Consider the following 72,089-nt stretch of genomic DNA (forward strand, 5'->3'; position numbering starts at 1 on the left):
TATTGACACACAGTGCATTTTTCTTTCTGCTATACTATTTTTAAATGACAAGATATAACAAATCTTCAGTGGGAAAAATAAAAGGGATTTATAAGCAAACTTTTTAGACACTGTAAACATGTTCTGAATACTGAAAACCCAGTCATTTATACATTTGGAAATTAATAGTACAAAAAATCTTTGCATTAGAACACATTATTTAACCTTATTTAAATTAAGTATAAAAGATCTCATAATGTCCAACTTTGGGGAAACTAGAATATATTCTTGACTTGTCACACAGGAACCAGATAAATCATTCTATCTCCAGGAAGATATATAAGATGTGGAGCAAAAACCATAGAATAAGTAGGTATTTCAATAAGAAATAAAGTAGGTATTTCAATAAGAAATAAAGATCCAGGGGACCACTGAAAAGGTAGCAATTAACCTCATGTGAAGGAAGGAGTCTGTGAATGCTACATTGAAAATAGCATACTTTCCCTAAGTCTTGATGGATAAATGGAAAATTTCCAGAGTAAAAGGAAAGAAGGACATGTCAAAGAGAAAAATACTTTCTTTAATTTTTTTAATCTTTATTTATTTTTGAGAGAGAGAGAGACAGAGTGCGAGTGGGGGAGGAACAGAGAGAGAGGGAGACACAGGATCTGAAGCAGTTTCCAGGCTCTGAGCTGTCAGCACAAAGCCCGAAGTGGGACTCGAACTCACGAACAGCGAGATCATGACCTGAGCCGAAGTCAGACGCTCAACCAACTGAGCCACCCAGCTGTCCCAGAAAAATAATTTTTAATACCCAGAAACTTGAAAGTTTCAGTGACTTACTGTTCAATGAACAAGAAAAATGAATGAAACTGAAATCATAAGATACCAAAATAAATATTATGCAGTGCTTCATACTTTATTTACACATGTTATACGTTACTTAAAAACTCTTTTTTGAAAGATTTTTCTAATGTTTTGTATTTATTTTGAGAGGGAGAGAGAGAGAGAGAGACAGAGAGAGACAGAGAGAGACAGAGAGAGACAGAGAGAGAGAGAAGAATGGTAGTTGGGGAGGGGCAGAGAGAGGGAGAGAGAGAGAATCCCAAGCAGTTTCTGCTGTGTCAGTACAGAGCCCAAGGTGGGGCTTGAACTCACAAACTGCGAGATCATGACCCGAACTGAAATCAAGAATCAGATGCTTAACTGACTGAGCCACCCAGGCATGCTTTACTTAAAAACTCTTTGAGGAAAAAATACAGATGAGATAAAAGATTTGAGGAGCGTTATCAAAATTTAACATCAATAGTAGTGACTAAGAAGAAACAAATGAAAATCAAGGCTTTCATTTAGAAAGATATTACCATAAAACATATTAGTAAATGCCCGTGGCTTCTACCTATTCACTGATGACCGCATTGATAGAGCCATACATGAAAGCTTTTAAAGTTAGGTTCATTATAGTCACCTCGTGGAATTGGCTATTTAGCTGATCAATTCTACTCACTACTATAATTCATTTTGGTAAAAATGTATATACATACATGCGCATGGGAACCTTAAATATTATTGTTACACACAAATATGTTTTAAACAGAATATATCTAAAACATTATGTTTTTAAACATGGCTCCAGAGTCATTATTTAAGCCTGTCAAAGTATCTAATTGCAAGTGTTTCATAGAAACACTTACAAGAAAAAGAAGGAAATTTCATTAAAAAATGCAAGATGTTTAACATCAACTAAGTATCAGTAATATGAAAGAACTTTCAAAAGACAGAATTATTCAAAATTCCTGCCCAGAATTTCTATCATATATTATATCCTGTGCTAGGATTGCACAGGACAAAAAGACAGGCATCAAAAAATTAAAAATACCTTATTTAAGCTTAACCTATTCAAATTGCTCCTGGAGATTTAAATAAGTTTTTTAAAAATTTAGTTTTTTTTTTTTTTTTTTGAAAGAGAGGGAGACAGAATGTGAGCAAGCAAGGGGCAGAGAGAGAGGGAGACACAGAGTCAGAAGCAGGCTCCAGGCTCTGAGCTGTCAGCACAGAGCCGGAGGCCGGGCCTAACTCACAAACCGTGAGATCGTGACCTGAGTCGAAATCAGACGCCCGACAAAATGAACCACCCATGCTCCCCAAATAAGTTTTTAATGTTAGGTACAACACAACATATTTTTCACTGACTCTTGCATCTACTTTTACTGAAATACATATAGGCCTTTATACTGTTCTTCAGATAATTTTTGGTTGTCTCAAGAATTTTGTCTGGTAATCATACCCCAAACCTGTCATTTTCTCCATCAAATTTACACTTTTTTTCTCTTTGACTTTTATAGTCTCTATTTAGTTTTATAATTTCTTTATAAGTGCCAAATTAATATTACTGTTTATTTTTGATATATAGCTCAATTTTTGTTAAAAGATGCTTCTTTTTGTTTATTCTTTAGGTCCTATCCCAGAGCTCATGTCCTCTGGAGATTCAGACAGAAGTACGTGGCGAGGTGGGCCTGGAGATCATTTTGATGTCATTTTGTGCCTACGATCACTCTGTCATTCACTAAATGAATTCTTACCTGACTCTGGTTTCCTCTGGAGAGGACAGCCTCCAAGGGGGTCCCTGTCACTCATGTCTCTGCCTGCGGGGAAGAGGACTCCACTGTTCACAGATGTACCCCAGCACCACAAATTACAGCGAAGGACGGGAGCCACAGTTAAAACTCAAAAATATCAGCTCGATGACTCCTAGGTACAATATAAATATTGTGCTTTACCTTTGTGTTTTCAACTATTCTCGTCTTTCACCACATAACAATATTCCTTACCCTTAAATAAACTAAGGCTTAGAAAAGTCTTATTCAAAGTCTCATGTAAATAAATTGTGGAAGAGTGACTAGAGCCCAGATTTATTTGTTTCTGAAGCCCATGTTCCTTCAGTTGTAACAAATTGCTTCCTGATGCTCACGTCTTGGCATCATAGGCCCCTGTTGAAAAGATTTATATTGAAATCGATCGCATCCTACAAAGTGGGCTTCTTTCCCCAAAAAAATGAAATATAATTACTATGTTTTTTTGTGTGTTTGTTTTGTTGTATTTGTTTTAATTTTTTTTTAACATTTATTCATTTTTTGAGAGACAGAGAGAGACAGAGCATGAGCAGGGGAGGGGGAGAAAGAGACACACACACAAAATCTGAAGCAGGCTCCAGGCTCTGAGCTGTTTGTTAGCACAGAGCCCGAAGCGGGGCTCAAACCCCAAAACTGCAAGACCATGACCTAAGCTGAAGTCAGACACTCAACCGACTGAGCCACCCAGGCGCCCCTGTTTTGTTTTATTTTTAACAGAAGTAGGGAACTGGCTCTCTGAGCTGAAATCCTGAGTTGATGAATTTGGTACTCTTGAGGGACCAGGTGAGGTGTAGCAGGTACTAGCTGCTTTCTGTTAGGATAAAATGAGTGTTAAATTCATCTACTGACTGAAATAAATAGATTAGGATATGAACAGTCAAAAATAGAAAATGCCTTTTTTTGGCTTGTTTATCATATTTAATTTGAAATTCTTTAAGATTTATTGTTCTGAATCAGAGCAACATGGCTGTGTGGAGGGGGAAACAAATATAAAATAGCTTTATTTTCTCTAAGATTGCCCTTAATCATGCTCTAAAATCTCTCTTTCTAAACTCTTTTTTTTTTTAATGTTTATTTATTTTTGAGACAGAGAGAGACAGAGCATGAACGGGGGAGGGGCAGAGAGACGGAGACACAGAATCTGAAACAGGGTCCAGGCTCTGAGCTGTCAGCACAGAGCCCGACGCGGGGCTCAAACTCACAGACCGCGAGATCATGACCTGAGCCGAAGTCGGCCGCTTAACTGACTGAGCCACCCAGGCACCCCATCTCTTTCTAAACTCTTAATGACATCTCAGGGAGATCCTCAACTTCCTGCTCGCTTTAAGACATGAAATCATTCACTTCTGGCCAGTTATGTGTTCTCATCTCACATTTTTCTCTGAGAGCTCCCTCTCCCTCCACATCACGCTTCCCCCTGGCTCTGGGGGCTGACACTAGAAAGCAATGCATACCAGATCCTACCCTTCTTTATGTTGAGATGGAGAGAAGGAAATGGAGTGACAGCCATGGTTGTGTTGTCAGCCGCTGCCCATCGGTGGCAGAGAGACATTGCTGATTTCACTCCAGCCAGAGCTAGTTCTGGCATGTCTTTTTCTTGTAAATAGTGTTTATTACGGCCTCCAACATCATAGAGGGCTTCCTGGTTTCTTTCAGTCCTTGGCAGTAGACCAGGCTCTCAGCCCTGATTTTAGGTGGGAAATCTCCTTCCTTGGCAGCCACCTAGGCCATCTTCTATATTCGTTTACTTTTACGTTTCTTTGGATAGAGCCACAGAAACCATTACTCTGCTTTCCAGCCTTCCAACGGCCATTGGAAACTGGAGAAGCTATGGGATTCTTGTTCTAGGCATGGAACCCTGTAATCCCTCCTCATCTTCATAATGTGGACTTCTTTAACAAGCTTCCCACTGCCAGAATTTTGCAGAAAGTAGCAAGCTCTAGTGACCATGTGTATGTACCAGAACGAAATCTCAGGGAATTAGTCATGCTTTCTCGAAGGTGACCACATCACAAGAAAGCATGACTAATTATTATGCCAACACTTATTCTAATGTTGGCACCAGAGTAAGGTCACTTAATTCCTCAACATCAAACATTCAGGGGGGGCAAGAAGTTCCTGTCTCCCTTCCTGCTAGCCACTCTCCTAGGACCTCTTCTTATTACATGGACGGGGTTCAAAGTATATAGAGCATCCATGGTGCATGTAGAAGAGAAAAGACCACTGAATGTCTAGCAACTCTAAGGATCATTGAAATGGTCTTTCCTTTCCTGAATTGTCTGCCTCTAGAGATAAAAAGTGTGTTTCTGGGTATGGAGGGTATGGAGGGAGGTAATTGCTGGGTTAGCAAAGACAATTATGCAGACATCTTCAAAAGACCTCAAAAGTTATCTAGCCCAATTGCTTTTTCTTTCTTCAAAATGTCAATATCATTAAGCTTCTTTGTCTTCATTGTTAGATTCTAGTTAAAAAGATCTGTGCAACAGAGAATATGTGTTCACATTTTGATCACATATTATTACCGTATACTAGCATCATTTGGATATCTAAAAAGCTATCTTGTGAAAAACAATTGACAGTATATCTTTAAGACATACGGAAGAGTATGTCTGATGAAAAAATCTAAGCCTCTGGTCTTCCTGATGGGTAGTTTTCTTCAGGAAGATGAATCCATCACACTCGCCCGGCTCCAGGACAGAAATCTCTGTGGTCATTTAACTCACTCCCTTTGCTCTCTATCTTCAAATTCTACAAGCAACATTTAAGCATTTTTTTTCAAAGATGATTTTCTGTAGATCTTCCTGACCACTAATAATAAAATTTCAGTTTTATGATGTTCTCAATAATTTTCCCAATCTTTTCGTGTTTCTAATCATAATTCAGGTTGCCTTACTGTCTCTTTATTACTTTATTTTCAGTTTGCTGAAAGGAATGCTATCCCCTTAAGTAACTATTATGTGGTAGGTTTGTTGTCGCCCAATTAAACAAGAAGTTTGGCTTCTCAAAGATATATGCAGAAAAGTCAATCAATAGGTGTTACCATCGGCACAGAGAGAAAAGCAGAATAAATGGGTCTTTCAAAGAAGTTTTGTTCATATTATTAGAACTGTCTATGCATCAACTAAAAGTTAGGCATGTTTCTTTATATAATAAAATACTTGTAAATAAGCAATTACTTTCTAATAAAAATAATTTTATTTATAAAATATAAAATATTCAAAGAAATCTATGAATATCAGGGAAAGTTGAAGTGCCTTCCCTCTGTCCAATTCCAGCTACTTTTTTTGCAGACCCTTGCCCTATCAAATTCTAAAATAATTTCCACTAGCGCTTTGGTTTTTCAGAGTATAACACTAATTTTTATAATATTCTCTTAACAATAGAAACAGATGAAGTTCCAAATATATCTGTTATAGACATACATTTTGTAAATGGTGCTAAGATACAAAGAAAAGTGGTTTTTTATCCAGTTTAAATGCAAGTGAATGTATGCATTTAGCCAGTTTCTTTACAGAGAAAGATAGTGATTTCATTACTGTGGTCTTAGAGATTCACCTTCTGTTCAAAATCTCAAAGGATTTAGCAAGCTAGAGCAGGTCAACAAATATAACCCAGGAAATGTGGTAGCACCCACCAGCTAGTTAGACAAGCCATAAGGCACCTAGGTTATAAACTACTTAATCTAGACTTCAATAAAGGGGATAAGAGATATGAAATCTGTTTGTGTTAATCCCTCCCTCCCTTTATCGAACACTCCTCCTCTGCTTCACTCCCACCTTCCCCCAGATCCTAACGTAGTTATTAGAGTTACAATACTAGACAACACTGACTCCATTCATCTAGCATTTAATCTCTATTATGCAGAGGTTAGAAGTCAAAAAACGATCATCCATATCAGTGATTCTGGCAGAAGATAGCTGCTGAACCATGTAGAATTGTTTACAGGAGGAGAATGAGTTTTCAGCTAGTTCACAAGTCACACAGGATAGTAGAATCACATTACAATCTATCAGGGCTAAAGGAACATTGGATCACACAGAGTTTATGTTTGCAAAAGTATTATATCTAAAAAAAACATGAGTTATCTCATATCAATTATTTTCACTTAAGTAAAAGATTTAAAAGTTGATGGAGAAAATGGTCTGTGATCAGTGTTATCTATCAATCAATAGGAACTAATAAACATTCTTACAATTATTTGTGGGCATTTAACCATTTTTATGAGATTTGTCCCTATGTTTTGAAAAAGTCATTTTTTAAAAAAAATTCTAACTTTGTAAATAGATGAATGTTTTTAGAGGTTCCAGAAAGCTAAGTTTTGGAAATCTAAATGTAGTTAGAATTTGAGATAAAAGACACCTATTTTTAAGCTCTCCCTTGAAATTCTTTTGTGATGTAAAAAATCTGTTTTATTATGCAAATAATCTTCTTAACACCTTTCAGCTTCTCTTAAAGCAACATGTTTATAATTTAGCAACTGAATTTTTAAAAACACATCAACGCAAACATCTCTTCAGTCTCTCTTTAACTCATTTCTATAAAAAAAATACAGACAGTACAATAGTACAATAATGCAGACTACTTTCTCCCCCCTCGGTGTATCATTGCTTTTCTTTACTAAAGGCTCCAGTGCTGTTTACAAGACTGTGGGCATTCTATTTTGGTAGCCATGTGAACCTCTGTTAGTCATCTGCAGGGCATATGGCTTTAGCACAGCCATATTGTAATGGAACGTTTCAACCCGGCAAACAAAGAAGTTTGAAGAAAATGAGACAAAGTCTCCCTGACAACCACGACGTTTATCCATGTGCAAAAATGATAGACAGAGTCACTCTGGCACCTTGACAACTGACACAGCACTCCACAGTCTTGCCTTCCTGTCTGCTTTTCCCCAAGTCCATATATAAAACAAGAATGAAAATCGTTCAAGTGGTAAATTACTCTTCCTGGAAAGAAGACTTCAGTTTGACTGGTATACAAATGAGGTTTGAGAACGGAGATGTAGAATATTTTTTGTAAGGATTTTTTTTTTTCATGTTTAATCGACAGAGACGGATTCCTGTGGTTGTAGGGCATATTTATTTTCTATATGTTGAAGCTCAGGAATTCCCTCTATTCCCTCAATATTAGCTTAGTAGAAACTTTTAAGGGAAGTTTTGAATTTTCCATAGAAAATTTCCATATTGGCTTTAGAAAACTGAGACAACTTAACTATCATTATAATTTTTCCTGCAGAGAGCACTAAGGTTTCTCCCTATGGTTTTTACGGAGAAGAGAGCCATCAGGAATAACTAATGAATACACCCGAAGCCTTTGCCAACAATAGAATCTATCTTGGTTAGTTAAATAATTAAATATTAGCATTTAATAATTTTAAACATTGGCACTTAAGCTTAAAATTTTTTTAAAAAATCAGAAAACCAGAAAAAATAAATTTTAAATTATATAATAATCTTGCTTTGTAATGGGGGCTACTATATATTTTTCTGTATTGATGTACACATGCACAAATACATACATTATTGATATCCATTTCTCATAAAACTGGATCCATATAAAAGTCATTAAAATTATGTTTTTGACTTAATGACTTTCTCTGTCATTAAATGTATAAAATCATTTTAATATACACACAAAGTTCTTAATTTTATTTTTTCCTATTATGTTTTGGTGTCATATTCAACTATACTTTGGAAAAATCCCTGACCTTATCAATAAAATATTTGAAAATAAAACATAAAATTTGAGACCGTCAAAGAAAACTGCACCAGACAAGTAAAACAAGCAAGGAAGACTTTATCCAATACTGTTGCAATAAGGTTAAAGACTATTGTGATGGAGGAAAGATATTCAACTCAACTCCAATGCAAAAAAGGCAGGGGAATTTTTTTTAATTTATTATTGAAGAATAGCTGACATACACTGTTACAATAGTTTCAGATGTAGAACACAGAGATCTGACTCTTCTATGCATTACTCAACTCTCACTACGGTAAGTGTAATTATGATCTGTACCATACCACATTATTATAATATTATTGAATATATTCTCTATGCTGTACTTTGAAACTCTGTTTTAACTCATTTATTTTGTAGCTGCAAGTTTGTACATCTTAATCCCTTCACCTATTTCACCCATCTCCCTTCCCACCTCCCTTCTGGCAACCACTCATTTGTTCTCTGTGTTGTTTTGTTTGTTTATTTTTTGTTTTGTTTTGTTTTTTTAGATTCTACGTGTAAATGAAGTCATATGATATTTGTCTTTCTTGGTGTGACTTATTTCACTTAGCATAATACCCTCTATGTCCATTCCTGTTGTTGCAAATTGCAAGATTTTTTTTTTTTATGGCTCAGTAGTATTCTAGTGTGTGTGTGTCTGTGTGTGTGTGTGTGTGAATGCGTGTGTGTGTGTGTGTGTGTGTGTGTGACAGCTTTTTCTATTCATCTATTAATGGATACTTTGGTTGCTTCCATATTTTGGCTATTGTAAATAATTTTTAAATCTGGGGTTAGCTAATGGTAACATACTAAAAGATGTTGGAAGGGGTTTAGCCAATGTGATTAATCCCTCTGTGCTTTATCTTGGTGTTTACCTTATCAAAATTAGACTTCTATCTTCACACAGAGACTAAGAGATAGGAGCTCTATTTTTCTTGATTGCAATGTAAAGGTTTGTCTTTCAGGTCCTTGAGAAAAACATTTTTAGGCAGTAAAGATTTATATCACAAAGAGACAGAGAAAAAGTTACAATTCCAAGGTTTCTAGAGTGAATGCTCTAAGGAAAGGGGGGTCAGGACCTATGGTCAGGAAGAAACTTTAGTCAAGCTGAGGAGAACATTAAAGCCATCTTTGTCATTAACAATATATGTTGTAAAATTTAGTTCATTTATGATTTTTGGTAATCATCCATCTATTAAATTGGGAGTATATGAGTATTTGGGGTGAATGTAGACCTGAATAACATCAGGAAAAAAAAAAAAAGGTGACACGGTCAAAAGTAGTACAGCTCCAATCCAATCAATTATCAGAAAGTACTTAAATTTCTACAGAGTAAATATGTGCTACATGATATATAAAACAAATTAGACGTGCTTTCAAACTCATAATTTCACAAAAATAGCCTAACACTAAGGCTCTAAAGTGGACGCTGAATTGTTGAGCCTCTTCAAAGACTATTTGTAAAGAATTCACGAGCTCATATGTTGTTATAGGAAAGAAGCGTACCACTAAGTAACCAAGCCTTAATAGGAAAAAAAATAGTTTGCGTGAATGAGGTCATAAATAAGCCCTTACAAGTACTTTTGAAATTAATTTAAAAGATAGCATTCCAAATACACAGAATCTCATTTTTTCAATATGGTTAAGTTAGTAAAAATGTGCAATTGTTTTCAATTCATTTTCTCTCCTTGTGAGCGACTTGGTAATGTAACATCCATCATACATACTTCCACTCCTTGTTAGTTCCAGAAGGATTTAATCAAAACAAATCAAATTATAGATAAAATGAATCCCAAATGACATTCCTCTGTGTCTACTCTTTTATCCAAATGTTCTTGATGTTATAATTGAGTGTCATGGAGTCTTGTTTCTCTAGACTAGCTAGACAGATCCTAAGATGTAGAAAATTTAAGTATTTTAAGTTTAGATGACTTTTACTTAATCATTTTTGTAGATAGATAGATATAAAGATCTGTATATACACAAAAATATACATAAGGAGACAAAGATATAAATGCAAGATAATTCTATATACATATACATTTAAATATAACTTTGATATATCTATATCTTTATCAGTCTTTCTATATATATTTGCATTTCTTACGTATATTTGCATTTATAGCTTGATTTTGCCCATGATCACTTCCTTCCACCGCATAAGCTTCCAGTTATTTCCTTCATAGTTATTTTTCACTCTCTGCTTCCAGGCTTTAGAAACGTTTTACCCCCACCAAAAGCATTTCATAAAAATAACCTCTAGTCCTATTTTTTTATTGCATGTTTTATTCTCAAATTTTAGTGCTCACTTTCTTGCTGATGACAACAGGAATCACTTCCATATGCTAGAATTTCAAAAAGGGACTGTAACCTGTAAGTGAGATTTCTTTATCCCTGAACAAGTTAAAGAAGAGCAATAAAGGACAAAAGGACTGTAGGGATATAAAGAATTTTGTGTTTTATATTATTTTGGTCTTGCCTTGATTGCTGTCGTTCCTTTAAACTGTCTTCATGGTTTAAATCTGAGATTTGTGATGCAAGAAACATAATGATAGAGCCATAATCATCTCAAAATCATTTTCACATTCCCTTCAATAGGGGGCTGCAATTTCATGTAGTAGTGGAAATTAGTGTTGGCCACAGGCCTAGAAGGGGAAAGTGGCACAACTAGAAAAACTTCAACTGAGAGCTATTAAGTGAGCTAAAAAAAAAATTCAAATCCAATCCCCTACAGCAGATAATTTTTTCCTGGTATTCTGTACTCGCTTACTTGAGTGTCTACATAACACACTAAGTATGAAAAGTGTGAGAAAGATTTGAGGAAATTTTTCCATTTAGTTCTATGAAAGAAAGAGGTAAGGAAATTAAAATGTAGTTAAGGCCTACTATGATTCATACATATGTTGGTGGTGACTATTTCTGGTGACTCCACCTATCTACACATTGTTGGAGTCCATATAAGACACCGCCTTAGCATGCTCAGGGCAAAAAATTGAGCTAGATCTTTGACTGGACCATGGCAGTAGCTTAATTAATCCAATCCCTAATTTTACTCATAAATTGTCAATCAGTATTGGCTTGAAAAGCAAAAACTCATCAACCTCCATGACTAAAACTCTGCACAGGCTTCTATTACTGTGAGATAAGGTCCACGCTCCTTAATACAAATGTGACCATTGGCATGTTAGACCCCGATTTGTTCCTCATTTCAAACCACTCTCAACTAACTCCCTCATAATCTGTGCTTCCCCAATTCCAGATTTGTTGAATTCCTTCCATATCTTCAAAGGTGTCCTGTTTTCTCTTCTCTTTTGGCCTTTGCACCTAAATCAGATGATTGGAAAATAAATAGACAAGCTCTATGAAGACAGTAGGTGTGATGGCTAAGAAGATGGATACAAGAGCCAGAATGTTAGGGTCTGAGTCCTAGACCTGCCTTTAAATGTTACATAAGCAAGTTACTTCTCCCCATTCAACTACATCTCTGTATGTGCAAAAATGGAGATAATAAGAGTCTCCTACCTCACAGTTCAACTGTGTTAAAAGAGTGCGAACAAAGCATGGAGGGCAGTGAAGGGCACATAGCAAGCCTTCAATAAATGCTACCTGTTGTTATCATAGAGAACATGTTTTGTAAAGAGGAAGAAATTGGAAAGTTCTTGTTTGTCTTTAGACAAGGCAGAGAGGGAGGTGTTACTGACTAATACAGCTCTGATGAGAATGAGCACAAATTTACAACATTATGTGAAAAAGGCCCTCTATCTGAAATGTTGGAGTTTCTCTTGTGGTTAATTTACTCATACAAATTTAAAGAAGAAACTGAAGGGATTCTAACTCTTCAAGTCTCATCACCATGATTATCTAGAATAAATTGTTAATATTAGTGTTCTAATGTTGACAGGGGAAGAAAATTCTCAGATAAGCCTAAGGGTAATCAGATCTTTTTGAAATAGAGAAAATTAAAAGGTCAATTGTACTTTGAAGCTTCCTAGTGCTCTTTTTTTTTGTCAAACATGCAAATCCACAGTGCTGCCTATAGAATAATCTTCACAAGTACTATCAGTTTAATAAAATACCTACCTTTATCTTTCTTATACACACATTATTCCAAGCTCACATCTAAGTCATTCTTCATGGTAAGAACTAATCTCATTTCCTCATACCTGTCACTGAATCATGTTAAATATCTCACCAAGAATAATTACCTCACACAGCTAAACTTTCCTGGCCTTCCTGGGTACAAAAAAAAAAAAAAAAAGGAAATGGCTTTATCCATTCAGAAATAGGGTCTTCCAGGATAGCCATTTTTATATTCTGCAGAATATTCTATGTATTATTTTAACATAGTTTAACTATCTAATGGGTTCCAACGTAACATTTGAGATATTTCAGTTATTTGTGTCCAAGTTACCATAATGTGGACTCTGGAAATAGGGCATCATCTCAGAAACTATTTCAAAATTTGTATTATGTCTAATTTTATATAACAATATTTAAAATATTATTTTTTATATTTTAGTTTCTTGTCTGTCCCTGTCTCTGTCTCTCTCTTCCTATCTCCCTCAAAGAAAGGCAACAGAAAAACTAACTTCAATATCCTGAGTTGCATTTGAGCAGCGTGATTAATGTGCTTGTGAATTCTTAATAAGGGATATGTGCATATTCATAGTGATGTTTATTAATTCATAAAGCAGCTGCTCAAAGGCAGCTAGTGGAGAGAGACATCATCTCCTCTCACAGAAGCCTCTTGGCAGCCATCAGGCCTTTTCCCTGCCCGGTCGTAGATTGCAGCTCCTACATCCTAAACCAATGGCCCTTTATCTGCCCTGGGAAAGGAATCCCTTCTGCCAGCAGGAGGCCTGAGGGAGTGGAGGTTCAGATCTAAATCCCCAATGTGTGGTGGATGAAATATAAAGCTTAATGAGACTAGTAGAGTCCACAGCTCATTTCAATTATTTTTAATTGTTTTCAGATGCTGCCCGGCATGCTTCATTTAGTTCTGCAATAAACAGAGCATGCAGTATGGTGGTGGATCTCACTTGAGACCCTGGGCAAGCATCCCACAGGAAATGATGAAAAATAATAAGAGTGTTACATGTACTGGAGCATGTACCAGGCAGATGAGATGGAAAGCACAGGGGTGGGAAGAAGCAGTGACTGTGCCTCATCTACCTGGAGATTCACAGGAAATCTCACTTTAACATTCTTATAACCCCTCCTGAAATTAAAAATAAATAAAAAACCATTGAGACTGCAGTGAACTGCAGTTACCCATAGCTGGGTTCCTCTCTCATGAATTATTTTCTTCCTACCCATTTGAGGTAAAGGCTAACAACAGTTTAGAAGATTTTGACAACTTGAGATACACAAAGTTGCGGAATACTAGTTAATAATCTGAGAAAGATCGTTATATCAAAAGTATCTCCTAAATCCTTGATCTGAAACCTGAGTGGATATTTATAAGTTGCTTATTTCCAAAAATATTTTATTTGGACATCATTAGAGAACATGCCATTCAAGGAAATGAACATAGTTGCTTTTAATGACTTTATAATATTCTATCATTTTTGACTTGAAGATCGTATGGTTAATTTTAATATGTCAACTTGGCTTGGAAGGGGCATACAGATTTTGGTCAAACACTGCTTTCAGTAAAGCAGATCACCCTCCATCATGAGGGTTAGCCTCATCCAGTCTTTTGAAGGCCTTGAGAGAAAAGACAGGTCCCTGAGGAAGAAAGAATTCTGTCTCCAGATGCCTTCAGACTCCGGAGAGCAACAGCTCTTTGCTGGGTCTTCAGTCCATAGGCCTGCCTGCAGATTTCAGGCTTGCCAGCCCTCATAATGGTGTGAGCCAATTCCTCAGAATAAGTCTCTCTTTGCTTCTCTATACACATTCTATTGCTTCTGTTTCTTTGGAGAATCTTGACTCATACAAGGACCGAGACAGAATCTTTAGAGCTCAATTGAATAGCGCATATCTAATAAAAACCCAAGGCCTATTGAACAAGATATGGAAGTATATGTACATGAAAATCTTTCTTTGAGTCTATGCTCAGTGATTCCCAGCTTTAAACAGGGTAAACACCAATACATGAAGCTGTCTAATTACCATGCCCAGACTGATTAGAATATCGATGTATGAGACAAGGGTATATTACTCTTAAAAAATATCCTAGATAATTCTGATGATTAGTATATATAACATCTTCTGGCTTGTGGATTCAGTAATTTAAAATATGTACATATTTTCCCCAACAGCACACATCTACACATATCAAAGCACTATATATATATGCTTTGTACACACACACACACTCATATATACAGAATACATGATAGAGCTAGAAATACTATGTTAAGGTTGGGAAATATAACAAAATGATTATGCGCTCTGCTCTACAGAGCACTGTTGTTCTGAGATTCATACCAACACTATGGCAGCCGCAAACGATAGCCTGTGTAGATGCTCTGAGGGGCGGCTGAGGCCCATCCTGGTACATGTCTCTTGAAGGCTATGTCTTTAGACGGTGGCTCTCCCTTCCATCCCATACTACTTTTATATCCTGATATTTGTATTTCATGTTACTTTTTTTTGGTAACAGAAGTATTATATGGTAATAATGAATAATTACTGAAAGTAAATATGAAAACATAAATTACTTGCCATCTCATGTTTTGTTATTCATATTTTTAAATAGTCCCTTCCATTTTGCTCTCCAGATACATATTTACATAAATGATTTTGGATGAAATACTCTTAATTTTTTTCACTAAATATTACATAATTACCATTTTATCATTAGATGGAATACTCTTCCAACCTAATTTTAATGATATTTAGTTTTTTTATAACTATGTCCTATAATTTATCTACCAAGAATCTGTTGAGATTGTTCCTAATATTTGCTTTCATAAATAATAACCTGATAAATGTTCTTATATGTTAGGGTCACATATATACATCTATGCCTGGTTTTTTTCATTAAGAAAAAGTACAGGAAATGGGGTGCCTGGGTGGCTCAGTCAGTTAAGTGTCTGACTTCGACTCTGGTTATGGTCTCTCGGTTCCTGGATTAGAGCCCGTCAGGTTTACTGCTGTCAACACATAGTCTGCTTTGGATCTTCTGTCCCCCTCTTTCTCTGCTCCTCCCTGTTCATGCCCTCTCTCTCTCTCTCAAAAATAAATAAACATTTTTACAAAATTAAGAAAAAAACTACAGGAAAAAATAGCCAGGTCAATTGAGGACATTATTAAAGCTCTTAACATATGTTTTCCAACCATTCAAAGTTCCTATAACAAATACTCTCACTACGAGGGCATAAGAGTGACAATTTCATCTCTTCAGCCATATTGACAATTACAAGTTTTTAACATTTTCACCAATTCATATTGAAACAATGTCACTGCTGTTTTAATGTTAATTTCTTTCATTACTAATGAGGATGAACATTCTGGGAATTGTCAGTTCATGGCCTTTCTATTGGTTTATTAGTGCTTTCCCATCTATTTTAAGATGACTTTATATATGGCACTAACCCAGTGTTTATCATATTTGTGGCCCATATGTTCCTAGTTTTTAAATTGCCTTATAACTTATTTATGGTATTCTTCTGCATTGAAATGATGTTATTTTTATAGTGCCAAGTTTAGTGATGTGCACATGTATATAATTCTTATTATTCTTTGTAAGCTTAGAAAAACTTTTTGCACAGTTAAGACCAATGAAAATCCACTTCTATTTTTTTCTAGCTTGTATGACTACATTTTTTACTTTTAAAAATATTTAAATGACCCAGATTTTCTTTTGGGTGTTGTATGAGTTGCAAGCCAGGTAACTTGGTTCCCCCTCCCCCAAATACTCAGGTTATTGAGTAATCAATTCCTCAATTTTTAGATTTATTTAATTGTATACATTTATACAGGTATATTTATGTAGAAAGGTTGATATAATTTTTGACTTTTATTCCAGTATCAAATTAAAAAAAAAGAAGAAGAAAATGGTCTACGCTTAAACATTTAAGAAATAGCTTATGTGAAAATTATCCTCTCATTTTTCCCTTTTTAAATAAAAATTTCTCAGCTTTTCTTTAAAATTAAAGTATACTTTTAATTTTTCTGTAACATTTGATGTTAATTTGGCCTCTTTTCACCACTGTGTACTTGAATCACTTTATTTTTAAAACCCATTTCTAGGGGCGCCTGGGTGGCTCAGTCGGTTGAGCGTCCGACTTCAGCTCAGGTCAAGATCTCACGGTCCGTGAGTTTGAGCCCCGTGTCGGGCTCTGGGCTGATGGCTCAGAGCCTGGAGCCTGCTTCCGATTCTGTGTCTCCCTCTCTCTCTGCCCCTCCCCCGTTCGTGCTCTGTCTCTCTCTGTCTCAAAAATAAATAAACGTTAAAAAAATTTTTTTAAAACCCATTTCTAAAAAACTTAGCCATTAGGTAAGAGATTAATTTATTTAAATTCATTGTCATCTCTGATATGTTTGGATTTCTGTCCCCATGTTTCAGGCAAATTCTTTAGTTCTCCTTCATTTAACTTCCTCTCTCTTTTTGCTTTGTTTTGTTTTCTGACTTGTTAGACTATATTTTGCTTCTTACTACAGTCATGATAATATGATATTTATGATTTTCTGTAATGAAGGATAAAAAGTTTATTTTAATACTTTTCAGGCTTTGTTAATTTAATCCACTGTTAGATAATCTATTAAAATATAATTATTACTTTAAGGATATGTTTTTTTTTTTTTGAAAAATAACTTTGGCTTATTTATTGGCAAGCAAAACACCAAGACAGATCCTGAAAAAACAGGCAATTCACAAAAGAAAGTAAGTTGCTGCTAATCATGCCAAAATGTCAGCTTCACAATTAAAAATGTAAATAACAGCATAATGTTGTTGCCTATTAATTACAAATTTGTACTTAACTTAGAGGAACAATCTTCAAATGGAAGAAGGAAAAATTTATTCTTACATAATATTTTCATATACTCTGCTGCAAAGAGTTAGCATTAAAAGTCTTTGAAATGTTCACATACTCTGACCCGGAAATTCTATTTGTAGGAAATTGTCCAATAGAAGTAATGGCATGCATAAAAGGAAACATATCAAATGAATCAAACATCATTTATTATAATGAAAAAAATTTAGATTACCTGAAGAGCTGACAATAATAATGTCTACCATTGACCAAAGACTTACTATGTGCCAGACATATAATTTTACATGCGTAACTTTCACAGCAACTTGTGGAGGCATATACTATTAATATTTCTGTATGTCAGATTTAGAAACTGAGTCATAAATCTAGTAATGGTTTATACCCAATTTGAACCCAGTCAGCCTTTGTCAGAATCCAGGCCTTAACAGATACTTCTCAGAAAGGGCAAATTTAATTTAACTTTGTTAGTCTCAGCAAAACATGAGATTAATTACCTATTCTATACCTATACAATGGAACAATGTACTTTCATTCTTGAGTTCCTGTCTTTGATTAGTTTAAAATTATGTTTGATCTTTGGGTTCAATTTCAAAAAATACACACAGAAGTTTTAAATGTTCTGAGTCAGGTCTTTCTGTCCTTTTATATTCATCTGGCAATTTGGTTCAATATAAAATTCCTGGGTCACAACATATTTGCCTCAATAGATACTGTTCCATTGTGTCCTATCACCTAATGTCATGTGAGATATTTACTGTTAAAAAGCTGAGAACCTTTATGGACAAAGGTTCTCAAAGAACCTCTCAAAGAACCTTTATGGACAAAAGTATTCTCCTTATATTCTTAAAATTATTTTCAGGAACATGTTCTTATTTTCATCAAACTCTTTCCTTCCTTCCTTTCTCCCTCCCCTTCCTCCCTTCCTTCCTTCCTTCCTCCCTTCCATCCTCCCTCCTTTCCTCCCTCCCTCCTTTCCTGCCTCCCTCTTTTCTTTCTTTCTTTCTTTCTTTCTTTCTTTCTTTCTTTCTTCCTCTTTCTTTTGTTTTAATGATTTAATATCTTTCAAGGCTCCTTGTTATTATATGCCTGCTTTTGTTTTTAGCCTTAAATTGGAAAGAGTTTCTCCAAATCTCATGTTTGCTACAGATTGGAGAGATGGAATGAATGACCTTATCCCTTCTCAATATCTGTTTCTCAGTATTTTCACATGTTGCAATATAAAATAGTTCAGGTTAATGAGTACAGTCCAGTTGCAATATTTCAGCAACAATGATCTACTTTAAGGCTGCTGGATAAAGGAAAAATCTTTTTTGAATCGTATGGTCAAATAGGCTAAGATAAAGGTATCGATGTTTCTAGAGTTAACTTTAGTGCATGAAAGACTACATCCTCAACTGCATTGCTACCAGAACTTTTCACGCCTCCTTCCTTGTTTTCAATATCCCCCTAAACTAAATATGTCAATTTCAGTATGTCTTTTCTCATTTCTCTTCTCTTTCATCTGGGTTATATCCTGGAAGGTCAAGTTATAGAAGAAGACGTAGCAGATTTTTTTTTCTGGTTCATAGTAAAAGGCAAGTGTATAATTTTCCATTCAGTGTGTTAATGTGTCACAAAGTAATGCCAAAGAGTGGGGAAAAGTTAATGTCTTTGCCCATTTCCATTAAAGATAACTGTCTTATTCTGCTTCAAAGAATGGAACCCAAGAGCATAGTCTAGGGGATTGTTTCACAATCTACGCTATCCACAATGGAAGTAGCATAAGCATCCCAAATACTAGCCAATGTTCTTCTCTTCAGTTCTCAGTGCAAACATCAGTTTTCACCAATTTTATGGGGAAAATGGAAGGAGATGTATCAGAATCATTTGGTCTACAGCCACAGTAGCTCAAAAAGACTTCTACACCCATTTTACAAACTGTGAAAATCATCCAACAAAACAATTGATGACAGATGCTTTATTTCTTTTCTTGTGCAGTTTAGATACTTACTCTTTCCTCACCATCTTCTTTAAAATTCCCTTGCATTACTGACTTCCACAAAAATATTAGTGAGCAATACTGATGATATATTAAGGGGCATCTGGGAGGCAGATTACAGTTCACATCAAATAAAAAACTGAGCTTCCTTCATTCAATTGCCCCTCACTGTATGGTCCCCAAACCAGGATTCCTCTTTCTGCCCTTGGACAACACTGTCCCCAGATTTACTGGTTTTACTTATCTCGCTCTCTGATTCCACTTTCCTCTTTTACGGAGAGAAGATTTAGATCTACCCAACTTCTATCTCCAAATGTCATAATGTTACTTCAGACGATCTTTAATCTTTAAAACAAAGACTTTCAGTTAAGGGCTGGAGAAGTGGGGGTGTGGGGAGTTGTCTGTGTTCAGTGAGTATAAAGTTTCAGTCATATAGGATGTGAACATTCTGGGCATCAGTTACACAACTCGCACAACAATGTGACTGTGCGTGACACTGCTGTCCTGTGCATTTGGAAATTGTTGGGAAGATGAATTTTATATGTGTGGGCTTTTTTTTTTTTTTGCCACTATTAAAATAAAAGACTACCTGTAAATACCTTATGTAAGTGCACTGATTTGTTACTCAAAATATGTCTTTGAAATGTAAACCGCACCCAATGATCCTAATGAAAAGAAATCTTTCAAACTCAAACAATACCGTCTCTAAGAGAAAACCTGGTGAATAAAATTAACTCCTTTTTACAGGTTGTTCATCATAAACATGAAACGTGACTATGTTTACTGCTTTCAGTACTGGCCCCTTCTGCCTGTCCTTTGAAATCCAGGTCAGTTCCTACTTCAAAACTCTTTCCAGTCCTCACAAATCCAGAAGTACCTTTTGTTCTTATGCAGTTGGCGCATTTATTGTTTATGTTAGTTATTTGGCAGTCAGGTGCCCATGCTTCACAGTATCTACATTGAGTGACATTAGTAATTTAAAACTTTGATAATTTTTTTATCGTAAATATTTACATTAATTTGATTTTTAAAAAACATTGCATTAAACCATTATGTAATTAATATTTTGACATCTTAAACGCTCCCCGCCCCTTAAGAAAAGTACCTTGTTTGCCTCATCTTAGAGCCCATGTCTTTAACAAATCAGACCTGTTAATTGTGTTCTTTGGTTGCATTGCCAATTGAAAAACTGAGATCTGAAACCAAGTCCTTCTCTTGATGATAATCGAAGATCCCAATATTATTATGTCACTTTCCCTAATGAAGTATGTACCTGGAGATGAGACTCCCTGAGGCTTTACTCTTGATACTGAGTGTGGGCTTCATATCTGAGTCTCAGCCATTTGCCTGTTTCTTGAGTATCATTTGCCGTGCCAAGTGTATACACTGGAACAGTCTTCTGTTGATGGACCACCTCTGTGATGTCCACCTGACAACTCTCAGCCACTGCTTAACCTTGTCTTTATTGTACACAAGCCCTCCTCATTTCCATATCCATCCTCAAAGCCTGAACGTGCCTCACTGGTCATCTGTAAGCTCCATTTCAAAACTCTCAGTTTGCCTTCTCAGTTCTTCAGTAAGCGCGTTCTGCCAAATCCTGTTTTGACCAATAAATGTGAGTAATTTCATGAAAGTCATCAGTAGAATAAAAATTCCAAGGAGAAGGTTATGGTTCTCACAGTACCAAATGCTGCACTAAAGTTGAACTGACAGAAAATTCAGCTAGGACCATTGATTTGATTTTGTTTTTTGAGGTTTTCTTGGATTTCATTGATTAAAGAATTTTATTTCATTCAATTCAGCACATATTTATTAAAGGCTAACGTGCCAAACTCTGTTCATTTTTATTACAAGATTACATAGGTTAAAAGCAGATACAAAATAAATATCATCACGGCTTTTGGTTTCACCTATGATCTTTAACACAATTCCAGTAGAAGTGTTAGTAAAACCTTCAAGAGAAGATTTTCAGTATAATGGTTAAGGAAAAAACTGAAGTGAAAAGTGAATGGTGATAAAGTGGAGTTGACAGGTAGATTATTTTTCAAGAAATGTGGTTATAAGAGGAAAAAAGTCATTGTTTTAGAAGGAAAAGTATTAGTTGTTTATTTATGACTTTGGGGTTATTGCTATTTGTGCATATTTAGTGTAACTATAACCTGAGCGTGTTTTCTGATAATAAGGGAGGATACAACTGATAAGAAGGGTCTGGAGGATGTTACAGGAAAATAAAAAAGACAAATCAAAGTCTTAGAAGAGGAGGAATAGTCTATATCAGTTGTATGTGAAAATATTCACCTAAACAAAAACTCGGCCCATCCTTCCACTAGGAAAAGAGCAAATAAACATGAAGAAAAGGAGTATTGTATTTGAGCTTTAATGAGTAAATTGGGACATTTGTTGACTGGTCTTGATTTTTATTTCAATCATGCACCACAGGTGACTTGATCTCCAAATCGTGAAGCGTTTAGGGATAAGAGTCACAGCCATTAACAACCAGGGACTATTGGGAATAATCTTACAAGGAATGTGATAGGAAAGTGATGCACAAAATTTTTGGTAAAGGTAATTGAGAGCTTATTAATTCTAGGTAACATGAATTTGTGGTAGACTCCATCAATGATTGTCCATCAACCCATGGTAGTAACAGATTAGAAATGGAGCGATTAGTTGAATACATCATTACCATCTCATTATGCCATGCCTAATAACTATTACTTCAAACAAAATTTAAGTTTCTTGACTGCAGAGGCCATATCCTATTGTTTATTACTTTCAAATTTCCATGACACTTAACATTTTGTAGATGCACATCATATATATACAGATACCTCATTGATAATGACATCTTTTCATAAATTTCCAACATGATGTTCTTTACTCTGAATCATGTTTGTCCTGATACAGAAGTATATATTTAAATCTCTTGTACCAATTCATAATTTCCAAAGGCTCAAGACAATCTCTCTAAAAAATTCTGAGGTAGTATTTGGTAGTGATAGCAAGTTAGCAAAAAGACTTAGGTATTTTAAAATAGCTACCAGATACTTGGGACAGAAAATGTAGCATTGCATAAGGATCTTTCTAACCATTTGTTGTTTTGACAGCAAAAAAACAATTATAACACCAGAAACCACTCAAGTTACTGTAAGGATTATGTGTTATACCATGAAGTGTTTGTTAAATAATTACAGAACATTGATATCTGTGTGCAGCTTTTTATTATATGAATGGCTTATGAAATAGTTACAGCTGCTCTCAAATCACTCTAAACACATTTACATTATTTTAGGTTGTATATTGTGCTTGCAATATGTTCACTGAAAATAAATGCATATTTGTAATACAATAGAAAATGCCTATAATCAATAAACACCTTTAAATTGATAGAAGTTTTAAGGGACTTCTAAAATACTTGAGGATAAGTAAGCTTACTTGAGAGTAGTGGATTAAAAACATACAATAACATACAATAGAATCCACTTCTATTTTTAAAAATAAGTGTATAAAAGTTACAAATGCACAAATTGTAAGGAGCTGAAGTCTGAGATGTTTGAAATACCTCAGCCCTTATTCCACCGTCAACACTCCATTTTTTAAAAGCTTATGGGGACATCCCTTATATAATCAGGTAAGAGAAGAGCCTCCCTGGTTGGAAGCATTAGCTCAGTCTGGAGTCCCATTTGCTCAGCTTCACCCCGGCACTTCTCTGACCTGACCAGCCTGGGAGCTGCTATAGCAAAATCCCTCAGGCTCCAAGGAAATAGTCTAGAATCCTCTGTTTTGGATGATGTGCAATTTGTGAATTCTTATAACAACTATTTCATGGCCTGCTGGAAAGACCCTGTCAAGGAAAACATTATTTTTGAAATATGAAGATGTTGTTATCAAATATTGGCCAATTTTTTAGGATTGTATGGCCGTTCCTTGGTAATATGGACAATAGTATTAAGATAACAGAACTTTTGCTGCCATACCTTCAAGATCTCATCTATCTTCATGATGAATTGGAAACTGAATTCTTCTTTCAAGGTCTATGTAATTAACCTTGGGAGGACTCTTCACCAGGAATAAACGTTTCTAGTCTACAGCTCTGACTTTCCTTGTCTTTAGCAACCCAGCAGCATTTGCCACTTTACAGGCTGTGCATCACACTGTGGTCCTTAGCAGGTCTCATTATGGTTTATTGATGAGCAGTCGCTGAGAGCACTGCATTCTTTTATCACCAGGGTGTTCTTATTCCACTGGTCTTGTGATGCCTGTGGCTTGGAGGTTGATGTGCCTAAACTGTTAAAAATAGAAGTTGAAATTGAACCTTGTCTTGCTAGGTTTAGGTTTTATCCTGAAGGCAAGACAAAGTTATTGAGAGATTATAAGCAGGGAAGTCATATATCAGTTTTTTATTTTACGAAGATCAGTGTGATAAGGGGAATAGAGGAGAAAGCAGAGATGGAGCAAAAGGGCGTAGTTGAGCAGTTCTTGCAGTTGTCAAGATATGTAGCGGATGTAAATGGCAATTAGAGTTTATTAGAGAAAGAGACTGGGGAGATGTCAGATGGCAAAATTTGCAGATTCTGTGTTCCAAACATATAGGCAAGGTAAGAGAGCTGGAGAAAACTAAGATTATTTCCATAATCTCAATGATATAAAGAGTGCTTACTCTCTGCTACTTTCAAGGGATTACATGAATTAATTAATTCATATAAGCCTCCCAACAAATTTATAAACCATGTATTTTCATTATAAGCATTCTATAGAGGAAGAATATTGAGCCACGAAGAGGTTAAGTAACTTTCCCGTAGGTAATAAGTAGCAGAAATGGGTTTGGGATCCATTCAATTCAATTTCAAAGCTGTTTTGCAAATTATTATAGAATGAATTTGCCTTATATATCATAACAAGGAATAAAGGAGGAATACTTTGAGGTAAATAGATGAATTCATATTGAGAATTAGCTGCTGGTGAGCATTCCAAAAGGAATTTGGAAGTATAGGTCAGAAACTCATGGGTAGGCTAATAATAGAAGAGATTGATAACACACTTGATAATTTATTTTATCTCAGTTTTTATAATGACTTTTCCTAAATCTATCTTTACATTTCATTCATTCATTCATTCACTCATTCATTTAATGAGTGAGCATTAAATGTCTACCCTATGCCGGGCACAGAACTTGGTTCTGGGGATACAGTGATAAAAATATAAGACAAGATCCTTATTCTTGATAAACTTAAATTCTAGTTCAGATAAACAGAAGAAATACGTAAATGTAAAAATAATTTCATATAGCTTTCAGTTTCATGAAGGGAATAAAATAAACAGGTCTGATAGAGACTGAGCAGGGCAAGGTAAGGGCTTGATATAACTTGGTAAAAGAGTGCCTCACAGAGAGTACAATATCTAAGATACTAAGTGAAAGAGAAGTAATAGCCAGCCATGGGAAGATTCTCAACAAAGGGAATCTTTGGAAGAAGGGCAGACAGAATTGCAAACATTGGAAAGAATAAATGAAGGAGAGAATGGATTTGTAGCATCTCATCGGTAAGACTGATATTCCATTAGAGACTGCTTCAGTATTGCACACTGTGACCAATATATCTTCTGACTGGTGAATGCTCATTCCACAGCAGTTGTTAAATATTTATTTCATATACCCTGCACATGGACATGACAATAAGCAGGAATTTCTCTCTAAGTTCAAAATAAACCACTGAAGGTTTCCTAAGAAGCATATACATGATTTGAAACACATTGGCAAAGATCTATGGATAATATTAGATTAATTCAATTACATAGATGCTTGAATTACAGAAGTCAGGTGGTGATTGTGGTGGTACAAGTCCAAGATTATTAGGGGCTTAGCAAGAGTGATAGCAATGCAGATGATATTACATTGACAGAGTTTTGACAAATTCTAGAACTTTCAAAGGTAACGCTACTTGCTGATGGTTTGGATGTGGGTTAAGGAGAAAGGAAAAATTAAAGATGATTATTTGTCTTGAGTGGGGGATATTCTCAGTTACTCAAAAGAAGAACACTGAAAGAGAACAGCATTAGGAAAAAAAAAATCAAGAGCTTTGCTTTGAACATATTAAGCTTGAGATATTTGTTATACAAAACAAGTAGAGATATAAAATAGGCAATAGGATAGATGTGTTTGGAATTCTATGAATAATTTAAAATTAGGGATAGACAAATACATTTATAATTGTCTCATGTTGGGTTCTCCAGAAGCAGACTCAGAATAAAAAATTATATGCCAGTAATTCATTAGACAGTTGCTTCTGGGAGAAGCCAGTGAGGAGGTGGGCAAGGAAATAAGGACAAGAATTCCATTGGGAGCTCCAGAGGAACGTTTTCACTGTTATCCTGAAGAGTTTCCTTTTGTTCACTCTTTTTTTTTTTAATGTTTATTTGTTTTAGAGAGAGAGAGATAGAGAGAGAGAGAGAGACAAAGTGTGAGTAGGGAAGGGGCAGAGAGAGAGAGAGGGAGGCACAGAATCCAAAGCAGGCACCAGGCTCTGAAGTGTCAGCACAGAGCCTGATGCGGGGCTTGAACTCACGAACCATGAGATCACAACCTGAGCTGAAGTCAAAAGCTTAACCGATTGAGCCACCCAGGTACCCCTCCTTTTGTTAATTCTTAACTGATGCCTTCACCTGTGTTTAGAATCCCTTTTCCTACCACCACTTCAAGGATTTTATTTCTTTCTCTGCTTTTAACCTTTTATTTTTAATTTACTGGTTCTTTCCTGTTAACATATTCAAGTACTAAGGCCACTTCTAGTGTAAGAACAAAAACATCTACCGAAATGAAACTTAAAGAAGAAATCTCTCAGTCCATCAGAAATTTCTTCCTGTAGCTGCTGGCCTACCTGCTTCTTTTGACAACAAAATTTATTTTAGCATTGCCCAAGCTTGAAGTATCTACTTCACATCCCCCTCACCAGTCAAATCACTATCATTTGGCCTTAATGACTCCATGTTCTTGCCAAGGTCGCCAATGATATCTCTGTCCTTAAGTCAAGTGGATGCTTTTCAGATGTTACTTTTCTTCATCTCTGGGTAGAATTTCAAATTTTTAACATTTTTTTTATTTTCAAAACTTTATTTTCCTTCGCTGCAGTGGCATTCAACACTAGAGGTACTGAGACTCCGTACTCTGTAATTTCCTTATAACACACATACCTCTCTCATCCCTTACAGTCTGTATTCCTTTCTTCCCTTTCTTCAAATGTCACTTAAATGTTGCTAGTGCCAAAATTCTGCTCTCTTCTTTCTTCACTCTGTACTCACCAATTGGGTACCCTCAGTCACTTCTATGGATTAAATTATCATCTACTTTTATTTGAATCACAAATTGAACCCAATGAGAGTGCTTGGGATCCAGATTCGTATGCCTAACAGGTCCTTCTAAATCATTTTGTTCACTACCAGTGGCAGCCAAAATGGGGTAAGCCCACAACAGCCTATCTTCTCCCTTAATTATAACTGCAAACTCTGGACAGAATATGAAAAGGAACTAACTGAGGACATGCAAAATAAGCAGCAATAATAGGAAGGTTGGGGAGGAAAGTCAAAACTTGCAAAGCAACAAATCTGTGGTGAGTTTCTTGGTTATTTTTTCTCCTTTAATTTTCGGCTTTGAAATAAGATTGGTTAATTTGCTAAACTACACTCTCTTGAGAAAAACAAAAGGGTGGGCATCAAAATTTAGAGAGAAAATCAACTCTTCTGGCCAGAAGATTCAAGAAAAGGATTCCCTGAGGACCAAATAGTGTGTTTCAGGAAACTCAGTTTTCACTTTTTTTTTTCTTACTCTGTTAAGGGAAGCCTTAGTAGCACATGGCTATACAAGAGTACAGAGCCTAAAACCTTGAAATAAACCAGTGTTTGGCTAGATGACCTGGGAAAATAAGCCTGTGGGAGACAAAGAGTATAGACGAAATAAAAAACAAGAGAGAGCCAAAGAAGTTCGCCACTAACTTTGTGCATAATGACCCAAGTCTTGGGCTCAGAAGTGCACCAAATCTTGAACTGCACATAGATGACATTGGAATCCCAACACATAGACAATGACACTGAGCTTGTATTCTAAATCTAACTGGGTTTTTGACAGCAAATACACACACACACACAAATCAACATTCTTCAGATGACTTTTTTAAACTTTATTTATTTATTTTGAGAGAGTGAGAGTAGGGGAGGGACAGAGAAAGAGAGAGAGGGACAGAGAATCCCACGCAGGCTCTGCACTGTCAGCACAGAGTCCAATGTGAGACCCGAACTCATGAACCATGAGATCATGACATGAGCAGAAACCAAGAATGGGACACTTAACTGACTGAGCCACCCAGGCACCCCATCTCCAGACAATTTTAAAAGGATTCAGGTCCCACAACATGATACAAAAATATCTAGGATAAGGGTGCCTGGGTGGCTCAGTCAGTGGGCGTCTGACTTCAGCTCCGGTCATGATCTCGCACTCCATGAGTTTGAGCCCTGCGTCGATCTCTGTGCTGACAGCTCAGAGCCTGGAGCCCGCTTCCAATTCTGTGTCTCCCTCTCTCTCTGACCCTCCCCTGCTCATGCTCTGTCTCTCTCTATCTCAAAAATGAATAAAAACATTAAAAAATTAAAAAAAAATCTAGGATATAATTCTAAAGAAGGAAATGTCATCAATTTGAAGAAAACCGAATATAAACAGATGTCAAAAGTAGAAAATATCAAAGACTATAAATGCAGTTATTATAACCATGCTTTATGAGGTAAAAGTGAAGTTTCCAGAAAGGTATGGAAATAAATGTTTTCGACAAGAGACACAGAGAGAAGCTGTCTAAAATGGAAACCCAATAAGAATGAAGTAACTGAAAAATATAGCATCTAAAATAAAAATTCACTAAATGGGTTCAATAGTGGAGCAGAGGAAGCAGAGTAAATAACCAACAAATATCAAGTTGGACTGATAGAAATTCACTATTCTGAGAGCACCTGGGTGGCTCAGTTGATTAAGCATCTGACTCTTGATTTTGGCTCAGGTCATGATCTCACAGTTCAGTTCCTGAGATTGGCCCCACTTCAGGTTCTGCACTGACAGCACGGAGCCTGCTTGGGATGTTCTCTTTCCTCTCTTTCTGCCCCTCCCTTCTTAGGCATACACTCTCTCAAAATAAATAAGTAAACTTTAAAAAAAGAAAAAAAAAAAAAGAAACTGACTACTCTTCAGAGCAGAAACACATAATAAAAGATTGAAAAAAAGAGAACAGAGACTCAGAGAACTATGGAACAACATCAAATTTTTACTATTTGAGTTATTGAGGAGGTAGAAAGGAACAGGTGCAGAAAATAATATTTGGAGAAATAATGACTGAAAATTTAATTTGGCAAAAGACATATATGTACAGATTCAAAAGCTTAGCTAGTACTCAAAAGGATAAACTTTAGGGAAATCACGCTCAGAATCATCAAAATATAACTGCCCCAAAATATAAAGAATAAATATTGAAATGAGGCAGAAAAAAATGATCCATTTACATATAAGGGTAGTGTAATTTGAATGTATTCATATTTTTACTAGAACAAATGGATGGCAGAAGACAGAAGAACGCTATTCTTGATAGACTGAAACAAAATAAATGTTAATGCAGAGTTCTGTATTCATGGAAAATATCTTCTAGGAAAAAGCAAAATAGACACTTTCAGCAGGAGGAAAACTAAGGGAATTTGTTACCAACAAACCCGTCTAAAAGAAATCTAAAAGAAATGCTCGAGTAAGTTTTTTTTAATTTTTTTTTCCAACGTTTTTTATTTATTTTTGGGACAGAGAGAGACAGAGCATGAACGGGGGAGGGGCAGAGAGAGAGGGAGACACAGAATCGGAAACAGGCTCCAGGCTCCGAGCCATCAGCCCAGAGCCTGACGCGGGGCTCGAACTCACGGACGCGAGATCGTGACCTGGCTGAAGTCGGACGCTTAACCGACTGCGCCACCCAGGCGCCCCTCAAGTAAGTTTTTAAAACTAAAGGGAACCTTATTTTTTATTAAAAAAAATTTTAATGTTTATTTTTGAGAGAGAGAGAGAGAGAGAGACAGAGACAGAGACAGAGCGTGAGCAGGGGAGGGGCAGAGACAGAGGGAGACACAGAATCCGAAGCAGGCTCCAGGCTCTGAGCTCTGAGCTGTCAGCACAGAGCCCAACGCGGGGCTTGAATTCACAGACTGTGAGATCATGACCTGAGCTGAAGTCGGAGCTCAACCGACTGAGCCACCCAGGTGCCCCAAACTAAAGGGAACCTTAACAAAGGGAAACTTGGAATGGAAGGAAAGAAGAGCTACAGAGGTGGTATATAGCTTAGTTAGAATAAACTATTTTTCTCCTCTTAAGTTTTTAAAAATATAAATGACCTTTCAAAGCAGAAAAAAATCTAATGCTTTGTAGTGATATTTTCATGTATCTAGATCTAATACATATAATGTCAAAGGACTGTCTAGTTGCAAGATTTCTACATTTTAGCTGAAGTGGTAAAATATTAACTCTGAAGGGTCTATAAAATGTTAGTATGTATGCTGTATTTCTCAGAGAAAATATTAAACACAACAGAAAGAAAAAGACAAAACAGAAATAGATAAAATTAAAGGCTAAAAACCATTCAAATAATCCAACAAAAGATCGGACATTGGGAAAAGGAGAACAAAAAAACCAGAAAGAGTACAACATAAAACAAAAAGTAAAATGGTGAACCAAAATCCAACCGTATCAATAACGGCAGTAAAAGCAAATAGTCCAAACACATTATTTAAAACATGAAGATTGTCAGGACATGCAAAATAACAAGATCCAATGATATAGAGCCTTTAAAAATTAGATTATAGTACTGCAGGTAAATTAAAGGTAACAGCATTGGGAAAACATGTAAACATTAATCAAAAGATTGGTAGCTATGTTCGTTGCAGAAAAAGTAGATTTCAAAACAAGAAAACTCATCAGGGATAAACCGTGAGATTTTCCAGTGACAAAGTGGTAAAAGCACAGGAAAACAAAATAATTCTAAATGCCTTACATAAAAGTTCAAAAGGCATGAAACAGGAACTGAAAAAGCTGAAATAAATGTAAATATACCCACAGTTACACATGGAGACTTCTACATTCCTCTCTTCGTGATCAATAATTCAATACAAAAAATAAGCATGATTTTAGAAGAGCCAAATAACATCATCAACCTAACCTATCCAATTGACCCATAGCTTTTATACCCAACAATAGAGAAGACACATTGATTTTGAGTGTATGCGGGATATTCACCAACGTGGGTATCATAAATTATAAGGCAAGCCTTAACAAATTTAAAAGGAATAAAATTATACAAACTGTGATTTCAGACCATAATGAATCAAGCTAGAAATTAATAAGAGAAATGTATCTGGAAAATATTCAAATATTGGATACTAAACTACATGCATTTAAAGCTTTCACTGATCTAAAACTCTCATTCCTGCACCTTCATACTTCCTCTGAAACATCCATGCCTGACTACCTTACTTTGCTTGGCTAATTCTTATTCACATAAGAGGTATCGGTTTAAACTTCATTTTCTCAATACAGCTTCTCTGGTCACCATGTAATGAAACATGTGCCATTGCATTGGATTTTTATTACACTTTTTCCCTTTCCCTACTTCCTCACAATGTTTCATGTAATCAAATGTTAGTGGATTTGGTTGGACCCTCATGTTCCGGGCTAGAAGTTCATCTCAGTGTAGGGTAACATCACAAACAATAACAGAAAATATAACAGCCAAAATCTGATACCAGTTACCACTTTCCCAATCATTAGACCCAGCAAGCAAAAAATTCTTTCATTAGAAACTGGGATAGAGGATCTCTGTCTGGTTTGGGAATCAAAGTAATGCTGGCTTCATAGAATGAGTTTGGAAGTTTTCCTTCCTTGTCTATTTTTTTTGGAACAGCTTGAGAAGGATAGGTATTATCTCTGCTTTAAATGTCTGGTAGAATTCCCCAGGGAAGCCATCTGGTCCTGGACTCTGTTGGGAGATTCTTGATAGCTGATTCAATTTCCTCACTGGTTATGGGTCGGTTCAAATTTTCTATTTCTTCCTGTTTGAGTTTTGGAAGTGGGTGGGTGTTTAGGAATTTGTCCATTTCTTCCAGGTTGTCCATTTTGTTGGCATATAATTTTTCATAGTATTCCCTGATAATTGCTTGTATTTCTGAGGGATTGGTTGTAATAATTCCATTGTTGGTGGGAATGCAAACTGGTGCAGCCACTCTGGAAAACAGTGTGGAGGTTCCTCAAAAAATTAAAAATAGATCTACCCTATGACCCAGCAATAGCACTGCTAAGAATTTACCCAAGGGATACAGGAGTGCTGATGCATAGGGGCACTTGTACCCCAATGTTTATAGCAGCACTCCCAACAATAGTCAAATTATGGAAAGAGCTTAAATGTCCATCAACTGACAAATAGATAAAGAAGATGTGGTTTATATATACAATGGAATACTACTTGGCAATGAGAAAGAATGAAATCTGGCCCTTTGTAACAATGTGGATGGAACTAGAGGGTATTATGCTAAGTGAAATAAGTCAGGCAGAGAAAGACAGATACCATATGTTTTCACTCTTATGTGGATCTTGAGAAACTTAACAGAAGACCATGGAGGGGAGGGGAAGGGGGATAAAAAGTTACAGAGAGGGAAGGAGGCAAACCATAAGAGACTCTTAAATACTGAGAACAAACTGAGAGTGAGGGGGGTTAGGGGAGCGGGGAAAGTGGGTGATGGGCATTAACGACGGCACCTGTTGGGATGAGCACTAAGTATTGTATGGAAACCAATTTGACAATAAATTGTATTTAATATAAAAAAAAAGAAAGTGGGATAGAGGAAACCTTAATTTCTTAAATTTATTCTTATTTTATTTTCATATTAGTTTACTTGCCTGTCTTTCCTATAACACACTAAAATGCATGAGGAAGAAGACATCTATCTTACCATTTCACCTGGCCTAGTGCCTTATGCCCATCTGATCAGCTATTACTATCTGATGATTCTTTGTTGGTGATCTGGGCCACTAGAATTCTGGTCTAACTTAGAAGAACCAAGAAAAATCCAGCTCCCCGAACCTTTGGAGGTTTTTTTTTTTTTCATCCTTGAACATCAAAGAAATTTTTTAAACGTGACTTTTTAAACATTCTAAAATAGTCCTATTATAACCTTGTGTGCAAAGCCATTTTCTCCGTGAAAATCCCTAGTGTCTTGTGACATTCCACAATGCATTTTAATTTTGTATCTTATCTACTTGTTCAGTATTAATAAAGTGTTTCCAGAAGGCAAAGCTTTCCTTATTTGTTCTTTCTATATCTATACCCATACTCAGCAGGAATATAACTGCCCCTGGCAAAGAAGGGTCTAGCCGAGAACAAAATGCACTCAGGAAAGCCATTTTGTGAGCAGAGACCTTTCACTTCAAGGAAATTCAGACTTTGCACTTGAAGGTATATGGAAGGGAGTGGCTTCAAATTACTTCACCTCATCAAGCAGGTTGCCAAGATGGTTCAGTTCATAATAGTTTCATAACCAGTGACGTTTCCACCAGTGTATTTCGGAAAAAGAGTTAATTATAAATTTAAATTAAAAAAAGACAAAAGGATATTTTCTTGTAAATATTTTAAAGGCATTTGGTGACTGAGATACAGGAAACATATACTGATAGTAGCAGAGCTAGAATCAGCAAGGGAAAAAATTGATTTACCCAGTATGACACAACCGTACTGTGTCATTTTCATGAAGGTAATACAAATCCCTTTTTCCCTCAGCATTAGTGTACTTACCCAATTGATGCATTATGAAACTTAACATAAACTTTAAATATTACTTAGAAAATATGTAAATATTGTCTCCTACCCTTGTCCCTCCCCTCCATATAATTACCATAATTTGGTGATGGGGGAAGCTTCCAAAATATCCCTGAAATAACAAAGGTATGCAATACAATTTGTGAATATATTGCATTAATATCAGTTAAAACAAGGATCTGATTAATGTGGCTTAGGAATCTCAGACAATTTATTGAGCTGCTTGCTGATTACAATCTATGATGCTTTCTCTCTTCTGTGTAGATATTGATTTGATAGATAAAGTGGGAGTAATTTTTCTTTTGGAATGGTGACATTAATGGCCACTGAACTCTCATTGACAACAGTAGTGAACCATGTTTATTGGAACTCCAGGAGTTCTTTCAGTTATTTTTCTCTTCTTTTGTTCCCCTCCCCCCTTTTCACTTCTTACTTATGATTTCAGTCTTTTAAGGATGATTGAAAAACCTATAGGACGGTAAGCTGGTTTTTAGCCTTTCTTTGAAAGGCAGGATCAGTTTTAAAAAAGGAAAGGAAGATAAGACACTGTTTGGGGTTTATCTTATTAAAATCTTGGTTAAATCTGACTTTGTGATTGTTTCTCTATTGTTTCCCCATTGAACTCACTTCTCTCTTTTCACCAGATCACACACCAGGGTTCATGATGACATCGACATCACACAATATAAGTTCAGCTATAGGTGCTATTTTGGAAAGGGGATTCTCTCAAAGCCAGGGTAAGCAAGGTAGACACATGCATGTGCCCGGCTTCCTATCATATTAGGGCATCTGTTAAATGAGACATTTCAGTGAAAAGACAATGCTTTTCATAAGTTCACCATCTTACATGAAAAAGTATAAAAAATTAGCTTTGTCATTGAAAGAATAAACAAGCTGGCAGGAAGCCTAGATGTTTGCTGTCAGTTATTTAGAGAAGACTATTGGGAATATCAGTTGCCCAGCTCTTATAAACATTTAAGTCTGAAGGATATTTTGTCAATATCTCCAGAAGGAGAAAATTTCAGTTTTTTGAGAAGCTGAGCCTGAGTATATCATCTCTCATTGAAAGGAGGGTGTCCCATGTAGCTGAACATCTTGGCCACCTGGAGTAAGCCCTAGGGTCATTTTCAGAAAATTGTATTTATCGCTTCAATATTCTTTTTAATAAAACAGAAGATGTATATAATTTATATATTATATGTTTAAGTAAAGCATATCATAATTATATAGACATGACATAGCTATACTTGCTCATATGTATATCGTGAGCATAATATATGCATAGTACGATAGTGTGTTTATATGTGCATATGCACATAACATGTCAATGCAATGGACAGTTTACCCAAAACAAATGCTATCTGGGCACTTCACTGAAGGCCTTTATGTTATAGTAGACGTTGTATAAACTGTGGAATCAAATGTGCTCAAGTGTGAATACTTACTCGACCTATAAAAATGGGTCCTTGAAAGATTTATTTTTTTCTGAGCCACAATTTAATGATAAATTAATAATAATCATAACTTTTCTGCAGAGTATCTTGAGGTCTTAAATTAGTAACTGTATAGCACTTAGTATACTATCTTGTAAAGTAGACAATGGCATCTCTAGGTTATTACTGTTAACATATCTTAAGAGATTATTAATTTGAGAGAATCAACTTCACTTAGTGATTTACTCAAGAAGGATTTATTATAAGCCACAATATTGCAACTTATTTGGAGATATGAGGATGAAAAGGCCACAGGCTCTAGCTTCACTGGCTTATACTCTAGGGAGGGTACCATAACAATGAAGGGCAGGATTCTATAGGTGAACAGTGGTATGAGATACTGATTGAGATATACTGCCACAGAAGTTTTCGTTTTTGCTTTGCTTTTATTTTGTTTTGTTTAGTAGTGCAGAGAATTTGAGCAGAGATAGTTTTCCCTTGAATTATATAGGACTAAATTCAAAGGGGGCTTCAATCTAGGCATGGGAAGTCTTAGGTGCACAGGATGAAGAGTGATGTCCTAGTTTGAAGGTCCGCACCCAGAGAAGCATGTGAATGGGAAAGGAGCCAGGCCTCTCTTTTGTGTAAATATATCATTCTAGAAGAAAGGTTATTCTCTTGCTTTTCTTCACCTCTCTATCCATAAGTTTCCGAGGCTCAACTGGCTTGCCTCACTAAAGAAAGGGAAGAGGTCCCCAAGGAATCACCTATAAAGTGTAGGTGGGGGGTGGGCAGGAGTTTTAAGAAAAGAAGGACAATTTCTAATTTTCTTGTTAGAAATATGTTCAATCACTGTGTGTGTGGGAGCAGGGGACTTGAATCTTTGCGTTATTTTATGAAATCAGGATGGAGACATGGTTTCATAAATAGTATACAACTCAGGAAAAGAAAGAACAGTTCAATAGAGTACAGTTTGTAGCAAGTATTGGAAATGCTAAAATAATTTTATGCTGGTCATCCCAATAAATTCAACCTGATTAGTTAGACAGTTATATTTATAACACACTAAAGTAAGTACAAGGATAAAGATATACAGGGAGCTATATTGTAGAACCATCGTGTCAAAGAAGGCCGCCTATATTAGCTGAAGATAATCCTAAATTTTAAAACATAGATAGGCATTATACAATTCAATCTGCCTTGGAAGAATATTAGAGATCATTTCAAGGAAAGAATGAACTAAAGAACTGAAGCAAGAAACAGACTGTGACAAATTGCATTATGTATTTTACTACATTTATTGTTTGTGACACATTTTCTATTCATCCTAGTAAGTCACAGATAAGGAAAATTAAGCTATTTCTCACACACTCATAAACAAGAAGGAATTATTTTCTCCCACATGGAAGGAAGCGCTTTACAGTAATCCTTCCTTTGCTGCAGAAGAAAAGTAAAATAGCATGTTGCTCCAATCCCTTTACAATGGGAGGGTCCTTGTGCAGATATCCAATTGGAATGGAGAGTTAGGGCACTTGTCAAAATGTTTTATTTGCACAGCTTTTATTTAAATTGTATATGATTTTGGTGAGGGTGTGAAGGGTGTGGTCTTTCCTAGAATACCAGTGGAAAGAAAGCAGTAAATTACCTTGCAAGCCATCTGTTTGCTGCTGACATCAAAAACAAGTTCTGGACAGTTCTTCAAATCATTCTTTGATGCAATGTATATAATCCCACTGAACATAGATGACAGCCCTCTGCTTCAAAGATGTATTAACCAGTTCCAAATTTCTCAGTATGTTAGTTCTTTCAGAAGTAAATATTAACTAGATTGTCTCAAAATCATGGTAATAAACCTAGGGGATACAAGGTCAAGCAAAGTAGGTACTACCCTTTTCTACAAGGAGTAAAACACTGAAGTATATTTAATGTCTTTCAGGAGAGGAGTGGGAGATACTTTCATCTTCTTTTAGAATCGTTCTCCAGATCACAAATCACTCCCCCAAAGCCGTGATGTGCTGACTGATGCAGTAATAACATATGCCCTGCTGCTACTGAAGGAGGGTGTGGGGAATTGAGGAGGTCCCTTTCTAATTTGCTAATTTATTGTTGATAGGCAGATTATAAAATGTGTTAGGTGTTTATGTAGTAGTGAATGTTCATTCCTATTTTGAATTCCTCTATTATCTTCTCTTGGTAAAGAGAATTATAATATGCTGTCTGCTACCATGGTGACTTTGATGTCTGTGAGTTAGCTGTGTGGAATACAGGCGTAAAGTTCCTTTAGATATCTATATATGGACACCACTGTTTCAAATCTGTGAATCTATGATTAGTTAATGGTAAGAAGCAATGATAGTGCCCATGACTGCTACGGAAAAAAGCCTACTTTGACAAATCATTCCAGTTTTCCAGGAACACTGTTTTGATGGAATATTGAGAGGTGAGGGGGTGCAGGGGAGGAGGAAGAAAGAAAGAAAGAAAGAAAGAAAGAAAGAAAGAAAGAAAGAAAGAAAGAAAGAAAGAAAGAAAGAAAAAAGTGGGGGAGGGAAGGAGGAAGGAAATTTCAATGAAATTTCTCCATTCCAAGTCAAATTAAATTGAATTGGAAATAATGCATAGTGACTTCTATCTTTGTTAGAATAAAATAGCACCACCACTAAATTTAACACTAGCATATAAGTAAACACTGGCAACAGGAGAGAAATTTTACTGTTTATGAATGAGGCATGAAAAGACTATAATTTTGGCTAAGTGTTCAGAGGAGGAACCCACGTGATCCATACAGCTCCCATACTAAAACGAGAGATGTTTCTCTAAAGTAATCTGATTCCGTCAAGAGATTTCTAACTTTAAGTGGACGATTTTCCAATCACCAAGTTGCCCCCACCAAAAGCTATTTAAAAGAATAATAATTGTGTAGAATTTTGAAAAAAATGCAGTTGCTTCTATCCCAATTATGTTAGTCAGTGGCATGAAAATATGTCTATACTTTCGAGAATGAATGTAGTTATTTGTCCAAAAGAGACTGCAAAAGAAATATAAGGTAGTATTTCCTTTGCATCTTTATGAAATAAAAGGAATTTTTCAACATATATGAGAATATTCTTATTCTTGTTAAGAACAGAATAAGCTCGGAATGTTGAAAGTATACTGGAATTCTGCATGTGACCTCCATTAGTAAAACAATTGGGGAAAAAGTTCATTACCTTAAGAAGAATTTTCTCATATCCAATATTATCCGCATAATATGTTATCCAGAAAATGTAGACAATAGTAAAATACAAAATTTGTCCTGCAGGCATATTCTGGTTTCCCTGATTAAAGTACAATTTGGTGAATTACAGTTTGGATATTTAAAGTTACTTATATAATTTGAGTACACTTAACTTCTTGTTTTCCTCTGACATCAAGTGTGTTTAAATTCTATTAATAGATGCTGTAGATATTGTTTTCCTAATGACCAAATCTACAGATGGTTTCAGTAAATATTTGAGTTCATGAATCATTTTTGAGGATTTAAGTTGAAAATTAAAGAAATAGAATGTATTCATATATTTCTATTAAATTTGCCCTTTAATATTTAACATAATATAAAAAGAATCTTTTAACAGATAATTCATGATTTAGTGAAAATCTCAATTCTGCACTAAGGTGCTCAGGCTTGGTATGTTTAAGGGAAAAAGGATAGTGTTGGAGAAGTCCGACCTATTAGCAGAAGCAAGGGACAGGGAGTGTGTTCAAATTAAAGATGAGAGACTATCACCAAGTCATTGCAATAGTGGGAAGAAATGGTTCTGGAGATTCGCCCTGGGGTAGAAGCTGTGGGAACGGAAAGAAAAGGACACATGTAGAAAGATGCCGAGATAGGGGCACCTGGGTGGCTCAGTCAGTTAAGCGTCCGACTTCAGCTCAGGTCATGATCTCAGAGTTCGTGAGTTCGAGCCCCGCATCGGGCTCTGTGCTGACAGCTCAGAGCCTGGAGCCTGCTTCACATTCTGTGTCTCCCTCTCTCTCTGCCCCTTCCCTGCTTATGCTGTGTCTCTCTCTGTCTCAAAAATAAATAAACATTAATAAAAAAGATGCCAAGATAAAAGAACCAGTATCAATAGGAGTTGAAATTTGATTACATGGTTGTAAGAGACACGGAGGAATGAGAGACACTGCTGGGGTTCCCAGCTTGAGTTACTTGAAGCAGGATATTCAGGGAGAATTCTTGAGCTTGTGTGTACATTGGCACAGCTCTTGGGAATGTTCATGCTCATATTCATGGAATTTTTGTAGCAGTGACAACTGTCCCTTTGAAGATACAGAAACAAGCTTAAAGTGATAAATGGAGATGGTATTTTTTTTAAGTATGCCATTATTAAAGCATAATTATCTTTCAGGGAAAGCAGAGGAAATGTGGAATTTAGGTTGGTAAGTGGTAGAAACAAGCACAGGGATAAACAAATACAATAAAAGATTTCTTTTGATTTAAAAAAAATCAAGTAAAATCTGAGAATGTGTTATACATTTGTCCTGGGAAATTAGTCTCAAACAGAGGCTTACTTTAGAAAGCTTCTACCAGCATATACATTTACATCTATCTTGCAAATCAAGTTCAAAGCTTAGAAACACCATTGAGGTCTTCTTCAAGGGGGTTCTGAATACTGCTGTTAGTTATCTACTCAGTCACGGATGCCATACTATTAAAATTTCTGCATTTGAGCAGTCAAGCAAGGCGCTGAAAAGAATCCAACAGCCCTTACAGTACTAATTATTAAATGGGAAAAAATGGTTGGAAGCATCAGTCATTCGAGAAATATAAAACTTACACACACTAAACTTCAATCTATTTTTCCCTGTTGTAAATGAGTTAACCTCATGCAGTTATAAATGATTTTCTGAATTACATGGCCCTGTGGGTGTGCATGATTTCTAGTAAGGCATATGGCCTTGATCCCTACATGGATGTGCATCATGAGGCCTAACACAGGAGTAGTTGCTGTTAATTTAGAATCTATGCCCTGCTTATTTGCAGAAGAGATTCGATTTGTTGGGGGAAAAAATAGAACATAACATTGAACAGAAACACACTTACACATTCAAGTAAATATCAAAGCTATAGGGACACCAATATTTCCATTGCTGTGGGATGCCTAAACCACTGGAAGAATCACCATGAAGACCCAACACAGGCACAGAAGGGTTTACAATGTGTTCTGAGAGGCAGGGACTCAGAAATACCAATCCTTCTCTATCAACTTGGCTTTTCGGGTTTATTAATAGCCTCGATCTTGTTAGCACTGCCATTACTACAATTAATAGCATAAAAATTACTAGTGCATATTATTTCATCATTTGGAGAAGGAACACAAACTACATTTTATATACTTTGTAAACACATAGAATATTATAATATCAGAGTATGTAACTGATGACTAGAATTAAACATTTTTTTAATGTTTATTTTTGAGAGAGAGACAGATCATGAGTGGGCAGGGGCAGAGAGAAAGGGAGACACAAAATTCGAAGCAGGCTTCAGGCTCTGAGCTGTCAGCACAGAGCCCAACGTGGGGCTTGAACCCACAAACCATGAGATGTTTACCTGAGATGAAGTTGGACACTTAACCAACTGAGCCACCCAGACACCCCATAGTATTAAAGATTTGAGTAAGCAGAACATGCTCAGCAAGAGGTGGCCTCCAAAAAGATGTTCCATTCCATTGAAAAGCTTATACTTTTTAAAAAGAATAAAGAGACTCATGGACATTGTTGTCTTTTCTACCCACTTAAAATCTTTGAAAATATTTCAATAATGCAAAAACAAGAGAGAAAGAGAAGTAATATAATTGATATAATTACCTATAACCCAGTTACATCAAATCTTGACATTTTACCTTATGATCATTTCTTTTCAGATTAATCTTTAGAGATGCAGCTGAGAAATCTCTCATCACTTTTTCTTTTATTTCTAATGATAATCATTCACTTAAAACTATTTATTTAAGAGGCATTTGATATTGTTCTCACATTTCATGTACTCGTAAATAATCTGTACGCATACTTAAAAAATCTGTATAAATTATATTATGCCTACAACATCTTTTACACTCTACATTGTCTTTGAGATTAATAGTTGGGTACAGTAGTTTCCCCTTACCCACAGGAGATGCATTTTAAGATCTACATTGGATGTCTGAAACCACAGATAGTAGTGGACTCTGTATGTACTACCTTTTTCTATTTTCTTGTATGCATACATACCTACAATACAGCCTTATAATTTAGGGATAGTAACAGATTTATAATAAATAGAATACTTGTAACAAGTAGTATAATAAATGTGAATGTGGTCTTACTTGTAAAATACTGTACTTGCTGATCCTTTTTCTAGTGAGGATGTGAGATGATAGAATGCCTACATGATGGGATGAAGCGAGGTGAGTGACAATAGGCATTGTGCCATAGCATTAAACTACTATTGACCTTCTGACAATTTTTCAGAAGGAATATCAGCATCATCTACTTCCGGACTATGGTTGACTGTGGATAATTGAAACTGAGGAAATAAAACTACAGGTAAGGGGGATTATTGTGTATATATTTCTTTTTTTTTAAATTTTTTTAATGTTTATTTTTGAGAGAAAGAGAGAGAGACTTAGCACAAGCAGCGGAAGGGCAGAGATAGAGGGAGAGACAGAATCTGAGGCATGCTCCAGGCTCTGAGCTGTCAGCACAGAGCCTGACACGGGGCTTGAACTCACAAACCGTGAGATCATGACCTGAGCCAAAGTTGGACCCTTAACCAACTGAGCCATTCAAGCGCCTCAAACTCTGTATATATTTCTTAATGCAGTTACCTTAACAACAGTATAGTATCTTATCCAATGAAGACACCAAACATTATTTATTCAATATTATTATTATTGGTAGTGGTAGTAATATTCAATTAAATAGGCTACATGCCAAATGTGGGGCCTGAGCCCTAAGATCAAGAGTTGCATGCTCTACTGATTGAGCCAGCCAGGCACCCCCTATCCATTTTATTTTTGGTGGATATTTGGATTCTCATTTTTGTTTAATAATAAATAGCATTTCAATAAATACTTTGTACATGTCTTTTTTTGCACATATGTTAGAGTTTCTCTGACACCAAACTTGAATAGAGATAAGAAAGATGATCCTGTGTAATTTATAATCACAAATTCTCACATAGGTTTAATGATTGAATTCAAGTACTATAGTGGTGCAAAAAGCTAAAGTGGAGAATCCAGTTTATTTCCCATAAGGCAAAAGCACATGCAAATATTCTACATAAGAAATTCAAATTGCAAGTCTCAAATAATTTCCAGAGCTAATGTGTCAAAAAAAAAATTGGTGGCTTGGGATGCCTGGATAGCTCAGTGGTTAAGTGTCCAACTCTTGATGTCAGCTCAGGTCATGATCTCACAGTTTGTGACTTTGAGCCCCACATCATGCTCTGTACTGACAGTGTGGAGCCTGCTTGGGATTCTTTCTCCCTCTCTTTCTTCCCTTCCTGCTCTCTCTCTCTCTCTCAGAATAAATAAATAAACTTAAAAAAAAGTTAGTGGGTTACAACTAAAATACACACACACACACACACACACACACACACACACAACACAAAAATGAAGATGTGTGTGAATTAGCTAAAACAAAAATTAGCTGTGCTAGACTCATAAAGACTTGAAAAATTTGAATTATCAAACTTGGAATATGTTGAAAAATAAAATTTTGGGGGTATTGAATGCATTTACCTTTTTGGGGTGACTGAGTGGCTCAGTCTATTAAATGGTCGACTCTTGACTTCAGCTAGGCCATGATCTCATGGTTTGTGAGTTTGAGTCCTGCATCGGGCTCTGTACTGACAGTACAGAGCCTGCTTGGGCTTCTCTCTCCCTCTTTCTATGCCCTTCCCCTGCTTGTGCTCGTGCTCTCTCTCTCTCTCTCTCTCTCTCTCCCAAAAATAAATAAACCTAAACATTTTGAAAAATAAATTTTAGCCATGAAATAACTATAAAAATTCAAATGAAAAATTAAATGGACACATTCAGCAGAAGTTTAGACACAAGTAAAAACAGAGTTAGTGAATAGATGATATGACTGAAGAAATTTTCCAGCATAGATTTTATAGAATAAAAGACGTGGTAAATTAAAAAAAAAAGAAAGATTAGAAAGTTGTAGGAAAAAGTTACAAGGTTTAGCATCCAGCTAATCAGGGTTTAAGAAATATGTAGCAGAGATGATCAGAACGAAGTGTTATTTATTCAAAAGAATAATGGATGAGAATTATCCTTTATGAAAAATGCAGTGGATAGAAAGCATACGTCATATTCAGGAAATTGTTTATAGACTATTTTGCTTATGGAATTTATAGACTTTCCTTTCTTTAGCTACAGAAATGTTTGCTACATTTTTATTTATCATAAAACACTTATTTTTTAAATATGCAAACGCTTTGTTGAAACATATTTCAATAAGAAAATAGATTTTCAGTAAGATTACAAAAGTCCTGACAATATGCACTCTGGTGACCACAGAAATATATAAAGAATGCAAATAGAAAACTAGGCAAGTGGGCAAAATTTCTATTTAAGTTAAAATGTTTATATATTCTATTTCCTATCATAGTCAGGACTTGAGTCACAGTACTGAATTACAGTGAAAGGATCAAGAAGCTATCCAATTTATTCATTTGGGATCTAAAAATGTCAATTTTTCTTCCTGGAATCTAACTTTTAACCTCAAGCCTTGTAATGACCAAAAAACTTAAAAGACACATTTACTGTAGGAATTATGGAACCTAATTTTTCTATGGAACATATTTACTTCAAAACAATATGTATAGGTTGAGTACTGCTTCTGAGTGGGCTAGAGTACATCATGGAAAAGAGTGTACATGGAGAGGAAAGTCCAGATTTAAGCTGCAAATGACTCCAATAGGTAGAAATTGGTGAAGAAGAAGAAAACAGCAAAGGAGACCGAAGAAGGATCAGTTGAGGTAAGGAAAAAAAAAGACATGTTAGAGTCCTGGAAGCTATGAGAGAGAAGTTTCAATAACGGGGATTTGGTAAGATATTGAGTAAGCTGAAGCAGAAATATGATTAACAATATTGGTGACCTTGACAGATACATTTTTAATGGAGTAGTAGGGAAATGAAGAAGGTGGGTTGGATCAAAGTGTGGACTAAAGGCATACACTTGGAGGTAGCCTGTGCAGACCAATCTGGGCAGGTTGACTCTGGGATAGGTCAAGAATATGGCCAAATATTTGGAGATAGTGTAAAATTGGATTTTTTGTGCATAGTTGTTGAAGATACTAGAAGATGCTGTTATAATGATGTAATTGCCATAAGAGAGACGAAATTGCCAAGAAGAGACAAAATTAAAAAGCAGAGTTTAGTGAAAAGTTAAAAGGATAAGCTTTAGAGCACACATAAGACTAGCCTTTGGTAGAAGGAAAGACACTTCCTTTATTATTTTTATTTAAAGTTTATTTATTTTGAGGGAGAGAAAGAGAGGATGAGCAGAGAGAAGGGGGCAGAGGGAGAGAGAGAGAAAGAGACAGAGAGACAAAGAGACAGAGATTCCTAAGCAGGCTCCGCACTGTCAGGGCAGATCCTGATGTAGGGCTTGAACTCACGAACCGTGAGAACCTGAGCCAAAACCAAGAGTCAGACACTCAACTGACTGAGCCATCCAGGCACCTTGACACTACTTTAGTTATAAAAACAGTAAAGAAAGAGATGTGGTGAATGTAGGTGGGATTATAGATTTGTTGAGGAAAATAGTAAAGCAGTGAGAATATTAGGTGAGGTCATCTGCTGGTCATCTGCTGCATTGAGAAAAGGCTGTGGGAAATTGGGAGAACTGAGTAACAGAGATAATCTAAGAAAGAATCATCCTTTTTTTTCTTTTTGTTTGGTTGTTGTTCATTGTGAATACAAGTGAAACAAACCCATTTATATAATTCTTCCCTCACAATAGTCAATATTTCTGCTTTAGTCACAGCATCTGTAGATTGTAGAGTTTATCTACATTTGGTGTTTCTGTCAAGAGGTGGTTAACAGAAATCAATTATAATGGATTCATATAGTATTTGATTTGGCCAAGAAAAAAAAGCAGGAGACAATATATTGCTAGAAAGGAAGTTGTGAGGCTATATAGATGAAGTAGATCATTTTTGACTAAGGGGATATTTGAATGGACAGCTTCCAATTGATATTGCAAAAGTATTACAGTGACTAAGAGAAGAATCAATGGCGAAATATAAATAACAGGACTGTTAGGCAAAAGTAAGATTTCAACTGACTTTGAAAGCCTGATGGTATACCTACTCATTCATCACCGTTTCGTGACTTTCTCCAGAACATCCAGAAGAGCATGATCAAATAAATGTAGATAATTGGAGCTATGAGAAACTACAGATAGTTTCAAGGTAGATCAAATTGGCAAACGAACAGTTGGAAAAATGTAATTTGAACAGCTGGTTATAAGGTTTTGACTTGGAAGAGAGGCAAGTGATGCCAGAATTAGGACGTGAGGAAGAATATGGTACAACTGGGATGGTTAGAGGTCTCCATCTTGGTAGAGATAAAAATCCCGTTCAGTGGAAATTTAGAAGCGTAAAATCTAAATCATCAGGAGGCCCAATCAGACAGTGGGAGTTTGAGGTCGGTCATCCTAAGAAAAAATTCAAATGATAGTGAAATGTATATATACTGTGACTGCTTGTGTGAGTGACTACAACCTACTGGTATGGAGGTCAGTGTTCCTGAGAAGCCAGAGATATTTAAGCCAGAGTGAAAGGAATATCAAATAGTCAAAGACAAAAAATCATAAACTGCATATTTCTTATGAGCAGCACCAAGAAATTTCACATGTTATTTTTAGTGCCGAGTGACAAAAGTTAAATAACCAATTTATTTTCCTAAACTTTTGATTAATTTCTTTACTGGAGGCTATCATAAAGAAAATTGACAATTTTAGAATTTGAGATAAAGGTCAGTCATATATTAAATGTCACTTCTGAGACAAGAAGTGGAGTGTTGACAGTAGAATAGATTCAAGGAGAACCACCAACTTTGCCCTCTGCCAACGCAGTCTAACTATAGATTTCCTGCCTCCACACCCCAGAAAATAATTCTCAGCGACAGTAATTCCTTGAAATAAGCAAGTAGAAATAAATTCTTCTCATGGAACTTGTTAAAACTGTCCTGAAATTGAGTAGGAAAATTGTGTGCGTGTGTTGTCTGTACACGTGCTCACACACACTCACAACACGACTTCAGATTTTTGGATTAGTTTTGGTTATTAGGATATACATTGTACACAGAGGAATATAAGACAACTTCTATGTGTTTTTCAAATTATTATCTAAAGAGAGATATCAGGAAAATGCACATTTACTACAAACAAATCTAACATTTACAAAATGCTTTATACAAAGAATAAATTAAACAGGTTGATTATTTGCTTTCCAAAATATTTATTACAGTATTCCTTTAAATGTCAAGTTTCTTCACTGAGGTTTAATAACTGTAAAACTTTTGTAGAGCTCAATTACTTTTTAAATAAAGATATCGATACATGTTAAAATGAACTTAAAAATAAATTCATGGAATAGAATAGTCTTTCGAAGACATAAATAAGAACTTAGTAACTAAAGAAGCAGAAATACTAAAGAAGGAGAAATTCCATGCACAGAATAAAAGAACATAGAAGCTTGGAGATCTAGAACCAACATATGGATTCTCAATATGGAAATCAGTAAGAGAAACATAGTTGATGAGAAATTATGACGAATTCTGACTGAAAAATATGCCATGATAAAAATATATATTCACTGAAACCATAGTAGTACATCACACTTACTTTATGTATGGAAATATGAAATACTGTTTTAAAATCAGTATTTCTAAAGTTTATTATGAATAATAAAGAGAAATAATAAAAGTTGGTGAATACAGTATTCCCAGAGTCTTCTTCATGTGAAAAAAGAAAAAACTTATGAGAGGAAAAAGAAGGATGTGATAGCTAGAGAGACAGAAAAGCTTTCCCTTATGGAATTTAAATATAGGTATTATTACACAATACCTGTAATAATTTCAGTTAATGATTAAGTTAAAGTGCATTGCAAGTGGAAGGTGTGGAAGCATGTAAACTACCTCTCAAGGGTCCACAAATACAAGCAACAGAACTTTGACAATCTCTACTCTATTTGTAGTCTACCGTGAAAAAATGTACAGTAGATCAGTAATTAGAACCTGCAGGAATTAGAACCTCATTTGGCATACAGATTGCTTTTGTTTGGCCTACAGTGATTTTAAATTGTGGAGACATTAAAAAATTGAGAAATTTTATATGGAAGCAAGTTTTCTGGGGCTTCATTTGAAAAATCGTAATGTCTGGTGATTCTGTGAGGTGAGGGGCAACCAGACCCTTTTCCCTGAGACTCGCACTCTATCCTCCATAGTCCCTTCCTCTTACCTGTGTGTATACTTAAACTTGCTGCTTTATTTACTTGGTTGGCACGTGTAAGCATTCCATTATGTGATGCTCTGCTCGGAAGGTAGGTTCTAAATACCAAGAAATTCCTGTAAATCTCATATTTTACCAATAGGTAAAATTTATGGCTTTATCCATATGGGAAACCACATTTTACCAATATGTAAATTAGAAGAATGAAAAGTCCTAAAGCCCAGGGAATAGGGATTAAATGTAGCATTGCCTGTGCCTGAGAATGCCAAGGAAGTACAGAAGAGAAAAATAACAACCTTGTGTGCTTGTATTAAACAAGAAACGATGGTGGACACATGGCAGAAGTAAATAAAATAGTTAATATGAAGAATGAGATCATGTAAAACCATGTAAGCAGAAGAGTTGTATAAAATGATCAATTGATTGTGGAAATACATTTCACTTTCCTTTCATTATTTCACATCTCAACTTCCCTGTTCAATTAATTCAGTAATGAGACTCTTTCTCATTTTCTTATTCCCTTGTCTTCAAATTAATTAATGCAATAAATGAATGAGAAGTCAAATTTAAGAGAAATTTCTCATAGAGAACAATTAGGTCCAAAGGAAAGATTGCGGCTAGAATTTAAATAAGTAAATTGAATTCATAAAAAAAAATGATAACCAAAATTATCGTATTGTATTTTGTAATTTCTTTCACAGTTTTGGATGAATATTGTTTACCTACTACCTCTGTTGAATGGGCACAGAGTTTTGGCTTTGCAAGATGAAGAGAGTTCTGGGGATTGATGGGAGTGATGGTTGCACTGCTATGTGAATAAACTCAGTACTGCTGAACTGTACATTTAAAAATGGTAAAATTTATATGTATTTTACCACAAGAAAAATGAAATAAAAAAGAATAAAAAATTTTATGTTGAACCCAGATGAAGGATTTTATAGGATCATAAATAAGGAGAATATGGTCTTCTATTTTTTGATTAAAATAATAGAAACAAAGACAAAGAACTGCGAGTGATTGAAATTCAGGGGTTTCCTCACAAAGTTAATTGAGGACATGGAAGGAAAATAATTTTACAGTGCAAGGTTTACAAATGTAAAGTCTTTTTTTCTCACGGACACTGGTTGATAGCCTTGTTTACAGGCTCTGAGGCTTTCATGAAGTTTTTGAAATATTCCATTGTAGAATCCTTCAATTCATCTTTAGGACAATTTGAAGTATCTTTAAAAGTAGTATTACTGAAACAGATTTTTTTTTAACCTTGCTGATGTCACCTCTACTATACTTTTTCGTAATTTAGGCCTTTATTTCCGAGAGCTTCAGGTCCCTGCTTCTAGTTATGAGAAAAATGTCTTTTTCCATTAAAATATTAATGAATCTTCTTTGAAGAGGTTTATTAGAGAAAGAAAAAGAAAAATGAAAGAGAAGGAGAGAGAGAAAGAGACAGAGAGAGGGAGAATATTGAAACCCTGAGAATCTAGTGAGAGCCAAAAATAGCCAGCTGTGAAAAAAAAGAAAATGATAAGATGCACCCATTTTATTTTGATAAAGATTTCTTAACAGCTGTACTGCTACCATTTTGGGCCAGATAATTCTTTGTTTAGTCTCCACCCACTAGATGCCACTAATGCCCCCTCCTGGAGTAGTGACAGCCCAAAGTGTTTCCTGGGGACAAAACTGCCCCCAGAAAAACTACTGCTCTGTATTTTTTGGTCTCTCTGAGGTAAATTTTCCAAGATACAACCATTTTCAATGTGAAGTTGACTGACTTACATGAAAACTATCCAATCTTTTACATCTCAAGGAATCTCTGTTTTAATGTATTTAATTTCTGGTTAAAATAATTTAAACCAGATCATTTAAAAAATTAATTCTTCTCTGTCTTGAAATAAATTATTAAATTCAAATGGATATTACCATAGCAACTGCAAATTTTTTCAGATGAGGCATACATTCTTGGCTAGAACTAATCCCAAGAAAGAACCTTCAGTATAAATAATATTTCCTTCAACTCTTTTATATTCACATTTCACAGACTATAGTTAAATATGTTGAGTTGAAATACAAAACCTAAAGCAAAGAAATACATCCATAAAGGCAGGAAGTTCTTTCTTTATTTTTTAATGTTTATTTATTTTTGACAGAGTGAGAGAAAGACAGAGGGTGAGCAGGGGAGGGGCACAGAGACCAAGGGAGTTATAGAATCTGAAATGGCTCCAGGCTCTGAGCTGTCAGAACAGAGCCCGACGCAGGGCTCGAACCCATGGACAGTGAGATCGTGACCTGAGCTGAAGTTGGACTCAACTGACTGAGCCACCCAAGCGTTCCAAGGACAGGAGTTCTGATCAACCAATCTTTAATATCACATGACATTATGATGTGTCTATATATCCACAATACTTTTTTGCCTGATTTTTTAAAAATTTTATTTAATAGGAAGAATATTTTCCATTCAAATATAACACTTCAGTAAATACTTATTTATAATTATGAACAACTCAAAATACTCACCACTGATGAACAAAAATATTCATATTTTTATTCTCATAGTTTTTAGAAAATCATTTTATGATAGAAATTTACTATAATCTTCAAATATTTGCTGAATATAATCCTATGTACCAAGCATAGTGTTTGTCACTGTGAAGGATTCCAAGAATTTCACATGTTGATATGATCATTTTCTAATGCTTCTTAGAATTATTATTTTTAATCATTAAATAGACTGAAAAAAGAGAAACATTATTTCTTGTTCATCATTACAGTGAGCAATCATCTTAACATATATTTTACATTCAGATTAACTTCCTTTTAATTCATCATTAAAAGATTTAATTAAACACTTAATTGTACAGAATATTGTACCAAATTATGTACAAGTTAAGTTAAATGACCATCCTTCATAAATTAGTAATCTGAAAATACCGTGTTATACATCACATTATGAAATTCACTGAGTACTACATTCTCTGTGAATATCTCTCTGACCCTAATCCTACCCCCATTCTAAAAAATAACAAACTATTCCTTCTTTTGTGCTGTATACATTTCTATTACTACTCAAATTAGATTATAGTGTAATTTTTTTTTAATGTTTTTGGCCACTGTCATAGATGTCAATAGCAGAGAATTATTATTGCAAGACTATGATATTTAAAAGAATCTCTGATGGCTGGAGTTACCAAACCCCTTGAAAGGTCTTGAAATCTAGTAACTCCTCATTTAAAAATTGAAAAACTGAGGCTCAGAGGGGAAATAATTTCCACAACCTACATAATGGTGGAGCCTAGATTCTAATCAGAATCTTTAGGTCCAGACTCTTCAACTACACTGCTAAGAGGATACTTCTCTGAAATCTAGAAATATTTTAGTTATTTCTCCATCATTTCTGAGAGAGGGTACCAAAGTTAGATTTCCTTGCCAAGTTTCAATTAATGTAAAGAATTTCTACCTCCCTGGCACCTAAAGATTCTGTAGTCATTCACCTGTTGCTAGAAATTAAGAATTTTCTCAGTAACTAGAAAAGACTAAATCTGACTGGTACACAACAGGGGAGCAAATGCATGACTTGAACTGTAAAGAAGAAAAAAATCCCCCCAAAGAGTGAACATCTTACTTCATTGGGTAAAAAATCAGTGGTGGCAATGGCCACAGTTTTGGTTTCAAATGATCACAGAACTCGATAAAATTTCCAATGGACACCAGGGTCAAATTATACATTGACTTATACTGTACATGGTTGGTTTTAAAAATGACTTTGGAAATCTCTCCTTAACACAAGTATAGGGCCCAAGCTTTTTGAAAACAAATGTGTTGACTGCACATTGTAGCCATCTCTACAGCCTCTTCTGGTTTTTGACATCGGTTCATCAGAAGAAAGTAGTGTTTTATTCTGAGTCAGTCTCACTGGAAAATTTTTATTTGTCTGCTTTTCTCTGGTGTGACTTCAAAGTATATTCCTGAAGTTCAAATCTCATTTGGAGAGAATCCTTTGAAGCCAAAGTAAAACCAGACCTTTTGAGTTTCTGGACCCAATTCAAATGTGTGTATAAAGGCTTCCTGACACCAACAAGCAATTCTTAGACACCAGATGGGTGTCCTTCAGTTCAACTCCATTCTGACATTAACAACCTGGAGATAGCATCCAGATTCCACAGGTTATGGGTTTAGTTCTGCAAGACTGCACTCCACTTCAGATGCCAATCTCAAGCCTTGGTTGTTATCTGTGTTTCTGACCGACTGGCTATAAATCAGAAGTTCCAATGACCACTGCCCCCCCCCCCCCAGCCTTCCCACCATGCCACCCCACCCCACTGGTTCAATTAATTTGCCAAAACAGCTCACAGAACTCAGGAAACCTGTTTCTTCCCTACCAGTTTATTACATGGGATGTTAAAGAATGCAAATCAACAGCCAGGTGAAGAGATACAAAGGACAGGTATGGGGAAAGGGTATGGAGCTTCCAAGTCCCCCGGGTACACCAATCTCCCAGCACCTCCATGTGTTCAACGGCCGGAAACTCTCCAAACCCTCGCTGGCCTTTGGGGTTTTTATGGAGTTCTCGTTGTAACGAGGCATGATTGAATAAAGTATTGGCCATTGGAGATTGATTCGACCTCCAGTCCCTCTTAAATTCCCCAGAAGTGGATGGGAGACTGACCATCTAACCCTCTAATCACATGATTGGCTTCACTGAGGATCAACCCCATCTGGTTCCCAAAGTCACCTCATAAACATAACAAAAGACGCCTTTATGGCTGCCATCACTAAGCAAATTCCAATGGTTTTAGGAGCTCTGGGCCAGAAAAAGGGACAAAGACCAAAAATATTTTTTCTTATTATAAATCACCATATCACACCAGGCAAGCTAAGTTTTCTGATCTCTATTATATACTGTTTGACACACAGTTTAGAGTCTCTGGATAGTTGATGTTGCTCTACTCATTGGTCTGGTGGCTTTAACTCTCACTCCCTGATGACCTGGTCATGCACAATCTGTTCTGCTTTGTATGCTGGATAATGTTTGGACATGGGAGCGGAACAGTAAGACTTGCTCCCTAGACCTCAAATCTACATTGAGTCTAATAATTATTTCTTTGTAGATTTATTGTTTCTCTTATACAGTAACCTCTTTGAAAGTAGAAAACAGAAGTATTTAAACATTTTTATATCTACACATAGCACCAAAATTAGCCCATAGAAGTGTTGCAAATTTTGCTTTTGCGCTGGAAAAAGGTAAGAAATGAGTCATCGGTTGCTCTCTGATCAGTACCTCACTTTGTTATTTACTAGCTTCCTACCATCTCTCAAGTTAGAAACCTGAAAGTCAACTTATAGTCTTTGCTTCTTCTCCACATGATTTAATTTGTCACCAAATAATTTTGACTCAATCTTTTAAAAACAGGTGTTAATGTCGCTGCTCCAGCCACAGCCCCTGTTGTCGTCCTCTCTTGGATTAATTTATTTGCCTACGGACTCTACTGCTGTCTCTACTCCATACAGGCAACCTTCAGAAATGTAAATTTGTCCATGACACTCTCTTAATGAAAAACTTTCAATGACTCCCCATAACCCATAGTACAGAGTCCAAACTCTTTTGTGAAAGAGCCTTCAAAATATGACTCTGGCAACTATGTCACCACATTTATCAATACTTCTTTCCATCATCTGTATCTTAAGCATGAGCAGTATTACATTAGCTTGCTATTTTATTAATTACTATAAGATATGCTATCAAAGTTTGCTATATGTCTTCATACGCTGTTAATAGTGTTTAAACTGCTACTTATCTTGTATCATCTGGTGAAATTCTAAAGTTAACCCTCAATCAAGGCTAATCATATCTTTATTGGTCCTACTATTTTATTCTGTATGTATTTCTATTATTCATTCAACATGTGACTATGATCGTTTATATACATTTGTCTCTCTTATTCAGACTTGAATCCTAAACAATGCCAACATTGTTTAGGTAAGTAAAAAAAAATACATGAATGAATCAAAAAATGTAAGGTCTCAGTCACATATATGTATAGATATAGGTATAGGTATAGGTATGTATAGATGTTTCTGAAGTTAGAGCTATATTTCTCCTGAGACTTTTTAGTGTTTCTAAAAATCACCTGGATCCATTGACAAAAGCTAAGTATATTTGGAAATAATGTTGGCTTGCTAGAACTGACCAGTGGAAGTTGAAGGAAAAAAAGTACCACACTGTCTTAGGATATTGTTATAAAAAAATGTTTCATTTTATGAGTATTGCAAATTATAATATTCTCTAAAAGTTGATGTAAGCTTGATTTTCTAGATTTATGATTTAATATTTAATTTCTTGACAAATCAAAGAAATATTAACTGGCTGTGCAATGCTGCCCAGTATTAATCCCTTTTGCCTTAAGACTTATGATTCTTCCAGGAAGACCTACTTGGCTCTTCCCATTTATATTGAGTGCCCTCTTTCAAAGTCATTGTTTTCACTCACAGAAACAGCAAATCTTTGATTACGTCCTTGTTGTTAGGAAATCTGTATCATGCTTTTCTTCCTCTCAAGATGGCAAGCCTAGCACTGGGCATGTTTTCATAAAACTGAGAATTTTTTTTAAAAAAGAAAATTCTTAAAATAGAATTCAAGATTTCATTCCTGAGAATGAATGGAATAGAAATAGAATTTCATTCCTGAGAATGAATGGAATAGAAATAGAATTTCATTCCTGAAATACTATGTGTCAAACTATAAAAGTTAGGAAACTCACTGTATCTATATTGATGGCAAAATTATAATATTTTTGAAACTTAAATGACTTTTTAACATTGAGAGATAAAGGAGCTATTTTGCGCCAGTAAAAAAGGAAAAGACCAAAACGTTATTCTGCAGGCTTTGTTAGTGTTCTGAATCAATACAAATAAAAAATCCATATCTCATATAATACAGTCGATTTTGCTGTTAATTGTTGCACATGGTATTCCCACCTCAATACACACACACACACACACATACACACACACACACACACACACACACACACACACACACAATTTTTAAGGCTTCTTAAGCTTATTTGAGTATTAAAAGAAATACATGTATTCAGGTGAATGAAAAACTGTCGTCTTCCAGAAAAATTGATAAAATATAGTATTTCTGATGCAAATCATTGAGATGGTTGTTACTCTTAAGCTTGGGGAATCCTTCTTCACTGGAGAGGGCATTTTTTGAATAACCATCAGCCCTGCATTACTTTGGATAGGGCGTGTAATCTTCTTCTTGCCTGGTAATTATGATAGATCACTCTAATGTATACATTTTAAGGGTTGTTTTTTTTTGATAGAACAGAGTAATGGATTCTTACCTTTATCTTACCTCCAACTTTAGTGACCCCAGCTCATTTCACTTTTCTAAGTTATTCTTTATGCTGAAATTTCCCATACATGAAGGCCCACATCGACTCCATTTTCTGCCTGGAAGTGATTGAGGAAAACTTTATTGCTATGAACTGATCACGGTTGTTTGGGTGTGCTTAATTTTCTCTAGTCTTGCTTTTCACATTGTTATTGTTTCTTCTTCACTGATTTTTGAGTGTTTTTTTATTTACAGAAAGTAGGTAGAATGTGGCTTTGTGAGTTTCTTTTTGTGAATCAACATTATTACTAAATAATGTCACATTTATTCTAAGCAAGTGTGGTCTAAACAGCCAGAGACTCAGGTGGGCAGGTTGAATAAACTTCAGTTTACTGGTAAGGACCCCTGTCTCTGTGAGTCTGGATCCCAACTTGTCTCACCTCCATTCTCAGAGGTTATCTGGACTGACCTGTCTCCTATCTGTAAGAAACATTTTTTTTTTTCTGGAATTGTCCAACTTTAGGCCTAAGACTGGTAGCTTTGTGGGCCACTGGCTTATTGATGCCCATACAGGTGCATTTTGTGTGAAATACTTGCTGTGTTGTGAAACTCCACAAGGGCCTAAAGCTTTGTTAAACTTCAATGGTTGATGGAGCCCTTACGGATCAGGGTTATGGACTATATCTAAATCCTTCGGTTAAGCCAACTCAGTGCTTGAAATTTAAACATATGTTAAAATTCAGATGTTTATTTATGGATGAGTGAAGAAAAGTGAAAACATAGGTGGTCTTGTCAAGAATTTTATAAAGGCTTGGATTTACATTTTTATGAATTTTTGGCCCCCCTTGTTGCTTTGTTCAAATATGTAGATAATGTATTACTTCAATTCTTTATCAAAGCCTTGATCATTTGAATTTTCTAAGAGTTCTGTAAAGATTTTCAAAGTCCTCTGTGCAAAACTTTCAGTGAATGACCTTACATTCTAGTTTTCACATGGCAGTGAAAGAATAACAAGATAATAAGCATGGCAGTGTTGGATATGGAAAATGCAAACACGCAACTATGCCGGATGACATAATTACTAGAAGCAGTGAAAGGGCAGTATTCATTTTTCCTCCAGTTATTTCCTCATGTTAATACACCCTTAATCCAGATTTAATATTCTTCGGCTGCAGTAAAGTTTTTCCCACCCTCTTCCTTTCATTAATGGGTAGTTCCTGTTGCAAGATTGTCACCATCACCATGATTTTCAAATTCCTGTCTTTCTTGCAGTTTAAGGATGAGCTCCTGAGTTTATTACAGACATTTCTCCATTTTATATACAAAATTATAAGTTTACGCAATTTTTTTAAACACTGCTTTTCCTGCAGTCTGCGTTTCGTGCCTGATAATCTTTTTCTCCAAAATGCTCTACATTATTTCTTAATTGTGATATTGGAATTTGCTGAGCCGACCATCCTTGCTTCGGAGCTACATTCTGAAGAAATGCAGGTGCTGCAAAACGGCTAGAAACTGTCACCTTTATCCAGCTAATCACGGTCACAGTTTGATTAACTGTTTGCCTTTGTCTGCTGCCTACAGCGATGTGACTTCAGCTCTCGCATCTTGATGGCATCTGGAAATATCTCATAGGAATGGAAGTGCAACATAATTACTTTATACTGAACAGAGAAATGAAACCACCCATTGAAAAGCTGTGTAGGTGTAAACAGGGTCCTGTAACTATGTGAGAAAATGAAGAGTCTCTATTCACTAAATAGTTCTCATTTTCTTTCATACCATGATAGTATATGAACATAGTTTGAATGTATAAAGTGCTTTTTATCTAAGTTTCTTACTGTTCTAAGAAATTATACAGCGTGGTATTAAGTAAACACATTTCTGGGATGAATTTTGCCTAATTACGCACATTTTAAACAAACAAATAAATAAAAGTAATCGTGAGTATATTACATTTCAGAATGAAGATCTCTAACAGCTAAGTGCTAAAGGAAACTAGGTCAATTAGGATCGTGTGGTATGTCCAAGAATGACAGTGTCTTATTTAAAAAAACACACAAAAATTTGTCCTAAAAGCCCCATCTCTGAAGTCAGCTTACACAGAATGGATCCTCTAGAGAAGTCCCTGGCTTGTTCTCAAATAATCTATTAATGGATTGCTGATCAGCTGTGAATATTTTAGCCAAAAACTCTATTTAGTTTGGGATATTTGTATCTTTGATGTACTCTGCCAAGTTTGCTTAATTACAGTGACCATTCTAAAAAAAAAATGAATGTGAAGCCATGGAATCCCAATAGCCATTGGCAAACACTGAATGATTGTTCCTTGCCAGGCATTGGATTTTTCACTATAAAATGTGCAAAAGATGTGTGACATGTATATTCTACAATTCATGTACAGTAATGTACAATAATGTAGGGAAAGAATCAGGAATCTCATTGGAAGAAATATTATTTTGTTTTCAAAGTTTTTTCTCTTGCAGAAAGTCATCTTGGGAAACAAGGGCTTCAAAAATATCCGTCAATCAGTCATAACACAAAATGGCCTGGTTAAAATGAATGGTGGTCTTTGAAACTAGTTTTTGTTTTTTTGTATTCCAATTCAGAGTATCCACTTCATGACAAGAAAAAGGTATTACCAACATGTCTGTGAGCCTCAAAAAGTATTTGATGTAACTAATGTAAAAATTTGATAAGCTTATTTTTATCATATAAAACATGGGACAAATTCACTGCTCATTCATTTGAAATCATCTCAGCCCCCCAGCCCCACCCAAGACTACTAAAAAGAAGAGTCAGATGATTTCTAGTGCACAGTTGTATAATTCTGGAAATATTCTCAGTAATAGGTTATTTAAAAATTTGAATCTGAATATATATTATAAAAAAAAAAAGACAAAGCACACAAAGATAAGGCATCTGTGGGCACATGAATGCTTAGTATTGACTTATACCTGCCCCGAGTTTTTTGTCTTTCAATTTCTGCCTCATCTCTATTTCACAATATCTACACTTCTCTCACTTTCTCAGAAGTGTCAGGATACCAAACGACTCCACAAAGCCTCATGATTTAGTCTGAGTTATTTTCATCCTGGATTTTAAATTCTAAATCCTGTGATCATATTTCTTCTTCCTCTAAAGCTTTGAATAATCTCAAAGGAAAACACCCGCAAACAATTGGGTTACCTCTGTAAATCTTGAAAATCCTGCATCCGGGATTGTTTCATCTGGCACAAACCTGAAGGTTTGCATAGGTGACTAACCAACCATGTTCTAATATAGCCAGTCTTGTAATTTGAAATGGAATTTGATTCCTCCAGTTTTGGAAGGAACGATCTTCTTTGAAAATGAAAATCACGGCCCATTTGTGTTACTGTTTCACCATAACATAAAATTGTCACTTTTTTTTTCAGGAAGACTAGGAAACATGAGGAAGGGTGGTTGTTCCATGGAAGAATGTCACTTGCTTACTGCATATGACAATGCTAACTAAAATCCCCTTTTTAGGTAGATAGGTGCAGTTTTATTAGGCAATATTAGCAGGCAGATGGAACTTGTGCAATTGCTCCCTGGATAAAAGTGAAACTCAAATGTTATATATTTTAAAGTGATAATCCTATTAAATAAGGGGTGAATATGCATTTAACATTTATTCATTAAAGCTAGAAATACACTCTGTATATACTATTGTTCCTACTTTGATTATTTAATGCTTCAAAAGTCAAAAAAGCATTTACTCTGACTTAATTATCCATTATATAAAGTTTCTAGCTATATTTTGAATGAAAATAAAGTATTTGCTTTGCAAGCTAATTCTGTGTATGTATCAAAGTGATAATAATTGATCAATAATTGAGCCTGTGCAGAAAGTTGTCATTTCCAGAGTAAGGATAGATTGACAAAAGTTTGTCCGCTGACTCTCATCTGGTCACTCACATTGTGTAGCCAGCATTTCTAAGGAGTCTTAGAGCTCCAGTCTGTCACATGAAACAGACTAAAAGCTAACTAGACCACAGACACTTCACTCTGGTCAGCCACAGGCTAGGACTGAAATAATAGACCACAGACATTCAAGCAGCAGGACAAGCATCTGGGGGCAGGTTTGACCAAACATGCTATAAGAACTCTACACAAAACTGCAGAAATAGACTTTTTAACTATATTTGTAGATAGAAGAAGAAATGCATTGGTCAAAAGTGACTTTATGGGGCACCTGGGTGGCTCAGTCGGTTAAGCTGCTGACTGTTGCTCAGGTCATGATCTCACGGTTCACGAGGTCTAGCCCCGAGCCCTGGATCAGGCTTTGTGCTGTCAGCACCAACCCTATATCAGATCCTGTGTCCTCCTCTCTCTCAGCCTCTCCCCTGCTCATGCCCTCTCTTTCTCACTCTATCTCAAAAATAAAATAACATAAAAACAAGTGATGTTATAACTATCTACGAGATAGCTGACTATTCAACTTCTCTTTTGCTTTTACCATCTTCATTCAGGAAAATGATGACATGTAGACAAAGAGTAGAGCAAGCATGGCTCAGAGCGACCTAAGTCACTCAACCAGTCAGTGGGAATAGACCATGGTGCTGTTCGAGCTCTGGGACTCCACAGCAGTCATGCTTAATGGACTATGCCATGACTATGTCATGCTTAGTGGATGCCATGAATTAATTTGGTCATTCATTCATTCACCCATTAATTCAACAAATACTTAAGAAGCTTACCTTCGGAAGATGGTGGCGACTGTATTAATGAACATGTAAGACTGTTTTGGAAAATGACAAACGCTTCTGAAAGATCCACAGGGAAGGAATAATGAGTGCAAAGACCTACAGAGGTCACTTTCTTCTGTTTGATCACTTCCCTCTGCCTCCCAAATATCCATCTGTTTTCCACCCTCATGCCTTCTTCACATGATATTTTCTCAGGCTCAGATGCCTTTTCTGTCCTCTGCTTAGAAAACCCATAATTATGCTTCAAGATCCAACAGAAATGACGCATGCCATGTGAAGTTCTCTCCTCACACGTATGTATGTTTGTTCCTACAGATCAAGGGTTGGCAAAACTTGTGATATTCACAAATATTGCCAGATTGTGAATAATTTAGACTTTGTAGGGTAGGCCTTGTAATTTTTTTCCCAACTGCTCAACTCTGCCACTGAAGCATGAATGCAGACATAGGTAATGTGTAAATGAATGGAGTGAGTGTATTCCAGTAATTCCAGTGAGCATATTCCAGTTTATTTACAAATAGCAGGCTGTGGGCCAGATTTGGCCATAGGAAGTTGTTTGCTAACTCATTTTGTGTTTTTTTCTTTTCCTGTCTCTCATTTAGAATAAGTTCCTTTGACTCTATATTTTGCCACATGAAAACAGGTAACATGAAAACATTTTTTCCCTGCTGATTTGGAAGATACATGTCATGCTTTAAATCCTACTGTTGCTTACATTTGAGAGGTTTTTTTCTTTGTATACTGGAAGATATACTCTATAAATAAGGACGGCAAAACTTGAGAGTGTATCTATTGATCTATTGAATGCCCTCAGGTAAAATGAGAAAAATAACACAAACCTCTTCCCCTGTCTCCTTCCCTTTTCATTTTCTGATTTATATTGTTGAATCATAATTTTTAAACAAGTTTATTATTTTCAATCAGTTTTGATATTAGGCATATTTTCTCTCATGGTTTATCATGACATTTGAATTGTTTTATAATCATACATGCAAAATTACATAAAGTTAATCCTATTTAAAAGTATTCAGTGAACATTATACTAATATTTATGCCACCTTACTCCAATTATTAATTTTCTTCTTTTTATTTATTTCCCAGTTGGTTAAATTACATTCTCAAATAATTTAGGGAGAGGGGGCTGAGGGAGCACAAAGTTTATGTAGATGGTATATATTCTGAGCCTTGGAATGCTTATGAATCTTTACCTAATGGCTTAAGCATGTGAAAAATAATTATCTTAATAATAAAATTTCTCTTCCTATGGTGTGTTATTCCCCACTCTGCGTTCTCTTCACTTCTGTTTGAAGATCATCATTGAAAAAGGAAAATGAACATTAAGTTTTATTAAGTTCTTTGAAATACTTGTCTCTTATTTTTGAAGATTTAAAATATCTCCATCTGCTTCTCCTAGCAATCAATCACCTGTAACAAGTACTCATCACTGCCTTCTGAAATATATTAACTTGTAGGATACTAAAGAGCAGTTAATGTGATTTTGTGACGAGCAAATTGTACTGGACTCCCAGGGAGAAAAGCAAGGCAGAAGGGAGGGAAAAAAACTTAGATTTGACACAGCTGTATTACAACAAGGCTTTTGATTTGATTTGACCTGAAAATTTCACCAACTTTGTATGAAAGATTGATTTTGAACGCATTTATTTTAACTGGACCTACAAATTACTTAAAGATCTAATTGAAGGGAGAGGCAGTCATGATGATACAAAAGGAACATTGATTTAAGTCAAGAGAGATGACTGATTTTTTTTTAACCATATTATATTGTTGGTATAGACCTTGGGAAAATTTTTCCATTAGTTTATTAATATATAAAAGATATATATCTATTCTTAATTACCTATACAACTACTCTGAGAATCATAAGAAAATGTAAATCTAGGGGCACCTGGGTGGCTCAGGTGGTTAAGGGTCCGACTCTTGGTTTCAGCCTAGGTCATGATTTCAATGTTCGTGAGTTTGAGCCCCACGACAGGCTCTGTAGTGACAGCATGAAGCCTGCTTAGGATTCTTTCTCCCTTTCTCTCTGCCCTTCCCATGCTCCCTCTCTCTCTCTCGAAATAAATAAATAAACTTAAATAAAAAAGAAAATGTATGGGGTGCCTGGGTGGTTCGGTTGGTTAAGTGGCCGACTTCTGCTCAGGTCATGATCTCGCAGTTCCTGAGTTTGAGCCCCACATTGGGCTCTGTGCTGACAGCTCAGAGCCTGGAGCCTGTTTCTGATTCTGTGTCCCTCTCTCTCTCTGCCCCTCCCTACTCAGGCTCTGTATCTCTCTCTCTCAAGAATTAAAAAACATTAAGAAAATTTTTTTAAAAAGAAAGAAAATGTAAATCTAAGTTTTTATGGCTCAAAATCTGTATTTTTGCATTATTATTTTCTCTTTTATTAAAAGAATTTATGAAAACTGATACCACTATTATGTTTTTAAAATATCTATATAATTAATTTTTTCCCACATGACATAAGGTATGATATGTACAAAAGTTATTCTTCCTTTATATTGACTAATAATTTATTTATTAATTTCACTTATTTGAATGAAACACTTTTCTCATCTGCTAGGCAACATGATAGACATTAAGAATGCATGAATAAAATAGTATAGAATCCTGTGTAGTCCCCACAAGTTGCTTGCAAAAACTAATGTGCAAAGTTTTGTGGGGGAAAAAAAGTAAGCTTAGTAGGAAAGTTAATCATTAGCTTGAGTAGCAACATATAAAAGAATGAAGTTGGACTGTTACAGCACTTATAAAAATTAACTCAAAATGAATCAAAGACTTAAATGTAAGAGCTAAAACTAAAAAAATATATAAAAATCAAAAACTTTTATCTCTCAAAGGATACTATTGAGAAAGTGAAGACAGCCCAGAGAATGAGAGAAAATATTTGTAAATCACATATATCTGTAAGAGTCTACTATCCAGGATGTGTAAAGGATTCTTACAACTCAGAAGCAAAGGAGACATGGAACACCTGGGTGGTTCAGTGGGTTCGTTGAGCATTAGACTTTGGTTCAGGCCATGATCTCACAGCTCGTGAGTTTGAGCCCTGCTTCTGGCTCTGTGCTAACAGCTCAGAGCCTGGAGCCTGCTTCAGATTCTGCGTCTCTCTCTCTCTCTCTCTCTCTCTCTCCCTACCCCACTCGCACTCTGTCTCTTTCTCTCTCAAAATAAATAAACATTAAAAAAAATTTTTTTAAAGAAAAAAAAGACACAACTGACTGAAAATGGGTAAGATATTTTAATAAACATTTTTCAAAAAAAGATATATAAGTAGCCAACAACCACATGAAAAGATGCTCAACATCATTAGTCATTAGAGAATTGTAACTCAAAGCCACAACGAGATACCTCTATACATCTACTAGAATGGCTAAGATTATGTATACGTATATATTTACTTTTTAATTTTTTTACTTCTTTAATTTTCAAGTTGTGAAGAAATTACAGGTTGCTGGTGAGAATGTGAAGTGATGTAGCAGCTATAGAAAACAGTTCGGGGGTTCCTTGAAAAGTTAAACATGGAATTAGCAATGACCCAGAATTCCCTTCTTAGATATATAACCAAAATGATGGGAAACAGATGTTTGAACAAAAATTTGTACAAGAATCTTCATAGCAGTGATAATAATAGTGATCAAAGGTCCATCAACAGATGAATGGATAATCAGGGTACATACATATCATGGAATATTATTTAGCCATTCAAAGGAATGAAGTGCTGATACATGTTATAACATAGATGAACCTTAAAAACATTATGTTATTTAAATAATCCAGAGACAAAAGACCATGTGTTGCATAATTCCATTTATATGAAATGTCCAGAGTAGTTACATCTATAGAAATAGCAGATGAGTGTTGTTTTAGGACTAGGGAGAATAAGGGGTTGGGGGTATGGTAGCCTAAGGGCATGAGGTTTCTTTTTTGGTCATGAAAATGATCTAAAATTGACTATCATGATGGGTGCACACATCTTTGAATATACTAAAAAACATTGAATTATATAATTTAAATATGTGAATTATACAGTATGTGAATTGTATCTCAAGAAAGCTGTGTTTAAAAAAGGTAATGATTATTTCTTACAGCCATTTTATCCACATATACCCAAGGCTTCCCCATGCTACCTTTCTTTCTTTCTTTTTTCTTTTTTTGAGAGAAAGAGCAAGCACATGAGCAGGAAAGGGGCAGAGGGAGAGGGAGAGTGATCTTAAGAGCTTGACCTCATGACTCTGAGGTCATGACCTGAGCCAAAATCAAGAGTTGGATGCCTAACAGACTGAATCATGCAGATGCCCCTTTTTTCATCCTTCTTTATTCTGTGACACGAATATGAGAAGTTTTTACCTGTAACTGTGGTAACTTAGTAGGATTGTAACTGAGATGAGGTTTCAACACTATCACTTACCAACTATGCGATCTTAGGTAAGCAATGTAATCTCCTCCAATACAATGGGGTTATTGTGATGATCAATTAAATAATATATGTAAAGGGCATAATTAACAGAGAGCTTCGAATGGTGTATCTGTTACCTATTGCAAAGTAACAAAATAACAGAAAACTTAGTGACTTAAAAAACCAACCATTCATTGAGCTCACAATTCTGATGGGTGTTTCTGGAAGAAACAGCAAGACACCTCAGCCATCTCAGAAGACCCCACTGGTGAAAACGAATAAACTTTAGAATAGGGTTGGAAGGAAAATGATGATTCCTGACATTTACAACCATGATTTTCTGAGGACTGTAATTCTTGCCATGAAAAATCTACCATTTTATCTTCCTGGAAAAGAAAAAAAGAAAAAAAAGTGTATTCTGTTCTAGAAGAGTGTGGAAGTTGTAAGGACTCCCAAGGAAATGTTTGTACAAAGCGTTCGAGATTCATAAATTTGTGCCAAGAATGAAAGTAAAATTGCACCTGACTTTATGAGGGTGAGAGGTCATGGTGTGCTGAAATCCTCATACTTGCCTGTCACACTGTATCCCGGTTTAAGGAGCACCACACAATTGAGATCATTCGTACGCATTGGAAGAACGTTCACCCACTGTAGCTGATACGAATCTTATATCATCCTTAGGATATTTGCATTATTTCCTGAAGTATTAGACAACTAATTCTTAGGCTTTGTTTGCTACCAGTAATTACAAGTTGGTTTTATATGGGTACCGTTGTTATATCTGGATCTCTATAACCACATTTTTTGCTCCTTCCCTTGTTCAACTGATACTCTTTAAAAGTGTTACTGTATACAAGGAGTGATTTTTTTTGTTTGTTTTCTGTTTGGGTTTGAACCAGGAACAAGGAATGCCAGCTTCTTTTTTGTTGTTGTTGCTGTTGTTTAATTCAAAGCAGAAGCAGACTAGAGAGTATTTAATTGCCTAATTGACAAAATTGTTACATGCTGGTAGTTTGAGAGTTTTGACACATCACACTTTCTTTCTTTTTTTTTTTTTAATTAATTGATTTATTTCGAGAAAGAGAGAGAGTGCACGAGCAGGGGAGGGGCAGAGAGAGAGGGAGAGAAAGAGAATTCCCAGCAGGTTTTGCACGGTCAGTGCAGAGCCCGACGTGGAGCTCGAACTCACAAACCGGAAGATCATGGCCTGAGTCAAAATCAAGAGTCAGACGCTTAATCGACTGAGTCACCCAGGTGCCCCAACACATCATGCTTCATAATGTGAGTCAATGCTATTTGACAAGGTACCCTAAGTCCTAGTGCCAAAGTTTAACTAAATGTATATACAACTGGAAGCTCATATATCATTACAAAATGATTCTTTAAGGAAATTGCCTATTATCTATGCTATGCCTCTACTATTTTAGTCTACTAAGTAGTAGTTGCAAGGCCACTTTTTCTATAGTTTTATACTAGAGACTAATGTGCATTCTAACACAATAGAAGCAATGTATTCAAGTTTCTATATATATTTAACGTATGATATAATACATGTGATATTTACTATATTAAAATCACTTCACATGATACTTCACAATGTTTTACTTACAAATAAAAATTTCTCAACTGTTTTTCTTAATGCAGAAAGCTAGAGCTCCAGAGTTTTCAAGAGTTAATGGAATTTAAATTTATTTTCTGTGTTCTGATTCACTGTTTTAGCAATCTGACTTTGTCACTTGAAATTTTATAGGAAATTGCTGTGATATTACACAATATTCAGTTAACAGTAAAAAATGGCCTTAGGCACTTTTTCAGATAAGCAAGGTAATAACAAAAAGCAGTAAACATATTGTGAGATTTTAATTACATAAAAAACTGCCTGGCTTTTCTTGAGTGTAGATATGGAAGAATTATTAATATTCATTACATTTGCACAAGTGTATTCAGGGAGTGTTTAGACAATCGAAATGCAATATACACACTAGATCTCAAAAGAATTGTAATAAACTTGTGCCTCTAAAGGAAGCACTTACAAGGAATGATGTTATTTGCACTTGTAACAGTAATACGATTTTTATATTTATACACTAGAACAAAAAAGCTGTTTGCTTCTTTCATCAACGGCTTAAAATTTATAATAAGAAAGAAAATTAATAATAAAAAATATGATCCTTCTTATCCATTAGCCCTTATGCATATAGTCTATACATATATTTATCTTGGAAAGAAACTTTTTTTTTATTCTATTCTGGAGTTCGTGCTAAAATGTACCCTTCTGGGAGGATACATAAAAATAAAAATAGAAATAGTAATGCCAAAGGAATTCCAATAGTTCTCAAGATAATATCGTAGAAAAATCCCAACACTCTGAGAGCTTATTTATATTCAAGTTTGCAGGCCCTTGAAGTTGCTCAGGTAACAAATCTGCTCCTGTGTTGAGATCTAGTACCTTAGAATTTCATAAAGGTCTGCACTGAATCAGTTCTAGAGATGAGAGTCTGCCACCAAAAGTTCTTGCTGCTCATTTCCAATCTGATACAAATACATTAAAGGAATCTCAAAATTTGCCTAAAATATTTCACAATCCAATTCAGAACCAAAATTCTACTGTTCAGAAAATTCATTAATATAATGAAGAAATTAAAGGAATGGTATTCATTATGTTTTTGTTGTTTTCCCTAGCAGTATTATTTAACTAGTAAATTAAAATTATTTCTGAGATCAGAAAATGACATTTTTATCCTGCTGGTCTATTCTCCTTCCTCTAACTTCTCAAAATGGCAACAACAACAACAAAATATGGACATAACTCCAATCAGAATCTCTGAATGATATTTTGGCAGATCCTGAGAATGTTGCTGAAAGGAATGTGCAAGGTGGCCAACAGCCCTCTTTCACCCCAGATGAAAGCAGTTTTCTCTAACATTAAGATTGGGAGTTAGGAAAGAATATATATTCTTTGATTAAAATGAAGAACACTAAGGTTGGGTTGGGGCAAAAGTAGGCATTTTCCCTCTAGTGATCCTGTGTGACAATTCAGAACAGCAATAGAATGAAGTTGAAAAATTACATTGTTCTGTCAAAACATTTATTTTTTCTATAATTTAATCCCTCAGCCAAAGGAAGTTGCAGGAGTAAATGTCATAGAAGAAGGCAGGTAGTGAACATGACGAAGAGAAGCTCAACTTTGCCATGAGCCATGTTGACATCCTGAATGCCATAAGCTTTGAAAGAGACTTTCTCCCTGGGGAAAGATGTGGGAGGTTAGGTAAGATGTATCAAGCTGAAGTCAACAGTGTGATTGCTAAACCTCCCTCTCCCCAGCTTCCCCACTCCTGTTTTTCTTAACTATATACCCTGTATCATTCAACAATGAAAGATAATCTGGAAGAAATCAAGAGAGAAGTTATGCTTAGAGATTGGCACTTTTTCCCCCAAAAGAAGATGAGATGATGAACGAAGACACATGAAGTGTATACATTACACAAGGAATTACCTAAGAGTAACATGGAAGAATATAGACAATTATTTTGTCCTAGAATCAAAGAAGTTGGCAACAATATAATAATTCCAGGAATAGGTCCAAAGGAGAAATTGTAAGTTATAGAGGGAGATTAATAGCACAATGGGAGAAATTAGGAAAGAAATAGAGAAAAAAAATAGTTAAGACCACTGTCAGAATGAAAGGCACACCAGAAGAAACAAAAAATATTAAGTCATTTGACAAAGTGAGACGAAACATAAATGTATGAATTTCCTAATTTTCTCAAATAGATAGTCAATAATATGATATGGAGAGGGTCTATGTGGTATAAAGGAATCGCTTTTACATTAAAATGTATTTCACAATATTATCCTTACCTTAACAAAGTTAATGGATTTCTTTTATCTTTTTTATTTATTTATTTATTTATTTTTTTGAGAAAAGCAGAGACACTGTGAGCAGGGGAGAGACAGAGAGAGGGAAAATCTCAACCAGGCTCTGCACTGTCAGCACAGAGCCCAATGTAGGACTCAATCCCATGAACCATGAGATCACGACCTGAGCTGAAATCAAGAGTTGGATGCTTAACCATCTGAGCCACCCAGGCACCCCTAAAATTAATGGATTTCTTAATTCAACTTCAATTTTTATATTATTAAATCCGAGCAAATTCATATTAACGATTCTGGGTAAAACTAGTATGTAGGGGCTGCGAGCTTCTTGCATGTAAAGATCTTGAAAATCATCACTCCCATCCTTACAATAAGAAGCAGCTGGACACATTTAAAAAACAGTGACTTTTCTTGGACCCTCCGTGAACCGGTCCCACAATTTTCTCCTTAACAAAGGACGTCTTTGCCAAAGCACTATTCAGAAACCTGATCCAGGAGGATGAATATAATTCCTTCTCTTCAGCTCCCCCAGTCTTCCTTTCTCACCTAAGAGGAGAGAAACAGTCAGCAGGGGACAGGACTTACAGGGAATTGATTGGGAAGGCCGCAACCAGTGTAGCAAGCAGGAAGAAAAATGTTACAGCAAAGACGGAGAGTCTGAAAGACTTGTGAAGACCTGAGCTCCAAAACACAGGCCATCCTCCAGACTTCATCGCAAGATCACAGAATGCCTCCTCCACCCCCCCCCCCCCCCCTGCACTTCAGGAAGCCAAGGGAAAACAACTGTGGACCACAGCTCCAAGACAGTGAGAGCTGTGAGGCGAAGGCCCTCTCGGGGCAGCAGTGCCAGGGGAAAGAAGCCCTAAAGGCAAGATGCGGAAAAAAAACAAGAACGCTAGAAAAAATTTAAGTCTCTTAACCACAGTAAACATTAGAACACAGCCTGGTTCGGCAACAGAAATTGTTCTACTAAAGGCCTATTTTCCTCAGTCTTGTCCCTTTTCACTGTCAACAAATATTACAAAGGTTGTTGAAAGGCAAGGAGAAACACAGTATGAAGGAAAGGCTTAACATGTAGCACAAAGCAGAAAGGAAGTTTTCATAAATTTCTTTAAAACGAAAGAACATTTTAGTAGATGTCAGACTGGCACCCACTCTCAACTTATAGAAAAGTCATTCCTCTCCAGACAAGGGAAAAGAAGAAGGACTGCGTGCTGAAAAGGTGGACATATGTTCCTTTTCCAGCATCACAATGGGAAATTTTGCAGACATGGTGTAGGGAGATTCTGTGTGGGGGTCCAAAGAAGAAATAAGAAGAGATAAAGAGAGAATGTGGAATCAACCTTCTTCCCTGTGGTTATCTTCAACTTAGAAATTCTGTTTGAATGATGCTCTGTTTTAAAACTCAGGTTTATGGATTGCCAGACCCTAGAATAATAAGATTGTCCTCTTTTATTGCCTTTTAAAAGGCATATACTCTATTCAAATACTATTAACTAATTTCAAAACTTCTATGCTTTTTTGTCCACCAGGTATTTATAATTTTTAAAAAGCAAATTTATGTCACACAAAAAAGTATAATTATTTTAGTTGTGCATTTAAGTGTTTCTAAAAATTGAAACAATAATTATAAACAATATTAGTGTATATATTTTAAAACTCACACAAAATCCCATATTCCACTACAAAACAATTGTAACTTCACAGATGTCTCCTAGACTTTGTTTGTAAGTGTAAATAGTTTATGGAATTGAAATGACAGGTTCCATTCACTTGATTAACTTCTATTTTAACGACTATATTATTTTCAAAAGGTATAGTCTTCTTTGTTATTTTTAATTTTTGAGTAGATTTTATTAATTAGAGGAAGAATTTAAAGAAAGGACTCCATTTCTCAGGAGGAGGAATATGGATTAAGTTTAGATAGTACATATAAATGGAATGAACACAGTGAATTCGGAACAAACTATTCCAGATTAGACAAAGCTAAGAAGCAGAGAAAGAGAACAAGACCAGAATATACACAGAAGTGTGAAACGGTTGTCACGTTTTCAACTTCAAAAGTGAAGGAAGCCAAGAACATCTCAGACCCAACAAATTAGAAAGTCAGAATCCAGGCAAAACCGGGCCCACTCATTCCTGAATTGTCTTGGTAAAAAGAATGCCATCTTGTCTCTATGGCATTATTTTTATGGTGATGAGGAACAACCACATCCAAATGAAGTGAGTAATAATTAGAGGGGGAGTCTAATAGAAAAGGACCGGAAGTAATCTGGGGAGGGGGACAGTTGCTTCACACATGATATAATGCCTAAAAGGGCAACATTTTAGGGTTATATGAAAGCATTCACTTGAGCTGGCTATCTCCAGGAGTATCTGCATCCTTCTGACTTGTGTTTTTTTTTTCTCATTCTGGAAAAATCAGTGTAGGCAGTAATGAATATCATTATATTTCTTAGTTTTCCTCCTCTGTCTGCCCATCAGTATCACTCCAAAAGGACGAGGAAAAGTCTGGAATGCTCATATCAAGCCTGGCACTATTCTTAGAAGGCTCATTGCTAGGGTCAGCGATGGGGAGGCCAGGGGGTGGGAGGGAGGTTGCAGAAAACCAGACAGTCATCATTATCTGTGTATATTACATCATGTTGGTGTGTAATAATTAATAAACTGTCTTGAATGACACTTAGGCTTTTTTTCCATTTGTGTTGCCGTTATCATCATAGGCACAGAACTAAGAAATATTACCATGAATTTCAATTTTTATTTCTGTTGAATTTTTTTCCAATATTAATTCCCCAAACTGGGATAAAATGGAATGATTAGTTAATCCCCTGACATAGGGCTCAAATCCACGAATCTTGAGATCATAACCTGAGTGGAAACCAAGAGTTAGACACTTAACTGACTGAGCCACTCAGACATCCCCCCAAAATAGAAAGATTTTTATATAAATCAAATAAATTCATAATATATGTGAAAGTATTTGGAATATTATAAAGCACTTTACACTTATTGGCTTATTTTTAGTATAGAGAAATACTTTTAAAGTCACATATTCTTTTAAAGTTGTGTGTCTAAATTAACAAATATATTTCTCTTTTCTCCCTCTTTATCTCTGCACTTTCCTCTTCTCTCCCTCTTAGTTATCTTTCTCATGTGGGGAACAATAGTCACCTACCAAAATGAAAATATAGAATCAATGTGATAACTGAGTCCTTGAGTTTTTTCTGAAAAGATAAATCATTTGTTCCCTGAAACAATAACAAATGAATCAGCAAGTATCCAAGATCAACAATAGGAAAAAGTTTTGATACATGTATGGGAATAAATGCTCATACAATCTTCATTTATAGTACAAATTTCATCAGTTATAAGCATATCACACAGGTACGGATGTATAGTAGGTTCCCTATAAGCTACTTGATTTAACAGACACTCTTGCCATTTTAAGTAAAGAGATAGTGAAATGAAGGAAACAAGTAATAAAAATGATCAGAAAAACATAAAAAGACCACCTATTCATTGTAGCAGCACTGTTAGAATAACTAGAGACAGAAATCACCCACCTTCTTGCCCACAGAAGAATAAGGATAAACAACAGAATACTATACAGCGGAATAGCTACAAAAAGAAATGAAGATTCTGTCCATAAATTAAAATAGAATGTTTTCCAGGATAAATTATTAAGTGAAAAAGCAAGGTGGTGGTGGGGTTCCTGGGTGGCCTCAGTCAGTGGGGCACCTTGGTCTTGGTTTTGGCTCAGGTCATGATCTCTCAGTTCTTGGGATTGAGCTCAGCATCAGGCTCTGCACTGGCAGCACAGAGCCTGCTTGGGAATGTCTCTCCCTCTCTCTCTGCCTTTCCTCTGCTTGCATGCTTCTCTCACAAAATAAATAAATAAATTCTTAAAACCAAAAAAAAAGCAAAGTGAGACAAAAGTGTATAGTATTGCTTATAAAGAACAGATACAAATCTATTTATCTATATGCCTCTACAAGGATACACACACACACACACACACACAGCCTCCACACATATTTGCTTATATTATAACGATTGAAATAATAAATTATAACATTTTTTTTTAATTTTTTTTTCAACGTTTTTTATTTATTTTTGGGACAGAGAGAGACAGAGCATGAACGGGGGAGGGGCAGAGAGAGAGGGAGACACAGAATCGGAAACAGGCTCCAAGCCATCAGCCCAGAGCCTGACGCGGGGCTCGAACCCACGGACCGCAAGATCGTGACCTGGCCGAAGTCGGACGCTTAACCGACTGCGCCACCCAGGCGCCCCAAATTATAACATTTTTTGAAGGTTGTTGCTAGGAATGGAGGAAACTAGTTGGAAGGACCAGGGATAGAAGACAGATTTCTCAGAATATACTTTGTTTCAAAGATTTAACATTGGAATTATTGAAACTTTTATATAAAATTTTAAAAGAATTATATCAAGTTTAAAATAAAGTTTTTAAAATCAAAAGCAAACCAAACCTAGTATAGAGTGGGCAGCAAAATATCACATAAGAAAATTATTTCCAACTTAATCTAATTGGAATAGGGATGTCATATACATTATTCAAAAATTGTCCCCCCACCCCCCAATTCTATTGATTCCTGAGTCTCCAGTTACACATATGTAAATCCACTTGATATACCTTCAAAATTCAGTGATGTTCTGTTCTTTCTTCTTT

At 35.7% G+C, this 72,089-nt stretch overlaps 1 long non-coding RNA gene across 1 annotated transcript; it reads left to right on the forward strand.

Annotated features, from left to right (window-relative positions):
- Positions 1–19,995: 19,995 nt before the first annotated feature.
- On the forward strand, positions 19,996–47,871 carry LOC122219137. The gene is made up of 5 exons (XR_006202276.1): positions 19,996–20,077; positions 26,688–26,854; positions 41,047–41,118; positions 43,409–43,561; positions 47,742–47,871. It is a non-coding gene; the product is annotated as an uncharacterized LOC122219137 (long non-coding RNA).
- Positions 47,872–72,089: the final 24,218 nt, after the last annotated feature.

This window comes from Panthera leo, chromosome B2 (genome assembly GCF_018350215.1).
Source record: "Panthera leo isolate Ple1 chromosome B2, P.leo_Ple1_pat1.1, whole genome shotgun sequence".
NCBI classification, from domain to species: domain Eukaryota; kingdom Metazoa; phylum Chordata; class Mammalia; order Carnivora; family Felidae; genus Panthera; species Panthera leo.